Source organism: Anabrus simplex, chromosome 2, assembly GCF_040414725.1.
Source record: "Anabrus simplex isolate iqAnaSimp1 chromosome 2, ASM4041472v1, whole genome shotgun sequence".
Classification (NCBI taxonomy): domain Eukaryota; kingdom Metazoa; phylum Arthropoda; class Insecta; order Orthoptera; family Tettigoniidae; genus Anabrus; species Anabrus simplex.
Window position 1 is genome coordinate 239,382,408 of NC_090266.1, and position 72,089 is coordinate 239,454,496.

Below are 72,089 nucleotides of genomic sequence, written 5' to 3' on the forward strand. Positions count from 1 at the left end.
GATAAAAAAAGCCCCTTGTATGAACAGATTCTTATTTTATTACGAGAATCAACTTCCCTCACCAACAAATTCTTAAAAATTTTCAACCTCACATCAATTAGAGTTCCCACCTCCCCTACAGCTAATATACCCCCCTCCCTTCCCCCCGCCGCTAGTACCTCTAATTCAAATACAACCAATAAACCCATAGCCACACCCACCGGAACATCGCTCCCTCCAATAGCCTTACACCGTTACAACACGCGCAGTAATACACTCTCTTCCTTCCCTCCCACCAATAGCAGCCCCCCTCCAATAGTTACGTCAACGCAAACAGATCCCCCTCCAGCACAAAACTTCAGTTATAACACACGTAGCAAGAAGTCTACGGTTGCAAATTCTTCTAACTCATAATATTACAAGCTATCTTTGTCACCGTCAAATGGTAAGTGCATACGATTCTACTTCAATATTTTTCAAATATCTTTTCACACAATTAACTGTACGTTTCTTGCTTCCATTTACAGATTCCACTTTTATATGCTTTTTCAACTAGAATATCTACAAACTCACAATTTACAACATTTGAACATCACTTCAAATTTTGAGATGGTCCATAGTGATCCTATTTGAAACTGTTCTTCAACTTCTATTCACCTACTTCATATCCTCAACGTGTTCTACAACTTCACCATATGCATCTGACTTTCGTCTTTTATCTTCAAGATCATGATGAACTTTGGATCTCTCGACTAACTTTGACTTTTATTCTCTCCTCTTTACTTTGATTATATAAGATTTTTCGCCATCGTCTAATTATAACCGCCATGACTATCAACTTTACTTTTATGCAATCTTACAACTTGTTGTATAACAATCTGTTGTTTTATCCATTGTACTTATTTTAGCAGCCTTCTAATGTTAATTTTGTTAATACTTCCACTATTGTATCTCATCACATTGTATTTTCAAACCATCATTGTTATTTTTAATGTTATTTTACTTCAAATCTCTTCATGATTTTTAAAATTCATTTCATTACTACATGTTATTTAGACGCTTATTTTTAATTTAAGGTTAAGACTATGGCTGATGATGCCTTCAGGGAAGGCGAAACATGTCCCACTATTAGCTAACAAATTTATGTAAATCATCCAAGACGATTTTGTATTGATTAGGTGGTCTAATAAATAACTTAATGTTATTATTTCAATAGTATTTGCCTCCCATATCTTATTGAGCAGTCTGTAGAGCCATTGGATTCCAGGAATTCCCGCTGCATTCAGCATATCTGCACTTAGTTCATCTATGCCCACTGTCTTTCCTTTCTTCATGCTCTTGAGCGCATTTTCAACCTCAAGCCATGTAATTGGTGGTTCAGTTGTGGTTCCTCGACTTGGCTCTCCTCTATCCGTTGTTATGTTTTCTGTATCTCCATTCAGCAGCTTTTCAAAATAGATCTTGAGTTCTTGTTTAATTTCTCCCTCTTCTTGTGCCAGAGTTCCATCATCACGTTCTATTGCTTTTATGGTCTCTTGATCCCTTCGCTTGTTTTTCACTACTCTGTATAGCAATTTCATATTTCCTCTACTGTCCTCTTCCAGTTTGTCTGCAAACTCATTCCATTTCTTCTCTTTTTCTTCCCTTACAATGTTCTTTACAGCAAGTTTCTTGGTCCCGTATACTCCGTGAAGTCTTTGTATTTCTTGTTCATTTCATTCTTGTCCCTGTTTTTGTTTTTCCTTGTCCAGTGCCTTCTTTATTTGGTTTTTCCTTTCACTGCTGTTTTCACTCTATCATTCCACCATGGTGTCTCCTTTTTTTCTTTTGATAGATCTTGTAACTCCACATAGGTGTTTGGCTTCTCCCACAAAGGTGTTTTTGAAGGCCTTCCACTCTTCATTAACGCTGGTTACTTCACCCTTCGCAAACTCTGTTGAATGCTTAGTTTGTATTCTTCCTTTATTTGGACTTCTTGCAACTTCCAAGTTTTAACCCTTGGTTTTTCATAATAATTTTCTACATTTCATTAGTCTTATATTTGAAGTCTACTACCAACAATCTGTGGTCACTGTCCATGCTTTCACTAGGGATAACCACTACATCTGTGATGTACCTGCCACCATCTTTATTCGTGATTATGTAGTCAATCAATGTTCTATACTGGCCATCCCAACTGTACCTTGTTATTCTGTGACTGTCTCTTTTTTTGAAGAATGTATTTTTGGTTATACGATCATTTCTTCTGCACAAATCTAATAGTTGTTCTCCTTCTGGGTTCCTTTGTCCAAATCCATGTGGACCAGTGATGTTCTCTTACCCAAGTCTGTCTACCCCAACTTGCGCATTTAGATCTCCAATAATAATAACATTTTCCTCATTAACTGTATCTTCCAGGTCATGCCGAAATTTCTCTCTGTCTTCCTCACTGCAGCCTGTCTGCGGGGCATACACTTGTATGACGGTGTACTTAGTGTTCTCCAGTTTCATGAACATTTTAATGATTCTATCACTTTTGCAGATAACTTCAGCTGTAGCATCAGTCCCTTCATTAATGAAGAATCCAACACCATTTTCGGCTACCTTCTCCTGTCCACTCCAGTATAATTTATATCCCCCACAAAGTGTCTTACTTCCAATCCCTTTCCATTTGGTCTCACTTAATCCCAATATTGATATTTTTCTTCTATCCATCATGTCTAGGAGTTCTTCTACATTTCCAGTTAATGATAGAATGTTCATAGTTCCAATTTTGTATTTGGGACTCTTTTTTTATTTGGGGTTTCCTTTCAGAACATTGTATATCATCAGCTTTACGGTCATCATACTTTACAACTGTCTGAGAGGACGTGTCAGTCCGGTCTATAATCTTCTTTCCAAGGCTCTTTTTCGTATTGAAAGCAACTGTACTCAATACTCTCCTGCTGACTTGCTAGGCCTAATGCATAAGAGGATTTTCTTTCAGGGTTTACTCCCTTAGCCTTTGAGGATGCCTTCCATGTCCTACAATGCAGAAGGTTTCATCTGTACACCCCAGAAGGATGGGTTGCCTCTTCTGGCATCTCCACCGTACCGAAGTCCACCGCCGCAGATGGCGCTGAGGTCTTCACCCTTAACCCAGGGCAAGGGCCTTCCATATTTATGACCCCTGGAGAGAGGGTGTCCCAGTATTTTAAAACCCCCAGGAATTGGGCTAGCTGTTGGTCCGCGGGTTGTATTGGTTATTTCAACCAGCCCTACATACTGTAGGGACCCCCTATCTGCCACCTGGGGACGCGCTCTGTAGGGGTCAGGTTCCCCTGGTTACTTACTGGAAGTTAACCCCACCCACAAGGAGTAAGGTTATTTGTAGAGTGTATTATCGTGTCACTGGTAATTATTACATTGCATTATTAGAACGTAGCACAAGGATGAGGAGACATGAAATAAAATTCTCGCGGGGAAAAGAACAGATTACGTTTAGATGTGCTAGCGTTGCTACTGCAACTTTATCACTCCCATGTAATACCCCAGATACTTTTCCATGCACTATTTTCTGCAACTTCAAACCTGTGTTTCTTTTCTTCATTACCTATAGCATGAAGAGGATTGAAGTGGGAAAATAAACTCAATATTGGCTTGAATATGCGGTACTTTTGAAACAGCCAGAAACTACACCCGTTGCCGTGACAACCAGTAGGACTGCAGGGGCGATTTAGGCCTAGGTTGTAAGAATCTCTAAGAATAAGTTGCCAGATTTCCCATTTGCTGCCGTTATCCTTGAAGCAGGTGTCGGGGGTGTGAGGAAGATACAAAGCACATGCTAATAAACTGTAGTACACGTCTTGTCTTTGCCTCTTGTAAGCTAAGCTACGGATTGCCAAGCATAGTGTAGCGTTGTAATTAGTATGAATAGGAGTCAGTGAAGTTAGTTGTACTTTAATATCAACGTACAAATGTTTTAAGTGAAAATGAGCGGAACTGAGAGGAAAGAGATTTAGCGAAAGGCACTAACAAGGTGGAGATTATAAGGAAAGTGGAGTCATCTACACTTTCCCGTGTTGCTTTGGCGAAGGAGCTGGGATGCCGCCGTCTACTTTGAACGGCATTATAGCGAAGAAAGAAGAGAGCTTTGTTTCTGCAGGGAATACTTCAGCAAATTGTAAGGAAATTAAATCTGAAAAGTATGATGAAATAGAACAAGCTCTGCTAATATGGTTCAAACAGCAGCGAAGTTTAAACACACCTTTCAGTGGGACTATTGTGCAGGAGAAGCCGCATGCAAATTAAGGGTACCTTTTACCACGTCGAACGGGTGGCTGGACCGCTTTAAAAATTGAGCCGTCATCGTTTACTAAACAATTTATGGCGAAGCAGAGAGTGTAAGTGCGGAGGAAAGGTAAGTTTGGAAGGAAATGGTTCTGCCTGCTAAAATAAGCAAACCTTGTAATGTTTTTTATATAATATGTTCCCTTCTCTTATCAAATATATTTATAATACGGTATGTTCAATTATTTTACTTTATCTCTAAAAATATTGTCATGATAATTGAATTTTAATATTGTGGCTTTCTGTTAGCAGCTCTTATATATTGGCCTATTTTGGTATTGTTCATCACAAACAAGGAAATCTGTTGGCTGTGTGTTTCACATGTATTTCAAAGTACAATATAAGTTTTTGGGCATTACCCCTTTTAAGAAGTTTCCTGCTTTAGAAGTTCTTTTTTTGCAGTCCCTTGAAAAACTTCTTAACAGAGTTTCACTGTATGTGTATACAATATTACTAGTTATGTTAGAGATTAAATGAACACAAGATAAATATGAATTACATTTTTCCTAGGTGCACCAGGTCAGAGTAAATTTACCTTGATATTCACCCGACAGCATAGTCCAATCAACAAGATCCCAGTTGATACTCTGAAGGAAGGTAGGTGTTTGCATTCCATAGAACCACTTAGTAAATGCAGTGTAGAAAATTATTCCAATCTATGAAAACAATAATCTACACATAAGCATTCAATTCTTTGTAGTACATTGTACGTTAACATTTATGTGATAAATTACCCGCAATATTATAGATATGATATAGGCGTTTTGGGCTTATGCCGCGTCAAGAAAATAAGGTGAACTATTTTACGCTTCGCAGAGAAATTTTCTCTGCATTTTCATAAGAAAATCTTGACTGTTCACAAGGAAGACTTCTACAAGAATGATTGTTTGAATTTAGAAGTTACTAATAGAAGTGTAAGCGGTACGTTCATTCGTCAGCAGATGGCTCTCCGGACATGGTACTGTGGTAGCATTCGAAGCGGAAGCTGCCGGCGCTGTCAGAATCAATCTGAGAGGGGGTCACATAACAGTTGTACACACATTATGAAAATATGACACTGACACAAGCATGGAATGAAACATCTGGTGATGAGGAACGTACAAATTTGGAAAACACTGGGCCCTTATTGAAGTGCTCATTTAATTAATCAGTCATTATTGGAATGTACAGAGGGTGTTTAATTTTTATTAAGTACTAGTAACACCAGGCGAGTTGGCCGAGCGGTTAGGGGCTGTGAGCTTGCATCCGGAAGATAGTGGGTTCGAATCCCACTGTCGGCAGCCCTGAAGATGGTTTTCCATGGTTTCCCATTTTCACACCAAGCAACTTAATTAACTTAATTAAGGCCACGACTGCTTCCTCCAACTCCTACACCTTTCCTATCCTATCATCACCATAAGACCTATCTGTGTCCGTGCGACGTAAAACCACTAGCGGAAAAAAAAAAGTACTAGTGACTGGCAGGGAACATCCACATTCAGCAGTACATGTTGCAATTTCTTCAGGGAGCTAGGAGTTTGGGTTTATATGCTCGCCAGCTAAGTTTAGAAGGAGAAATTTTGACATGACATACACATTGCAGAACAAGGAAACAATAGAACTCCAATGGCCATACCAACGGACAACATTTCGGAGGGCCGGCGAGAGGCTAGAGGTGCTGTTAATTTATGTTTGAAATAAGAATCGGGTACGCGATGTGTTGAGCCAGTTAAATTATAGAGCCACAGTCAATTTGACTGGGCATTGGTCTATGCGAGTGATGGCCCCGATTGAGGATACGATGACGTCTTAGAGGATGAATTGAGAAAACATATGAGCGTCTGGGCTAGCAACACTATTATTCGACAAGATTCTGTGCAGGTAACATCGAGAGAAGTATTATTTACGTGAGTGCTGGTCGAAACTAATGTTTCTTGATCGTATGGGGACTTGAACTTTGGTTTAAGATGCTCAGTCTGCATTTCAATTATATAAGATTTTAAACTTTGAGAATGGCTTTTATTTTTCGATTTCCAGAGGGAAGAACAGTTTCCAGAAAGCCATTCAATGTTTAGTAGCTTGCCGGTGTAAACAGATTTTACGAGGACATCAAATTCAGTAAATTCCAGTCCAGCATTTAAATGGGAAATATTTTACGTAGTTACCGGATTAGATAAGAGAAGTTGTTCCACGACTGAATGGGAACTGGTTTCACAGTCAGTGGAAATTACCCCGGCTGTATTATCTAATAACTGGTGGGTTAATTTTGAGCCAGTTTTCTACACTGTGAATGAGGGTGTTTTAAGAACAACATCCAAAAGCAGCGACAGAGACTACAAGATCACCACTTCAGCGCCAGGAGCATGGAGACAAAAGGACTGATCCAAGTCTTTTCTGAAGGCATCATCATCGATATGGCCAGCTAAAACATGATAGGGGCCGGCTGTTTCTAAAGGGTGGCGGTGATAACAATATTTAACACATTGCGGACCGGGTGCCGTTCGCCCCATGCACAGCCCTGTTCCCGGCCACTTTCTAACTACCTCTAAGCTGGAGTGCATGCATACAAATAAACTGTCAGAACTTCAATTGCTTTTGAAGGACTATTGTGTATTTTTCTATTGGCCTTCCTGAATAGTTGTTGAAATGCAGGGTATTTCTTGAAAACTTTTTCGGTTTATAGTTTTCGGAAATATTGGTCTTTTTATTAGGGGATCGGTTGGCCAGTAATCTTTCAGACATGATTTCTTTACCTGCCGTATCAATAGACACAGAGTATTAATTTTTTAATTTCCCTGCTAGTGACATTAGTCCTCTTTAGTGTTTTAGGGGATAAGTTATAAGAATGTGATTTCTGCTCATAGTGTAAGTTTGTCTTTTCAGCTACATACTGAAAAAATTCCTCACCAAACATAAGTCCTGCTACTTGTCCTATGTTTCCAGATTCATTAGGCCATACCTTTATACCAGGAGCACCTTCAAAATCCTCTAACCTAGGTTCACTGTTGTCCATAACCCAGTCGTCAGAAAACACTGCATTATTTACACTATTTAGAATATTTACACCCGTAACACAAATATACGACTCGTTCTGCGCTACGTGAGTTCCACACCTTGCCTCGTCATCACTTGAAACATTTCCGTTAGAAGATATTTCATCGTCGAACTCTAAATACTCAGCATCACTTAATATTCGGAGCCTGTATCAGCACATAATTCGCGAATAATTTCATCTTTGTGTAAACACGTGCGATCGCTAGGCGCTGCCATCTTGCATGGCTCTTCGAACTTCGTAAACATGTTGTCAAGAAATGCAAAGAAAATCTACGATATGAAGAATACTCGAAAACAAATGCGACTATCGATTGTGTAGAACCATACGTAACAGAGTTCTATCACCCTTGACCTCCAAATAGTTCCCGTATATCTCAAAAGATAGCACTAAAGTTCAGTCTGCTGGGTCTGCTGCTAACACGAGATAACTCGGGACCGGTCCGCAACGCTCGGCTAGGCAAACACGAGTTTTCTCGGGACCGGTCCGCAATGTGTTAAAAATTAATTAAGAGGGTTCCTCCTATTCAATACAAAGATGTTTATTAATGTGAAAGAATCACATATCGTTCAAATGAGGTACTAGTTTCGGCACCAGATATGTGCCATCATCAGCCACAAAGTCAAATCGGGCAAACACAATAAAACCTTAAAACAACTTTAAACACACTATAACATCTGCATGGATGAATATGAAATAAAATATAGTAGATGATGAAGTTGCGTTCCATTTTAAAATCCGTTAAAATGATGACTCCATTGTTGTATACTCATGGCGGTTTGTCCAGCTTATATATAACTTTAGTTTTCTAAAACTGTTAAATTATGCTATGAGGTTTATTGTCATATGAAGTTGACACTATGTGTGTTCTGTAGTTTGGTTCCGGAAAATAAACGTAAACATGAACTTGGTAAGATACAAAGAATTAATTCCCACTTCAATATGGGTTGAGGAACCTGGGGAAGAAATTAGAAGTTGAATTAGGCAAAAGATCAGAAGGAAAGATCAAAAAGAAAAGTCTAGAAAAACCCAGAGAATACTGGAAACGAACTCACCTTGAGCAGCCTGAGTGATCGGCGGACAGAGCTGGACTGATGGATGCAATTATAAGGTTAAGGGGCGAGGCGTAAGGGAGGAGAGGGGAGGGGTAGAGGCAGAGCAACTGTCACGGAGCTAAGGTGGAGCGGAAGGATGTGGTAGTGGGGGTAAATGATGTGGATATGTACTGCGTATGGTTTGAAAGATCGAATTGTTTTTAGGTGGTCTAATATTTCTTAGCCATTTAATTAAGAGATCATAAAGAATATTAGTTTTCTCGGAAATTTCATTTAAATTATAGTCAGGGTTGATATATTGATCGCAATGAATAAAACAATTTTCGACAATGTTCATTATTGGCCCTTTGTTTGCTATTTGAAGTATTTCAAAAACAAACAAAATTTGGTTGAAACACTAACTTTGTTTTTTATACAAGAAAAAATCGTTTTTATACAGTAAACTTTACGAGACTCACCTTGAAGCAGCCAATCTGCTTCCTGGTATTCAGTGGACTTTATTTCTAAATCAGGTTAATAATAAAATGTTTGACATACTCTCACAAAAACAGTCTATGTTACAGAAGAAATTAGCTGCATTAAAAATGAACAGAAGTGCATCAAAAACTCAGCCCAAAGAAACTAGTTTGCAAACAAACTCAATCGAGAATTTCCATCCTCCTGTTGTCAATCTTTCGAACGTAATTTTAACCACGGAAGAAACTGCCATTTTAGTGAAGGGTCCGAAGCATAATTGGCCTAATATGAACGAAATGAACGCAGTCACTAACTTAATGATTGAGTCGGAAGCTACAATCAATAAAATGCTGCTAGAAGATCAAGGCGAAATTAGATTTGAAGTAAAAAGAAAATTAGATAAGATGTTCAGTTCTAATAACGTAAATAAAAGAAATCCCCCTATCAATTCTAATGCCAATAATTTTACTTCCGAACATAAACAAATCGCGGAACTCAAAAAGAAAATTAAAAATAACGATCTGATTGTCACAAAAGCGGATAAAGGAAATACTACAGTTATCATGGACAAAACTAATTACATATCTAAAACCAAAGAATTTTTTAACAACAGCACGTTTACAATAATCAATAAAGATCCTACACAGAAAATACAGTGACAGTTAAAACAAACATTAAAGAATATATCTTTTCTTTTTACAGATCAAGAAAAATCAAAACTATTAAATATGAATCCAGGTCTACCCACAGTTAAAGCCCTCCCTAAAATACATAAAATTGACGTCCCTATCCGGCCTATTATTAACTATAAACCCAGCCCTCTATATAAAATTGAGCAATTTGTTCAACGATTTTTAACTAAGAACTCTCAATTTCTCTCTAAAAAATCCAACAAGAACACTACTGAACAAATTGAAAAAATGAAGTCATTTAATGTACAACCCAATCATACCCTTCATTCTTTCGACATAGTAAATATGTATCCAAGCATACCCACAACCAACTTTTCTCCATTATTGAAGATAACTTAAACAAACAGAGCTCTCGCAGCAAATTAGAAATACAAGATTTTATTTCTCTTCTGAAACTGGTCATCAACAATAATTTCTTTAAATTCGATGAAACCATCTATCAACAAAATGGACTGGCTATGGGATCACCCGCATCGGGAATTCTAGCGGACATTTATTTAGATTTTCTGGAATATACAAAAATAAATAGCAATACATTTCCAAACATCCTCATGTGGGCCAGATATGTTGACGACACATTTGTTATAATGGATGAAGAAATCAAGAATGCGACCTCTACCCTGCAAGAACTAAACAATATTGACCCCCACACCAAATTTACACTTGAGTCTGAAAATAATAAAGTAATTAATTTTCTGGATATAACTATTCTCAGAAATCCATCTGCTCTTTCATACAGAATTTTCAGAAAACAGACACAAACTGCCAATACTATTCGTCAAGATTCCATACACCCTCAAACACACAAACGTGCAGCGTATAATAGCATGGTTCATCGTGCATTCACGATACCTATGTCTAAAAAAGACCTCAAAAGCGAACTCAACACTATAAGAGCAATCGCCAAATTCAACGGTTACAGCAGATCATTTATAGAACAGATAATCAATAAATTTAGACACCGACCCAAGACTACTCTCACTAAGGAAAAACCTATAACTAACGTTTCATCTACTTTTACATTCAACAACGGTATCCATCAAATCACCAATGTTTTTCGAAAACATAACGTAAAAATCTTCATCAGAACTAATAATAGGACCTCAGAAATTATACATAATTCAACATCAGTCAACACCTCGTAACAGATTTTCCAAATCTGGAATCTATAGATTCAAGTGTATTGACTGCAGCGCCTCCTACGTGGGACAAACAGGACGCAACTTCATAACCAGATATTCAGAGCATGTCAACGCGGTAAGATATAACAAGTTTTCTGCTATAGGCCAACACATTCACGACTCTAATCATAAGTTGACTGATATAGAACATGATTTTTAAATACTTCAAATAGCAAACAAAGGGCCAATTAGGAACATTCTCGAAAATTGTTTTATTCATTGCGATCAATATTTCAACCCTAACTATAATTTAAATGGAATTTCCGAGAAAACTATTATTCTTTATGAATTAAATGGCTAAGAAATATTAGACCACCTAAAAACAATTTGATCTTTCAAACCATACGCAGTACATATCCACATCATTTACCCCCACTACCACATCCTTCCGCTCCACCTTAGCTCCGTGACAGTTGCTCCGCCTCTACCCCTCCCCTCTCCTCCCTTACGCCTCGCCCCTTAACCTTATAATTGCATCCATCAGTCCAGCTCTGTCCGCCGATCACTCAGGCTGCTCAAGGTGAGTTCATTTCCAGTATTCTCTGGGTTTTTCTAGACTTTTCTTTTTGATCTTTCCTTCTGATCTTTTGCCTAATTCGACTTCTAATTTCTTCCCCAGGTTCCTCAACCCATATTGAAGTGGGAATTAATTCTTTGGATCTTACCAAGTTCATGTTTACGTTTATTTTCCGGAACCAAACTACAGAACACACATAGTGTCAACTTCATATGACAATAAACCTCATAGCATAATTTAACAGTTTTAGAAAACTAAAGTTATATATAAGCTGGACAAACCGCCATGAGTATACAACAACGGAGTCATCATTTTAACGGATTTTAAAATGGAATGCAACTTCATCATCTACTATATTTTATTTTATATTCATCTGTGCAAATGTTATAGTGTGTTTTTTAAAGTTGTTTTAAAGTCATATTTCATATTCATCCATGCAGATGTTATAGTGTGTTTAAAGTTGTTTTAAGGTTTTATTGTGTTTGCCCGATTTGACTTTGTGGCTGATGATGGCACATATCTGGTGCCGAAACTAGTACCTCATTTGAACGATATGTGATTCTTTCACATTAATAAACATCTTTGTATTGAATAGGAGGAACCCTCTTAATTAATTTTTAAATATTGTAATCCCACTTCAATACGGATCATGAAATTTCAAAATATCAATGGCGGTGGTAAGTCAGCGAAATAGATGTGTACAGAATTTTCAATGTAATTATGTGCGTATGAACGTGTTTTAATGTAGCAAAAGGGGATAGGTTAGTTTTAATATTTAATTTCAGTTGATTTTGCTTTTGTTTGGAAGGACTACGTGATATTTAAAGTAAATGTTAGGAAGCTTAATAAACATCTGAAACATAAATATGGACCGATTGCTTAATTTTGCAGCTTGCTTTCTTACATTTTTATTCAGAGTTATTGGCTGAGTGTTTAACCCTAGAATCATAAAGTCCCTCCAGTGTAACACGAATCATAAACTTTCGTCTGTCATACTACCAAAAACGAAAAGCACTTTAATAAGCATAAACCCAACTTTTTGCACAAAATACAGAATATTATACTTAAAACTACTACACTTAGTGATGACAATACACTTTGGTCAGTTTTTCCTCAATAGGCACATTCAATTCACTGTTTTGCCTGGTGATCATGACAAATGTGCCTTCAGTATGTCTTACAAAAGAATCGGGTCATTCTTCTTTCCTTTGATGGACAAAACGCACAATTTTTTCTTATTTCAGCCGTATTGAGGCTCTTCAGGAATGCCATCTTTTCCAAGAATTTAAGCGATGGTCCTCTTCAGGCTGCGCCTCAATGTTGGTGTCTGAAGTCTCTCTTGCAGCTTTGGAGCCATTAACATTTTGGATATATCCTTTGCAAACTCTCGCCTTGAAAGTGGCATTTGGCCTTTTTGAACCATCTTATGCACATACTAATGTATCCATTGACAAGTGATGTATTAATCATACTATAAAAGATACACGTTGGCCATCTTCCAGTTTTTCATGAACAGGACATCAGTGTTGACATTTCATCGAAAGTGTCCACGGCACCTTTAGTCCCATTGTAGTCTTCTGCCATATCTGGTTTCCCACTGGCTGCTATTGTTCCTACTTCATGGCATGTAGAAAGGAGGATTACATTCTTGTTTGGTTTTCCTTTATAGGATACCATTGTTTTTATACCATCATAACAAAACATGGAGGACCCAAGCTTTCTTCCTTTGACTGTTTTCATCTCTGGCGGTATCTGTGGCTTGTCCTTTCTCATTGTTCCAATGATTGTCAGGTTATGGTCGCAATGCAGAGAATCAGCAAGACGAACTGAGGTGAACCAATTGTCGGTCGTAATATTTCTGTTTGATCCATGTATTGGCCGGGTAATTTCCTTCACAAAATACATGGCCAAAGGGAGGTTTGTTGGATTAGTACCTTTACCAAGATATGGGATCGCATTTAGCATGTACTTCATTTTAACATCACATAACAAAATGATTTTTATCCCATATATTTTATAGGGCTTTTTGGGCATATACATGCGAAATGGACAGCGGCCTCGAAATGCAATCAGCTGTTCATCGACTGTCAAGAAACCTCCTGGAATATAGTTACAAGTGCAGGCTGAAACAAACTGATCCCAAAGCTCATGTATAGGTGCAAACTTATCATGTTCACGACGCAAAGGTCTAGTTGTCTTGTCGTCAAATCTAAGACTGTTTATAAGAAAGTCAATACGGTCTTTTGACATTCAAGATACATAGCGTGATCCAGTGAAACTAGAGTCAAATAATTCTTTAGAGTTCACATGGTTACTTTTCTGAGCAGCTGACAGTACTAACAGACCCATGAGAGATTTAATTTCTACTAAATTAGTTGTGCTATTGGTTGAGGTTATATTTCGGTATTTTTTATTTTTATTAGTGATTTCAGTATTGGTGTGAGTAACTATTTGGTTTAGCATATCATCAGAAAAAAAATTAAATGAAATCATCTATTGGACTTTCCATTTTGCTCCATCATTTGCTGGCCTTTGTCTCATATAAATAATATTTTGAGCTGGTGTTCGGCTTCCAGCCCTTTGTGGCTTTTTTGCGGACCACTTATGACCGTCTCGTCCTCTGAGAATCGTTTTCCTTGGAAAAATTATATTTGGATGGCTACTGTTGTTTCTATCATTATCGTTATCACTGTCAGATTCCGAATGTTGATTACTATTACTGGCCTGATGTGCACCCTGATATGAAGTTTGAAGTTCTTCACTTGCCAATTGGTCGCTTTCATCTTCTGAGCTGTTGAGCAATGAGGTAGGGTCGGCATCACTGTCTGACCAATGCAATGATTCTTCTACAACATCTTCAACTTCACTTACATCACTTTTATTACCACTAATGCCTCCTGAAGAGAGTGGTTCTCTGTCTAATTCAGAAAGAACTGCCGCTATCAATTCATCATCGTGCGCTAGATTTTCCATTTCAGTATCCTATTAAGCTTACGTATTACGAACAAAAAACATTACTGTAATAAACCAAATATTCACACTATTTACAGCTATATACAAATCACAAACACTTTCACAAATCATAAACTTTTGTCTCTCAGACGACGGTCATATCGCAGCGAACAAACAACTGGACCTTTATGCTTGAAACCAACGTCAGCACTGATTGTTGATAGCTGGGGAAGAATAGATGGAGGGGGAAGGCACAGTTCATTATCGTCTGGAAATTCCCGTGGAAACTACAGAGTTGCGTAGTCTGGGAGACGAGAGTTTATGATTCTAGGGAACATCTTTTTACGAGTCTTTTTCTTATTTTCCTGCCTCATTTATTTGATTTGTTTTGCTTTGATGTTTCAGGCACAGTGTACGTCTCGGGGCTTAAATGTAAATGTAAATGTAAATAACGATTCAAATTAAAGTCAGGAAGGACTAGTTTAAAGCATTATTAATGGGAGCTCGAAGTGTATGGAAACACGCAGTTCGTTTTCTGGGATTTATTGCATGATGTGTGAATGAGCGCGTGTGAGCTGGTGGAGTTAGGATCCACAAATTTTGATAGCGCTATCTTCATGACTATTTGAATATCAGGATGTGTAAATTATTAATTGATTCAAGAGTTCCTTGAACCCAGTTTTATATTTCAAGTTCCGAATAGTTAGAATCAATTTTTCTGTAAAATTTTACTATTATTATTATTATTATTATTATTGTTATTATTATTATTATTATTATTATTATTATTAAATGCGAGTTTCTCGAGTTGTAAGATTGAGATATTTCAGTAACTTCAAATCAAATCAAAATCCCTTTATTTGCAAATGAGGTGCCTACCTTGGTGGCAAATGGTACACTAAAATACATTATTGTCAAGCACTAAATTTTAAATTAACGAGAGAAGAAGAAAATTTTCCTAGAATACATTATTCTACATACAAAGTGCAGATTGTGCAAGTTTATGCTCCCACTTCAAGTCATTCAGATGAAGAAGCTGAGTCATTTTATGAGAGCCTTGAAGAATCTGTGAAAAAGGAAGAGATGTCATTTCCAACTGATTATTGGTGATTTTAATGCAAAAGTTGGCACCTATAAACTTGGCGACTCAGTAGTGGGCAACTACGGGATTGATGACGGGAATGACCGAGGAGAGAGACTAGTACAATTTGCAGAATATACCAACATGCCAATAATGAACTTGTTCTTCAAAAAGCATCAGTGTTAAAAATGAGGTAGATTTTATTCTGGCAAATACATGTCATATTGTGAAAGACGTTTCGGTTTTAAACAAATTCAATACTGACAGTGATCACCGACTTGTGAGAGCAAGAATTGAAATCAATGTAACGGATGAAAGAAAAAAACTATTAAAAAGGAAGAGAAACGTAATCAAACTCAAAAATTTAGAAGAAAAACAATGAAGAAGTCCAAAAAGTCATCCAAAGAAAGTTTCAAGTAACAAAGGAAGAAAACCTAGTATGAATGTTAGTTTTAACTTCACAAGAAGTAGGTGGCTTATGTAAGAATAACGAACAACCAAATAAATTCAGTGACAAAACCAAAGACCTGCTACAGAGGAGAAGAGAAATGAAAATTTGAACTGATCGGGACACAATAGAATATTCTGAGCTATGTAAGACCTTAAGAAGAGAAATGAAAGCTGATATACAGAAGTTCAGTGAAGGAACCTTAAGAACAAGTGTAGAGAACAAGACAAGTTCAAAGGCATCTAAAACGTAAGCTCACAATTGGTAAAAAAAAAAAAACAGATCATAGCAATTGATGGAGACAATGGTCGAATTACTGAAAAGGAGGAGAATTTGAATTTTATTAGAGACTTTTATAGCAGTCTGTATAGTAAAACAAAGGAAATTTCGATAGCACCTGACCTAGAACGTGTAACTGAAGTTCCAGGTATACTTCCTTCGGAAGTCAGATATGCTATAGACAACATGAAGAAAGGAATTGTTGCCGGTGATGATGATCTTTCTGTTGATATTCTGAAGCTTACAGGTGATGAAACAGTAAACCACTTGGCTAAAATCTTCACTTCTTGTTTACACAATGCTTCAATCCCAGCATCATGGAATAAAGCAAAGATAGTATTATTGCATAAAAAAGGAAGTATTCACAATATCCAAAACTATCGCCCTATAAGCTTACTCTCTGTTTTGTACAAACTTTTTGTGAAGATCTTGTTACAAGAGTCAGCTCTACCCTTCACTCAGCCCAGCCAATTGAACAAGTAGGATTCTGCAGCAGCTTTAGCACAATGGTCCACATTCTAGTTTTGCGTGAAGTGACTAGCAGAGCAAATGAATACAAAATGCCTCTGTGCATAGCCTTTGTTGAATTTGAAATGGCATTTGATACAATCAGCCATTCAACTATCTTACAAGCCTTAGATGAGCAGGGAATTGAAGTGGCTTATATCAGAGTTCCCAATAACTCAACTGGTGGGATTTCAGCAGGACATGTCAGATCACTTGGATTCAGGAGGCCAGTTAGATTGCATAGCCATAGATCTTTCCAAAGTCTTTGATAGAGTTGAACGTGGAAAATTATTAAAGAAATTGGAGGGAATAGGATTGGACGTAAGGGTTATACGTTGGATAAGAACATTCCTAAATTCAAGGGTTCAGAAAGTCCAAGTAGGAAATAATGTATCACAGGAAGAGAAAGTTTGGAAGTTCATTGCACATGGTAGTATAATCGGTCCGTTACTTTTCTTAACATACGCAAATGATTTAGGGAACAATATAACATCAAAAATAAGATTGCATGCAGATGACATAATTCTTTATAGGGAAATACAGTAAATAACATTAAGGATTGTTCAGAATTACAAAGGGACCTTGAGAGTATCCAACAATGGATTGAAGAAAATAAAATGAAGGTTAATGGAGGCAAATCAACTGTTTCAACATTTACAAACAGGTGCTTTAAAACTGAATTTGAATATACAGTAGAAGTCCACTATAGCGAGTACGGCATGTAACGAGAACTCCGTTATAAAGGTAACTTTTGTCCGTCCCTTCAAAATTCCTATATTAAACTGCGTATTATCCTTTGGTTACAGGGAGAGCCCAATCACTGACGCATCCGTTATTACGAGCGATTTTGCGCGCTCGATTTTTTCCGTTGCCGATATTTATGCACGCAGTCATTATACTGCATGCGATTGATCATCTTCGGTACCGTATCGTTTCCTCGCTATGCCCACCAGCATGCTCTCTTGTCGACATTCGAAGGCAATGTCGGAGTCTATTAGTATTACCCGTTGACTGCTCTTCCGTAAGGAAAATGAAAGAAGAGAACATGTTTTTGTAATAAATGCGTAAATAACGTGTCCGATAACCGTTGTTAACTTGTTAAAGACAAACGCTGAATAAACGATCGCTTAATTTTAATACTAAATACCGCAATTACGTAAGAATGAGATAGGCCTACACCTCAAGATATGGCAGAGTGTGTCGTTGATTACGAGGTTAGTTTATATTTTCTCGCGTCCGTTAAATTACGGAAAGGCTATTATCATGTCAATTTATAGCGAGAAGGTTATAGTTTCTCTACTGGCGCTTGAAGTATGTTTTCATCATACATACAGTGCAGATAAGTTAGGATAGGTGACGCTATTTGAATAACAAAACTGAAACGTTTGCCACAAAATGCAATCGATCATCTTCGGTACGGTATAATTTTTGCTCTATGTGAATTTGTGAGCTTTCTCGTCATCATTCGAAGGCGATATTGGAGTCGATTAGTAATACCCGTCGACTGCTGTTCTCTAAATAAAATTCGAAATGAAAGAGGATAACACATTTTCGTAGTAAATGCATAAATAACAAGGCCGACAGCAGTTGTTAACTCGTTAAAAATAAATGCTGAAGTAAACGATCTCTTAATTTTAATGGTATACCATATACTGAAATTAAGTAAGAATGTGATACACCTCTAGATATGGCAGGGTACATCACTGATTTCATAGGATAGTTTATATTTCTTCGTGTCTAGTTAAATTTTGGAAAGCTATTCCCATGTCAATTTTTAGCGAGGAGCTTATAATTTCTCTACATGCCTTCCTAATACAACGTGCGTTCCATAAATAATGCGACCAATTTTTTTCTGATGCAACTGTACACCGCAGCATGTTCTAACCTGCTGGGCTAGGTGGAGGGGGGTGTTAGCTTCAAATGCTCTTTGTCTCATTCGGCAGCCAGCTGCCAGAGAGTCAGGACATGCGTTTCTGTCAAGCCCGTTTTGAGTTCATGTAACACGGCACGATGGATCGTTCTGCAGAGCAACGGTATGCTATCAAATATTGCGTTAAACTTGGGAAGTCCGCCACTGAAACGTTTCCATTACTTCAGCAGGCCTTTGGGACTGATAGCTTGTCCAAATCACAAGTTTTCCGATGGCACACGTCTTTTATGGAGGGCCGAGAGGAGATCACCGACGAACCTCGCAGTGGATGGCCATCAACCTCACGAGTCGACGAAAATGTGACGTGTGTGCGCGACTGTTTGAACTCTGACAGACGGCTGAGCCTTCAATTGATAGCACAAACTCTAAAAATGGCAAAAAACAACCGTTTTCCGCATTGTGACTGAAAAGGAGGGTCTCGCGCTGCCGAAGCGACATCAAGGACACGTGGAAAGTTCATCACGGCAACCTGCCGAGTCACATCGCCTTCATTGTCAACGACTTCCTGGCCAGGACTAACACCTCATTGGTTTCCCAGCCTCCCTACAGTCTGACCTGGCTCCCGCTGACTTTTTTTTTTGTTTCCTCAGTTAAAAGGAGTCATGAAGGGAAAACATTGGGACACGATTGAAAGAATCCAGGCGCATGTTACACCGGCTCTAAAGGACATTCCGGAAAAGGCCTTCCAGGATGCCTTCCAGGCATGGAAACACCGCCTCCAGAAGTGTATCGATGTAAGAGGGTGCTGTTTTGAAGATTTTTTATTATTTGTACGAATATATTCAATAAATGATCTTTTTATGAATTTGGTCGCATTATTTATGGAACGCACCTTGTAGGTTTTCATGATACATATACGGTTAGGTTAGGTGATGCCATTTGAAGAAGTAAACTGAAATGTTTGCCACAAAAGCCTCTGGAGTGATACCGTATTTCTCCAAATCCAGGACGACTTTATTTTTCCCTCAGAATCTCATGTGAAAAATCAAGCAAGGGTCGCTTTGCATTCGCGGCCTGATAGTAATGAACACCACTGGCAACTACGATACCGCAGTAACCACACTGTTTTTTCCACACACACACACCCCCCCCGCGCACACAAAACTCGTTGATAATAAACGACCGCCTCTTTATCATACATCGCTAGCCGCGGTGACCGGTTGTACAGTGCCTTTGTATAACGAAATAGTGAAGAGAGAATTATATTCTATTATCCTCTACCAAAAAAAAAAGATGTTTCTCAAATCTGCAGAATGCCATCAAAACATGCGAGACTTCGAATTCTTAGAAAGGCCATGGCTACTCAGTAGGAGAGTTATAATGCATCTGCTGTACCTGACGCTTAGTAAAATTAAGTTTTACAGGCAGCAGGAATATTTTCGTGATGAATCGTCGTATTGTAAAGATACATGGAACAGGTATTGCCGGCAAATTTTCAATGGGTTCTCGTCGATATTATGATGCCAGTTTTAAGTTAATGGCTATTAAACACTCGGAAATGTATAATAATTGTGCAGCCGCAAAAAAAAAAAAAAAGCATAGGCCTAACTAAAGCCAATATTCGGCATTGCCGTGAATACAAAGATAGCATAAAAGTGCGTACTGCACAATAAAACATTAAGTGGCCTGCAACAAGGATGCTTTAAAGAAATCAAAGATGAAATTGTGAGGTATGTGCACAAAAAAGCAAGATCAGAATTGCCATACCGTGGCGCAATAAACTCGTCAGTTGAATTTCAAAGTCCGCAATTAAGACCTATTTGAACATCGCTAGCCACTGAAGTTGGCCGAATCCACCAAGCAAGACGTGCGTGTTCGTAGCGCCTGAGTGAAAGTAACAGTTTTATAGTAAGCAAGAATATTTTTCTTATGGATCGTCGTATTGTACAGACGCATGGAATGTGTATTGCCGGCAAGCTTTCTACGACTTCACTTTGATATTATGATGCCAATTTTAAGTTAATGGTTATTAAACCCGCTGAAATAAAGCATAACTGTATGGCCGCAAAAAAATACGGCATAACTAAAAGCCCAGCTCGGCGTGCACAAATAGTCTAAAATGCGTACTCTATAAGAAAGACATTCATATGATTTTACAAAGCACTTTTTTTAAGCCTGATTAAATTTTTTAAAGGAAATTGGGGGTCTTCTTGGATTTGGAGAAATGCGGTAATATATATTTTTCAGAAAGAAATTAAACACACGCTTTCACGTAGTAACGGATTTCGAAAAACACAAACAAGTAAGCCGTTGTGTGGATATTATTCCGCGAAAACGCAAGTTTTTAACAAACTTAAAATCGGATATAACAACAATCCGCTATAGCGAGTAAATTTTTCGCCATTATGAATTCTCGCTATAACAGACTTCTACTGTACTTTGGATGAGGTAGTTATCCAAAAAGATGGCAAGTGCAAATACTTAGGTGTGAGATTTGAAAGCAATTTGCACTGGAAGGGTCATATTGACAACATTGTTGGGAAAGCATGCTGTGGCAGGTGTACGTTGTTGAAAATAAGATGTGGTTAGCTATCATAGGTGAATAGAGTACCCAAAATAAGCAAAAATTGAAATAACACATAGGATAGAAAGACACTAGTCTGACAAGTGTGGTTGACACAAGCAATTATGGGCAAAGTACAGCAGCAAGGTTGTGTAAACAGTGAAACCCATGCACACCTTCACATAATGAGTGCCCAGCATTTAACACAATTCTTCATCATATAGTACTCAAAATCCATTCGCAGCGAATGAGCAGAGTCTGGCGCGAAGCGTTATGCTGAGACCTATCCAGAAGTCATACGAGGTAGGTACAGGTTGACAAGAATTTAAGGATAGGTGACATGACAATCAGAAAGGTGCAACCAGTTAGATTTACACAATACATATATATTATAAAACCAACAAAAATGTGATCACATGGGCAATGTTTTGATTATTACAGAATAGAGGACGATATTCAATTGAAACCATATGAAGTAGAAATTGTAACACCATAAAATGGGGCAAATTTGTAAACAGTATAAATCCAAACAAGAAGGGAAGAAAAATATTTGTTCCAAGATATCTGTGGAACAGCAGAGGTGAAAGAAGGTGCGGGCTGGAATGGGTCTAACTACAAGTCCGAAAGATGAATTAAAAATTTAAATAAAGGTTATATTTTCAATAGACAACAAGATTTAACAAATTTTCACTAGGTGAAATAACAATGAAGAAAATCAGGTACAATAATAACTTTACAAATGAAAGCACAAGTTAAGGGGTCCTTACAAATCCCGGGCTTCGAGCCCCAATTTCACAATCCTTGAGCTCTCAGCTCACAACCACGAATTACCAAAGGGCAGAAAACCCCTAATTCCATGGAGCACTTGCTTCCACCTAGTAATGTCAAGCCTCCTGGAGGCAGCTTTCACAATATCAGAAAGAGCTGACCCGCTCTTTATCTTTCAAGCCTATTAAAGGCAATACCAGACTTTACAATTAACTGCCATTAAGGCATAACTTAAAAATATAAACAGGGGGTATCTTGTACCCAATCTACTGGGCCTTCGCAGGAAGGAAAACAAAAAGGGGTTAAGTTAATGGCCCAAAATACAAAGATGAATGGAGGCGAGTACTTGCACTCCTACATGAAAGCTGGTTAAAACCTAAGTAGCGCTAGGCCGATTCAACAGGGGCTATTCCCACACTAGGGAGGTGACTCGTACAAGAAAATTTTAATACCTTAGGAAAGAGAAGAAAATCGGTTATGAAAACGTAGTCACCTCAGATCAAAATGAAGGGGAGCTCGAGAGGTTAAAGCACTCTCTATCCCCGATTTACAGTTAAAGTAACATGAAAATTTTACATCGAAATGGTATAGGCTACATCAAGAACGGTTTCGGACTTTCCCCGAGGAGTAAACTGCTGAGCTAGCAAGAAATTAAAGATGTTAAACGGCCATTACCTTTTTGAAGGGCTGCTGACTGATGAAAGAGGCGCTTCCCACCTCCTGCTATTCTTCCACACACTATGCTAGATATTGTACGAGTGGCCGAAAGACCAGAAATTCAGCAGCTTTTATGCCCTCGTGGAAGATTCGTGACCTATCATGAATGATTAAGATACACCCACAGTCGTTTATTGGATAACTAAAATTTACACATCATAAATTGGGGAAGAAGGATACCATTGGCTGAAAATTAATGACAGAAATTATTGAATGGCTAATTTCAAAACTGGCAGAAAGAAAAGATTTATATTGCCAACCCACAAATGAAAGAATGAAATTTAATTATAGGAAAACTTATGAGTAGAAAATATCTTCAAGAAAAGTTCCATCACTTCGCACCAGGGTGCGTAATCATAGTCTTTTGGTAGAGACATCTGTGAGAGAATGTCCACACTTCTTGATAATAGTAAACAAAAACAATTCGAAATTAACTCAGTGATATCTTCTGATAAACGTTTGAATTAATTCAATTTTAAAGTTCAGAGTTTCAGCTGTAGAGGAGTACTTTAAGGTGGAAAATTCAAATGTGCGGCGTATAGGTGTACCAACCGGTACAATATTAAAACTAGATTTGTACATCAGATTAATGAGTAGGATTAGATGCAACAAATGATTGACTAGATGCAATATGACTAGTACCCTATCAAAAAATACAACACTACATCCAGAAAGAATTCTAAAATCACGCAGGCCACTGAACAATTTGAAATCCACCAGGGTCAGCTAAAAGGAGAATAAAGGAGCAATAAAGGAGAAAATGAAATCCAAGGACTGGTGAAGGGTAGGGAAAAGAAAACGTTCAGCCTGCATATAAGTTTCGAGAAAGTAGTAAGGTCACGCACATAACCAGGCGTAAACACAGTTCCAAAATACAGAAAATCACAGGAAAGATTGTCTCTTCTAGCGTCTGTTCACAAAGTTAGTCTTTTAGGAATAATGATTTGGAAATTTTCAAGTGAAGTTCAGAATGAACATACTAGTAGACAAAATTTTAGTATCCACACCAAATGCAACACTGCGTATTCAGCCTGAAGGGCATAATAGAAGAGAATAATATTTTCTTAAATTAGAAGTTGAAAACACAATATGATTAATTTTTGTGCTCACCCAGCCAGCCGTCGAAGGTTCAGATGTTAAGTTGCACGTAAGATAAGATATCGCATACGGGCCAGCCGTAATACGACTGCGAACGCCTCCCTCCACACAGTTCGTCACTGAATGTCTGGCTGTCTGTTTGAGGCCAGGGCGAGCATTTATAGCGGAAGATAACAGAGTCCAGAAAGTACGAGAACCAGACGTGACATACACAAGCAGCGGCAGAGGGGAGGGGACGGAGGGCGAGCAGTAGTCAAGTGCATAGCGGGCTGGGTAAGCGGTCGAAGCACACGCTGTAGTGAGAGCAGGCCGGAGAAGTTGAGCAGATGGTAAAGTAGAAATCTTGATGTAATAAATCCGTAGGGGAGCACGTTACAACACAGATCATTACATGTCATAATGAGGCTACTTAGAAGATGCATCAAAGAATTAAAAGAGAAAAGTTACTTAAGTATGGTTCATCCATTATTGGAATATGCAAACAGTGTTTGGGATCCCCACCAAAAATACCTAATAAAAGAAATAGATAGTGTGCAGAGGAAAGCAGCAAGATTTGTAACAGGGGATTTCAGGAGAAAAAGTAGTGTATCAGAAATGTTAGAGGAACTTGAGTGGGAAACTTTAAGTAAGAGAAGGGAGAAAACTAGACTTATAGGCTTATATAGAGCCTATACAGGAGAAGAAGCATGGGAGAAATCCGTGAGAGCCAGGACTGACCACAGGTATAAAATTAGAAGGAATTTTAGCAGAAGCGATTGGGGTAAATTTTCATTCATTGGGAAGGGCGTGATGGAGTGGAACAGTTTACCAGCAGTAGTGTTTGATCCTTTTCCAAAATCTGTACAGATATTCAAGAAGAGAATAAACAGCAACAGAGAAAGTAAATGAAATGTTAGAGGGCATACGACCAGTGCAGGTTATTGTAAATAAAAAATGTGTGTGAATAAATTAAATCCATCCTCTGGTCTAAGGAGTTTGGACAGCCAAAGTAGGGGACTGCCTGTAGGGGTGAAGTACAGTGGGGACTTTGAGGGCCCTGGGACCGCTACGGTAGCTGTGAAGGCCCTTCAGGAACTCTGAAAAGTGGTGGCAAAAGGTGCTCTGGTTAAGACGCAGCAGGTCATTATGCTACTTAGGTTCCAAAATGGGTAAAAAATAAATAAGTAAATAAATGCAATGTAAATTTTAATCTTATACCAGTTGTATAGTATTATTTGAAGTAATTCCACATACTGTATGTTAGTTGACTATGTTTGTAAGTACAGGAGATATTATAAGTAGAATTTTGTAAACAATATAAATTTATTAAGGATGAGCTGAGTGTTTATAGAAAAAAATTGTTAGCTTAAATTGTGTAATATTGTATTCTAGGAAAAATTTCTTCTTCTCTTGTTAATTTAATATTTAGTGCCTGACAAAAATGTATTTTAGTATACCATTTGCCACCGAGGTAGACAACTCATTTGCAAATAAAGAGATTTTGTTTTGATTTGAAGACCTCTTCAACCTTTGTTAATGTCAGTGAAGCAACTTCAGAATTCCCTATTGCAAGAGGTGTTAAACAAGGTGATCCAATCTCTCCAAAGCTATTCTCAGCTGTTTTGGAGATGGCAATGTCGAAGTTAAATTAGGAAGTAAAGGGTATAAGGATCAATGGCAGAAGGCTTAACAACTTGAGTTTTGCCGATGACATTGCATTACTGGCAAACGACAGTGACGAACTCCAGACATTAGTTACTGAGCTTGCCATGGAATGTGAGTCAGTTGGCTTGAAGATAAACCTTTCTAAAACAAAAGTCATGTCCAACAAGTGGGTCACAGCAGGAATTGTGAACATCAACAACATGTCGTTAGAGAAAGTCAATGAATATATCTATCTGGGCCAGTTGATGAATATGAAAGGTGATATAAGACCAGAAATTTTTTGATGCATTAAGCTAGGATGGCAGGCGTATAGAAGAAACTGTCTTCAGATCAAATATTCCAGTAAATCTGAAGAAAATTGTATATTGTCAGTGCATTCTACCTGTGCTGACTTATGGCTGTGAGACCTGGACGCTGAACGAATTTACAAAAGGGAAACTTAGGACAGTGCAGAGAGGCATGGAAAGGTCAATACTGGGTTTTACCAGGAAAGATAAGAAGAGAGCAGATGACATCAGATCAATCACTAAAGTTAATGACATTCTTGAGAGAATAGCCACCTTAAAATGGCAATGGACTGGACATATAGCTCGAAGGGAAGATGACAGATGGACGAAGCTAGTGTTAGAATGGAGTCCAAGAGATCATCAAAGGCCTAGAGGAAGACCGCCAGACACATGGGACAAAGACATCAAGAGAATAGCTGGTGCTACCTGGCAGAGAACTGCTCGAGACCATTCTACATGGAGAGTTTTGCTAAAGACTTACCTTAGTTCACGACTTAAAGAGGCCAAATCATGTAATGATAGAATTGGCTGATGATGATGATGATGATGACATTATTATACAATTTACACTGACAATTTTTTCTATTAAACACACAGCTCATCCTTAATAAATTTATGTTGTTTACAAAATTCTACTTATAATATCTCCTGTACCTACAAATATAGTCAACTCATATACAGTATGTGGAATTACTTCAAATAATACTATACAACTGGTATAAGATTAAAATTTACACTGCATTTATTTTCTTATTTATTTTTTATCCATTTTGGAACCTAAGTAGCATAACAACCTGTTGAGTCTTAACCAGAGCCTTTTTTGCCACAGCTTTTCAGAGTTCCTGAAGGGCCTTTACAGCAACCATAGCAGTCCCAGGGCCCTTGAAGTCCCCGCTGTCCAAGTTCCTCTAACATTTCTGATACACTACTTTTTCTCCTGAAATCCCCTGTTACAAATCTTGCTGCTTTCCTCTGCACACTATCTATTTCTTTTATTAGGTATTTTTGGTGAGGATCCCGAATACTGTTTGCATATTCCAATAATGGACGAACCATACTCAAGTAACTTTTTTCTTTTAATTCTTTGTTGCATCCTTTAAGTAGCCTCATTATGACATGTAACGATCTGTATGCTTTCCCACCAATGTCATCAATATGACCCTTCCAGTGCAAATTACTTTCAAATCTCTCACCTAAGTACTTGCACTTGCCATCTTTTGGGATAACTACCTCATCCAAAGTATATTCAAATTCAGCTTTAAGGCACCTGTTTGTAAATGTTGTAACAGTTGATTTGCCTTCATTAACCTTCAATTTGTTTTCTTCAACCCATTGTTGGATACTCTCAAGGTCCCTTTGTAATTCTGAACAATCCTCAATGTTATTTATTTCCCTATAAACAATTATGTCATCTGCACACAATCTTATTTATGATGTTATATTGTTCCCTATAATCATTTGCATATATTAAGGGGCAGCCGGATTCAGTTTTAAATCCACATTTTATTTCAAAATATCGCCACTAGTCTCGTTGCTGTCGACAGCTAACTCCACTAATAGTTACATCGAGGGTGCATAGATGTCAGTAAGAAAGGCCAAGGCCGAACGAGCGATTCCCCTCTCACCCTCCAGCGTCATATAGTCTGTCACCAGGAAGTTGTGATACAGTACTTGCACGGAGCTGATGGTGTTGACATTTGTACGGAATGCGAAACATTCCAGGAAATTATTGAGCATGGGTTAGAACTGAGCAAAAACAGTCAAAATAAGGTACTGTTTCCGACAAAAATAAATGAAATGGCATATGGCTTTTAGTGCCGGGAGTGTCCGAAGACAAGTTCGGCTCGCCAGATGCAGGTCTTTTGATTTAACTCCCGTAGGCGACCTGTGCTTCGTGATGAGGATGAAATGGTGATGGAGATGACACGTACACCCAGCCCCCATGCCAGAGAAATTAACCAATTATGGTTAAAATTCCTGACCCTGCCGAGAATCGAACCCGGGACCCCTGTGACCAAAGGCCAGCATGCCGGACACTGTTTCCGATGTTGAAATGAAGTAGTGCATCAACCCTGTCCCCGCCTCACGTCTTTCCCTGTACCGGCCAGTCAGTGATACATAATATAATTCTATTCAATGAAAATACAATCGGATATAACAGAAGTTAATTCATTTACGCATTTTTTAGTCACACAGTGCTACTTTGGACATACGATAAAGATTGTAATGCGACCAAGAACGGAATTTTCCAACAACCCTGAGTAAAAAAAAAAAAAAGCCTTACAAATTTATAACAGTTTTTTCCCCTTGGAAAGAAACAGTTCTGAAATATATAAACAATGATAAAACATCCCATTACATATTGTGTTAACATTTGAATTCGATCAAATAACTTGTTTTCGGAGATGCAGAGGTGCCAGAATGTTGTCGTGCAAGAGTTCTTTAACATGTCGACCTTCCAATACCAACACACTGAGCCATGATCGAACCTGCCAAGGGGCAGAAGGCCTTCGTTCCAACCTTCGAGCCGTTGTGAGAATCCCTTTGTCTTTACAAAGACGGATTTGAAGTTGTATGTTTTCGTATAAGTTTTAAATAATAAATGTTACAGCATCTAAATATCCATTAGTTCTGTATTTCATGACTTGAGTGGAGTGTAATTAGAGTAACTACTAAGCTCAAAAAAATACCACTTCATTCTCGCTCTTGGTGACGTCAGGAGCTTTAGCCAATAGCAACGCTGCTCACCGGAATGACCTATCTGACCTGTGAGTTATTCTAGTTACGTTGGAAAACCCCATTTCCAAGAAATACAAGAATTGTAAACGACGGTTTTGTATACCTACCCATTATGAAACTCTGAAACGGTGCTGGTAAAGAACGCAACAGCTGAGGTCACCCTCTGTAGGTGGGGGTAGTAGAATAACACCCACAGTATCCCCTGCCTGTCGTAAGAGGCGACAAAAGCGGACCCCATGGGCTCTGAACTTGGGAGTCTGGGTTGGCGACCACGGAGCCCTTAGCTGAGTCCTAGCTTTTTTTCCACTTACTTGTGCCGGGCTTCTCACTTTCATATATCCTTCTTCTTCAAGTGTAATCTCTTTTTTTTTCCTAGTTGCTTTACGTCGCACCAACACAGATAGGTCTTATGGCGACGATGGGACAAGAAAGGGCTAGGAGTGGGAAGGAATCGGCCGTGGCCTTAATTGAATCGATTATTTCAGAAAGCAGTCAAGTGCCAAAAAATGGAAAAATGAGTTAATGGCAGAATATGTTACTAAGAGGGTATACGCATATTTTGGTGCTGAAACCAGTCAAGAAACGTCGTCCTATAATGGTCAGGCATTACGTTGAATTTCATATTTAGTTCAGAAACCAGTTAAGCGACACCGCTTGGTTGGTTTCTGCGGTAAACTGCTGGTACCTTTCCGGTTGGTGCTGCTGTTCTGAATCCAGAATAACCAGCTGTTCATCTGTTTTTGTTGTCGTTGTGTTTCTGGAATCGCATGTTCCTAGTTTTGTGAACAACTGATTCAAAAAATGTTTCTTTGGTTTAATGCAGTGTTTTTTATATTAGTGATATGTCTGAAAATTCAGAAGCGGGTTCGAATCGCACTGTCGGCAGCCCTGAAGATGGTTTTCCCTTGTTTCCCATTTTCACACCAGGCAAATGCTGGGGCTGTAACTTAATTGAGGCCACGAACGCTTCCTTCCAACTCCTAGGCCTTTCCTATCCCGTTGTTGCCATAAGACCTATCTGTGTCGGTGCGACGTGAAGCCACTAGCAAAAAAAATAAAAATTCAGAAGACGAACCTGTATCTAAAAAGGAAACGAGGAGTGGTAGACAAACAAACTCACACGCGTAATATTATTCCGAATGCAAGGGTAAAACGAGAAGGTTATATTTCTTACTCAGACAAGGAAGTACCTGGTCTGAGCCCCACATTATTCTTTGTTACTGTTTGTTTTAGATGCCCATCAATATCAAGAAGGTACGTGAACTAAATGCCTTAAAACCTTACCTGATGGAATATGAACACTTTTATGACAGCATTTTACAACGGCCTACTACAGAGACAGAATGTGCTGTGGAGTTTGTTTATGAGGACTGATTACATGATGAGCAGGCATTGCGGATTTCATCCTTTTGTATCAGCAATACAGTCTAAACCTATTAAAATATTTTTAAAAAACAAATATGGGGCTTATGACAAAATCCCTTCAAGAATTATCCCATAAAAATATGTTTGCAACACTCGTTTATTTCAGAAACCAGTTAAGTGGAAATGTTTTCCGGTTTTCTCGCAGCATAGTTAATAAGCACAAAATATTTCTCCTTAGATAGAAATTATTAAGAGATATGATACTTTCAAGCTAAAATATTAAAACCCCTGCCATAACATTTTGTCTGATGCTAGACAGTTTTTTTCATTTTCCCAAAAATGACAGACTTGGCACTTGACTGGTTTCTGAAATAATCGATTCATAAGATACAGCCCCAGCATTTGCTTGGTGTGAAAATGGGAAACCACGGAAAACCATTTTCAGGGCTACCGGCAGTGGGGTGGTGGTGATTATTGTTTTAAGATTAAGTACAACTAGGCAACCATCCTCTATTAACACTAATCAGAGAAAAAAAATTGAAGGGATCCAACACTTCGAAAAATGAAGATATTGGTTAAAGGAAGACAAGAGCCACGAAGGGCGTGAAAATGAAAGACTCCCTAGCCCTCACAAACCTAATAGCGTCAGTGTCGGAAGAGAACAAGAGTAGACCAAGGGAGGTCGGATAGGATAGATGAACGTGAGGAGCCTGGCACAAGTAAGTGGAAGCATTGCCAGGATTCGGCTAAGGGCCCCATGGTCGCCAGCCCACGCTCCAAAGTGCAGAGCCCCTGGGCCCCCTATTAGTGGCCTCTTACGACAGGCAGGGTATACCGTGGGTATTATTCTACCACCCCCACCCACATGGGGGCGACAGTGGGGTTCGAAACTTATATCTCCCAAATACTGGATACTGGCCGCACTTAAGCGACTGCAGCTATCGAGCTCAGTTCATCTCCTTTCAGAAGATCGGCTACCATCATAGAGATTCTTGCTTTGGATGTTGCTCAGTAGTGGAACAGTTGAACCAAGTTTTCAAATTATCAGTCCAAGGAATGCGCCTTCTTCCTGGTCTTCTTTTGCCTTGTATCTTCCCTTGAATAACCAGCTGCAGTAGACGATATTCTCTTCTCTCATCTATCCTATGCGACCACATTTGATCAACACTTGTTCTTTTTTGACTCCGACGGTATTACGTAAGGAAGTCTATGGAGTCTTTCATTTTCACGCCCTTCGTGGCCTTTGTCTTTCCTTGGCCAATACCTTCATTTTTCGAAGTGTCGAATCACTTCCATTTTTTCTCTCTGATTAGAGTTTTATAGCGGATGGTTGCCTAGTTGTACTTCCTGTTAAAACAATAATCACGACGTAAAGCCAAACAGCCCCCCCCCCCTTAAGTTTTTTTGTTTTTGCTTTACGTCACACCGACACAGATAGGTCTTATGGCGATAATGGGACAGGGAAGGGCTAGGAGTAGGAAGGAAGTGGCCGTGGCCTTAATTAAGGTACAGCCCCGGCATTTGCCTGGTGTGAAAATAGGAAACCATGGAAAACCATCTTCAGGGCTGCCGACAGTGGGGTTCGAACCTACTATCTCCCGAATACTGGATACTGGCCGCACTTAAGCGAATGCAGCTATCGAGCTCGGTTTTTAAGTATCTAGAACCGCCACTGCCCATATTGTACTAGGCTACAACTGAAAGAGGAACAACATATATTTATAGCAATTTATTCTTCTTCTACGAAACCTTAAAATAATTTTGTAAATGTATACACGCAGAGATAATACAGAAACATTAGTAACAACTACTATTCAGTATGCGGATTCTTAACCATTACTGCATCTCTTTCTGTAACGTTGCGCCTTTTAGCCATTCTTTTAGTGAGATATGTTGTAGCTTATTCGAAATGACGATTCACCTCCGACCTACAATTACCAATAAAAATAAGTTAATTGTCTTAGTTTGAATAGTAATCATCATTGCGTCACTAATATAACAAAGACAATTCAATAAAGTCAGATAACACCTATCTCAGATAAGGCAGCTGTTTTAAGTTCATTCGCAATTTCATGGTGTTCTTCACCAACGTATTTGTCATATTCTTCGGCGTGTTTTAAAGAATAATGTCGGTGAATGTTTATTTTTTTTGCTAGTGCTTTTACGTCACACCGACACAGATAGGTCTTATGGCGACGATGGGATAGGAAAGGCCTAGGCGTTGGAAGGAAGCGGCCGCGGCCTTAATTAAGGTACAGCCCCAGCATTTGCCTGGTGCGAAAATGGGAAACCACGTAAAACCATCTTCAGGGCTGCCGACAGTGGGATTTGAACCCACTACCTCCCGGATGCAAGCTCACAGCCGCGCGCCTCTAACTGCACGGCCATCTCGCCCAGTGTTAAAATTTTTAATAAAGTTTAATGTCTTATTACAAATCAAGCATTTTGCCATTCCATTGCACTCAGTAAAAAGATACGGTATAATAAAACACGACAAAATATAACGTGCTATTGAAAGGTCATACCACAACTAGTGAGTAACAAAGTATTGTCAGCGTGTCCACTGCCACTTGTTATGAAGCAAGGGTGAGGAAGCGACTGATAGCAGCTGAAGATCTCGCTCACCACATCCCTGCATGGGTAGAGCTAATCTGTCATCATCCCTCTTCAAGGACAAGGCTTTGTGACGCTGCGGCATCTGATGGAAACTGGCTGAACTACCAGCACTAGAATTCGGCCGACACTCGTAAGTCAATAAGCAGAGCTTTAATAAAATCACGATTAAATATATAAAGAATCCCTAATTTTGAAGTATGTTAAAGTAGCCCCTTAGAGAAAAAAATAAACTTCCCTACGGTATAGTTTGCTTCTAATTTGAACACCATCTTGACTTAAAACAAGTTTAGGAAAACCACGGTTCAGAGCTCAATTTCATATGGAGATTCTTTATTTTAACTACCATTTTATAACTATATTTGCATTTCTTTTTCAAATGCTTTTACACTAATGAAACGTGTATCACAGACTACCATGCACTATAAAAACAAAATAATTTTACGTTGTTCCGTTTCCTTATAAAATCTCTTACAAATTTTTGACCCATGTTACAATAACTACTGAGCTGGTGGCCGGCCGTTCCAGCTCCGGCCGCCTCTTAAGAAAAGTAAAACGACTGATTATACTATCCCGTGCAATTCCCCTCCAAACTTTCTCTTCCTGTGATACATTATTTCCTACTTTCCTTGAATTTAGAAATGTTCTTATCCAAAGCATAACCCTTATGTCCAATCCTATTCCCTCGAATTCCTTTAATAATATATCATGTTCCACTCTATCAAAGGCTTTGGAAAGATCTATGTCTATGCAATCTAACTGGCCTCCTGAATCCAACTGATCTGATATGTCCTGCTGAAATCCCACCAGTTGTCCCTCACAAGAACATTTCTTTCTAAATCCATACTGGCTCCTCATGAACCAATTTTTATCATCACATATCCCTCTGATGTACTTTGCTATTAAACTCTTCAGTATTTTACAAACTATACTGGTCAGGCTGATTTGTCTGTAGTTCTCCGGTTTCCATTTATCACCCTTTCCTTTATAAATTGGTATTATTATAGATTCCTTCCATTTGTTTGGTATTACACTATTATTTATGACATAGTCAAAGAGAAATTTTAAATAAGGCACTATGTACCACCCCATTGTCTTTAATACCTCCCCAGTAATTTGATCACTTCCTGCTGCTTTTCCTTACTGAAGCAGTTGGATTTCTCTGAAAATATCTTCATTTGTGAATGAGAATCTTCTTGTTTCCCTATGTGCCTCTTCCTCTCTATCTCCTGTCTCCTGACAATCTTCTACTGAATCCCTGAATTCCCTACTAAATAGATTGCTTTCTCAGTACCTTTATTTTTTATTTTCAAAATCGTCCTCCACTCGGAGGCTGCCAAAGACAAAGAATACACAAACAATTTCATTCAAAAATAAAATAAGTAAATTATGTCTCAATCTGGCGAGTCTCAGTCTGGCGAGTATAGGTGGTGTCTGAGTATCAAAAGAGAACCCCTGAGCTCTTTCAGCACCCAGTCAATGAACTCCTTGGTACTGATGTTAAAGGTCTTCATCAGTTCCATCGTCTTCTTAGGGATTGTCCCTTTTGCACCGATCAAGAGACCCTTCACTTCTATGTCGTCCAGTTCGTATTTGTTCTTACAATAAGGCACTGTAGGCTGGTATATAGACTTCTTTTCTTGGTCCACTTCGTCTGGTTGGTCGGAGTATGTTTCGAATCTTACTGTGGGGTGTAATATATATCCCTTCTTCCCTTTGATTGCGATCATATCAATCCTTCTCGTGCTGCCATTTACTCCGATGCCATGGACTTCCTTGTGCACTTGATATCCTTTCTCATGGAGCGTCTGTGCTATGGATGACCTGATGTTGTGATGTCTAGTGTTTCGAAGACCTTCACCGAAGGTACAGGAACCCAAGACGTGAGGTAATGTTTCTGTCTCACTACATCTTCTGCAGCGGTTACCATCAAGGGACCTTCCTGGTACAGCTCTTACAGGTGCAACGTTACATGCCATTTTCAGTGCATCTCTCCACTCCGTGCTAGAAATGCATCATGGTGTCTAACCCAGTAGTTTGCAGGAGGTAACTCCTTGTACAGACACACTCCCTGACCTTTACTTCTCAACTGGCCCCATTTTTCAAATTTATATTCTCGTAGTTCGTTTCTGAGTTTCTTGGTGTCATACTCACCGTGTCCGTTCTTCATATCCTCAGTTTTACCATTTACGTTTAACTCAGTTAAACATCTGTTAATTTCTTCATCTAGGTTTCTGGTGGCTTCAATATATTGGTTCTCCTCCCATTTCAGAATGTTGCAGCTGTTTATATTCTGAATCAAGGCTTCCCAGCTTGCTCTTAAAACACCTAACCCTTTGTAGCATTTATCTGAGTAAATCATAGAATCCGGAGTGTCAGTTGGAAGGGATAAGAGCTCCTTTAGAGTACTCTTAATGAGTTTATCAGCGTCTTACAGAAATAGCTGTGGTATTTTACCTGCAGGAACACAGAGGAACTGGTAAGTCAACGTTGGGCAGACTGAAGAATTTAGAATTGAAAATTTCTGATCCGGATGAAGCCAGGGACAGGATGATAATGAGCTGAGTTTCTGCTGAAGGAGTGTCATTGATTTCTTGGGATCAAATAACATGGTATCTGCATAATTTACCCCTAAGTATTTAACACATTCATTCCTTGAAATACATTTAATCTCCATACCTTCTTTGACTGTAATGAGCCCTTCATTTATTTCTCCTCTACTGATATTAATAACTTTAGATTTTTTAGGGTTTATTGTTACACCAAGTTCGCGAAACCTTTGTAGAGCTAGTTTCGTCAGTTCTATTGCAGAGTCTCGGTTTTTCTTACAATAACCATATAATCTGTGAAGCCTAATATTGTTAAATGTTGCAGTCTGTTGGCAAGAGAGTAACCATGCATGTCACTTAGTTCTTTTTCGCCAATTTCTCGAGAAATGTGATCTGTTGCGAGGTTGCATAAAACTGGCTACAATGGGGATCCTTGCATTACACCACGGCGTAGTTTAATGGGATTCGTTTTCTTGAAATTGGCCTGGATCTGAGTTGTATTATTGTCCTGAAGCTTACAAATTATACTGCACAGTTTGCTTGGCGCAGTTGACGAAGCTAACGTTTTCCTTAAGTGTAAATGGCCCACGTTGTCAAAAAGCCTTGCTTATGTCTAGGAAGACCAGAGTAACATCTTGTTTTTTGTGTTTTGCTGAGTTTAACACAGATCTGAGTAAAGCGTTGTTTATGATGGTGCCAGGTGATTTGGTGAATCCTCTTTTGTGTTCGCTAAATTGGATGTAACTCCTTAACCTTGCATCGAAGACCTTCTCGATGATTCGACGGAGGACTGAACATATAGTGATTGATCTCCAGTCTGACAGTTCTGTTGGATCTCCATTTCTAGGTAACAAAATGGTGCGTGCCTTTGTGAAGAGTAATGGAACGTGCCCTGTCTGTAACATTATCGTAGCAATTTCAGCTATGATATTTGATGCCATATCATCTTTGATAGCTCTGACTAGAACTCTGTCAGTTCCGGATGACGTGTCCACAGCTGTTCGTCAGGATTACCTCATCCTTGTGCACCGGTACATCGAAGGTTTCGTCTTGTACAGCGCGTTCCGTTTCGGTCGGCAGGTCGTCGTATTGTTCGCTTTCACAGTTGTTAGGTGTGGCAAAAGTAGATGAAAAATGATTCTCAATGTCCTCGATATCAGCCGTACAGTGAGTCATTTGATCGTTCAGAGTGTTTCTGATGGCTTTTCTTTGCTGGTTGTAATAGAAATACTGCATTTCTTGGTATCGGTACTTATTCCTTTTCCCTTTTGATTCCTAATATATGAAAACAACTTTTTCCATTTCCCTTTCTGGTCATTACATTCTTGAAGTACGCCATTCATATAATTCTCTTTTGCTTCCTTTTTCACTCTATTCAGTTGCCTCATTAGCTGTTTTCTAGTCTCTCTACTCTCTCTAGCCTCTTTGATTTTCCTGTTTACTATTCTACAATTTCTTTTTTATTTTCTTATTTCCGTTGTATAATAAACAGGGTCTAAGGTCATTTTACTCTTCTTAACAGGTAAAAGTCTCCTCTCTCCTTCCCAAATGATTCCTTTAAATTTAGCCCAAAGGGTATCCACATTACTCCCTTCACTTATCCAACAACTGAATTGTGATTTAAGGTAAGTTCCAAATTCATCAACTTTAGTTTTTCTGTGCAATTTCTTGTCTTGTGTGACCCTCTTATTAAGCCTTTTTGGTACCAGTCCTACATCCATTATTACAGCCTTATGGTCACCTATTCCTTCAATTACCTCAGTTTTATCAACAATTTCCCATGGTTTAACCAAGAATACATCAAGCAAGTTATTGAGATGAGTCGGTTCTTGTACTACTCGTGTAAATCCTCTTTCTCAAATTAACATATTTGCCAGTTTCTGTTCATGGGCTTCACTTGCAGCTCCATTCCATTCAACTTCAGGCAAGTTTACCCCAATTATTACCATATCATTATTATTGTTTTTATTAGTATAATCTATTATTTTCTTGAATATTTCCATGTCTCCTTCCTCTCTTCCAGGCCTATATGTTACTATAATTCCAACCTCCTTAATATTATCACAAACTAATTTTATCCCTAATATTTCATCCCTTTCATCGGTAAACCATTCATGTGAACAATAAGTTTCCCTCACCAGAATAAACACCCCCCCCCCCCCTCCCATTTTATCTCCTCGGTCTCTACGATAGACTGTATACCCTTCTGGAAATACTTCTCTATTACTCACCCCTTCTCTCAACCACAATTCCACTCCTATCACCACATCAGTCTCATAAGTTTCCATCAATGTACCAAATTTTGATTGTTTATTTACTACACTCTGACAGTTTACCAAGAGCAATTTCGGACCCCCTTCCTCCCTAAAACTTGACTGTTGCAATTGGGTAACTTGAAATTCCTTATTTTCCTGAGTTTCATTTTCTAGTTGACTGAGCCAGCTTGAAGTATAGTTTGCTCTTTCTACTTTTTTTCCTGGTCAGTATTATAACTCAAGGGAGTTGCCTTTTTTACAGTACATATCATAAGATTAATACATTCTAGAACAATATTTGCTATCTTTCGTTTACCAGAATTGTTTAGATGAAGGCCATGATTTTTGTAACAGTGTCTCTCGAAACTGCTGCATTTAACTACCTGAGTATTACAAAAATGTTTACGAATTTTAACCATATCTGTATTAACTTTGTCCACTTCAGTGTTCACGCATGAGTCTCTAATCAAATCATGCCTGTGGGGCACGTTCACTACAAAGATGTTAGCATGAGTCAGCTTACCTAGTGTACATTTAAGTTGAGAAATGACATTCTTAACATCGTTGTGAGCTATGTAGTTCATCCTGCCGATGATCACTACTGCATCACGACTTCCGAGATTTCTTGCTACCTGGTCCTTGTTTTCCAGTATCTTCTTGATAGGGGCCCCAGGATAGATGACGGCTGATGCTGCAATATCTTCATTGTTCACTTCCTTTGTAATTCCTCTTGCCTGGATATCACCAAATATAAGAATGCTCGACACTTTCGCCTGTGCACTGTGTGGAATTTTAGGCCTAACTTTGCCGTGTCTTGTAACTGAGTCTGTGCTATACGTTTAACTACTTCCCTTATGGATAAGATATTCTCTTCTTGAATATCTGTACAGATTTTGAAAAAGGATCAAACACTACCGCTGGTAAACTGTTCCACTCCATCACGCCCTTCCCAATGAATGAAAATTTACCCCAATCGCTTCTGCTAAAATTCCTTCTAATTTTATACCTGTGGTCAGTCCTGGCTCTCACGGATTTCTCCAATGCTTCTTCTCCTGTACAGGCTCTATATAAGCCTATAAGTCTAGTTTTCTCCCTTCTCTTACTTAAAGTTTCCCACTCAAGTTCCTCTAACATTTCTGATACACTACTTTTTCTCCTGAAATCCCCTGTTACAAATCTTGCTGCTTTCCTCTGCACACTATCTATTTCTTTTATTAGGTATTTTTGGTGAGGATCCCAAACACTGTTTGCATATTCCAATAATGGATGAACCATACTTAAGTAACTTTTCTCTTTTAATTCTTTGTTGCATCCTTTAAGTAGCCTCATTATGACATGTAACGATCTGTATTGTAACGTGCTCCCCTACGGATTTATTACGTCAAGATTTCTACTTTACCATCTGCTCAACTTCTCCGGCCTGCCCTCACTACAGCGTGTGCTTAGACCGCTTACCCAGCCCGCTATGCACTTGACTACTGCTCGCCCTCCGTCCCCTCCCCTTCCGCTGCTTGTGTACGTCACGTCTGGTTCTCGTACTTTCTGGACTCTGTTATCTTCCGCTATAAATGCTTGCCCTGGCCTTGAACAGGCAGCCAGACATTCAGTGGCAAACTGTGTGGAGGGAGGCGTTCGCACTCGTATTATGGCTGGCCTGTATGCGATATCTTATCTTATGTGCAACTTAACATCTGAACCTTCGACGGCTGGCTGAGCACAAAAATTAATCATATTGTGTTTTCAACTTCTAATTTAGGAAACTACAATAGATCAGGATTTACAAATTTTAAAAAGAATTGAAAAAAGGTAAGCTCATGACAGAATATGAAAACTTATATATCTTCTTAGATCAACACTTTAACAAAGAAAATAACTTAAATGACGTAATAGATAACAAAAATCCTCTTTATGAACAGATTTCAATTCTATTACAAAAATCATTCCTTCTGAATAATAAGTTTTGCAAAATATTTAGCACCAAATCAGTAAACACGTCCACCAATCCAACACACATACCGCCCCCTCCCCTCCTCCCACTGCCGACAACTCCTCCTCACGCGCAGCGAATGGGCCCTCAGCCATGCCTTCTCAAGCTCAACCCCCTCCACCAAGACCTCACAAATACAACACGCGTAGTAAGAGCTCGGCGACTGCCAGTTACTCTAAAACTCTCAACGTAAGCTAACATCTCAGCGGTCGAAGGGAACTCATCATATGTTTGGCTGACCACCGAATGACAAAAACGTTCCCTTCCAACTGATAAGCTCACCTCAACACGCCCAACAGCAAAGAGCCATACCCATTACAAACTCTTACCACATCAAAGAAGATGGTCTAATGACGCCTACATAGACTTCAATATAGCCTACGACACCAACATTTCCAACTACTATTATCTCAAGAGGAACCAGACCATATGAAAATTCTCCAATATTTATAAGCAAATAAATGAAAATCAATATTTTATAACTTCAAGAACCAATGACCATTACCATTGCTCAACTTTCCATGGGTTTTTAACAATACGCCATCTGACAACTAAATGGAATATGTTTTCTGATTTTTATCTCTATTGTAATATCATTTAATATGACATAATCATCAAATAATTATCATGTTTTTAGACTCCAATATTATCGCAAATTTTGTCAAATAACAGCATACTACATTTTATATTGTAATAGTGTTTAACAATCTCCAATACATTTTAAATGACATAGTTTTTAACAGCATACATAAATTATTTCCAATCAGGTACCTGATCTATCCTAAGGTGAAAAATGTGGCTGATGATGCATACTATTGATAGGCAAAACATGTACCATACAATATATTAATTTCATGTTAAGAGCTTTGATAAGGACAATGTCCTAATTTTTAAAATTGTATTGTATTGAATAGGTGGATGAATAATAAAACATTCAAGTGTTATTTAATACAAATCTTTGATTGCCAGAATGAATAAAAATGGTCCAAGGACAGAGCCCTGTGGCACACCGGTTGTGACATTCTTCAAAGTGGAATATGTATTTTTAATTCAGACAAACTGATATCTGCTATTTAAGTATGATACTGTATAGGCTTCTGAGCTTATGCCGTATCAAGAAAATAAGATGAAATTCTTTACGTTTCGCAGAGAACTGTGCTCTGCGTCATCAGAAGAAAATCTCTACTGTCCATGAGAAAGGCTTCTTAAACAATGACTTTTTGAAATTTAGACGTTATAATAGAAGTAGAAATCGTACTTTCATTTGTCACCAGATAGCTCCCCGGACGTGGCACAGTGCTAGCATTCGAAGCAGAAGCTGCTCGAATCATCAAAATCAGTCTAAGAGGGTCACATAACATGTTTATGTAACATATGACAATGACAGGTGTATGACATTGACACAAGCCTGGAATGAAACATCTGGCAAAGAGGAACGTATGAATTTAGAAAACACAGAGACAAAATAAAAATATCATGAAGGGACAGGGAAGGGAAATACCTATGTAAAACCTTAATGGCTGGCAACCAGATATTACTTAATTGATAGCCAGTGTCCCTGTTAAAATTGTTAGGATTACTACATATTTCCACTGCTTCCCATATAATCCTGGACCTGTAGTGTCTAGTGTGCATAAGAGCTCGAGCATTTTGGAACATGACATCATGATCTGACAATAGAGCATGCTCAGCTATTGCCGATTTGTCTGGCTGGTTGAGATGAATATTACGTTCAATGTTCCTTGATACAGGTACCAATGGACCGGCATGTTTTGCCAACGTTTACCTTACCGCAAGTACAGGGAATTTCGTATAACCCAGGACGTAAAAGTGGGGACAATTTGTCCTTGGTTTTACCCAGATTGTGAGCAATTTTATTGGCAGTGCCAAACACGGTTTTAATATTGCATTTGCAGAGGACCTTGGCAATTCGATCTGTGGCTACACCGAGCCCTCAATGCCATAAGGAAGGATGAAAGGATACCTGAAGTTTGGCAACAAGAAAGCGTTGTACCATTGTTCAAAAAAGGAAATAGGAAGAAATGTGAAAATTATAGAGGTATAACCCTATTATCACTTGGGCTAAAAATAATGGAGAAAGTCATAGACAAAAGACTGAGGGATATAACAGAAACACAGTTAGAGGAAGAGCAATATGGCTTTAGACTGAATAGATCAATAATAGACCTTAGATTTACAGTGCGAAGATAATGGAAAAACATCTGGAAAGGAACAAGGAAATCATCCTCGTATTTTTGGATTTAGAAAAAGCTTATGTTAAGAGAAATCATATATGGGAATGCCTACTGAAAAGGAATGTACCAAAATCATGAGAGTAAAAGCAGTGTACAAGTGGGGAGTGGTGACTCTGAAACATTTCATACAAAGATAGGTCTCAAGCAAGGAAGTGCACTGTCGCCATTATTGTTTATTATATTGATGGATGAAATCATAAAAAGTGTAAAACAGAGTATCAGTAGTGATGAAGTGAATGCTTTGGTATTTGCAGATGAACTGGTGATTTGGGGAAAGTGAGAAAAGGAAGTACCGAAGAGACTGGAAATTTGGAATGAAAAACTGAAGGAGTTTGGAATGTTAATTAGTAAAAGGAAAACTGTAGTCATGCACTGTGGAAAAGAGAAAAAGAGAAGCCAAGTGAACATAGACGAAGAACGGTTAGAGAATGTAGAACAGTTTACATATCTGGGCAGTATTATTAAGGGAAGAAATGAAATCAACCCTGAAATTAATAACAGACTAAGTAAAGGAACAACATTTTATGGGATGACAAAGTACCCAAGAGAGCGAAATAACATTGTATAAACAGTATTTCATACCAATTGTTACATATAGACGAGAAACACTGTTAATTAATAAGAGACAAGGTAGTAAGATCCAAGCAGTAGAAATGAAATTTTTAAGAACATTGGTTCAAAAGATAAGAAGATACAGAATTCAAAATATTAAAATCAGAGAAAAGCTGAATATAATAATAATGTTATTTGCTTTACGCCCCACTAACTACTTTTATTGTTTTCAGAGACGCCGAGGTGCCGGAATTTATTCCCGCAGGAGTTCTTTCACGTTCCAGTAAATCTACGACACGAGGCCGACGTATTTGAGCACCTTGAAATACCACCGGACTGAGCCAGGATCAAACCTGCCAAGTTGGGGTCAGAAGGCCAGCGCTTCAACCGTCTGAGCCACTCAGCCCAGCAACCTAAATATAGCACTGTTAGTATAGAAGATACAGAAAGCAAGACTGAAATGGTTCAGACATGTAAAAAGAATGGGAAAGGAATGGGTAGCAAGAAGGAAATTGGAAAGAGAAGTTAAGGGAAAGAGACCAGTTGGAAGACGGAGAAGAAGGTAGATGGCTCAGATTGGGAAGGACATTAGAGAGGCTGGATTGGAAGTGGCTGAAGTAATGGAACGGGAATAGTGGGAGGACAGAAAGTAGTGGAGGAGACTTGTGAACCACACCTGGGCAGCTGGAGTGGGAGATTAATGATGATGATGATGATTGTGATGATTGGTCGTAGCTTTGACCAAAAATATAGAACCTTTTTAAGCATTTTTTAATGCAAATTGAATTTCATTTTCCAAAAAACTTGCAGTAATTAATAAAACTTCAGAAAAGCCATGGATCATGAAAGGTATACGGATTTCAAGTCAAAAATGTAAATTACTAAGTAGGTTAGCGCAGCAGAGTTGTGACCGCTTTTTTCCCGTAAGTATGTTAAAAACTACAAATATGTCTATTGAAGAGTTCTTAGGGCGGCTAAGATAATGCACAATAACAAAAAAGTAAAAGAGTCGTGCAATAAATCATGAACAATATGGAATATAATCAAGGGAGAAACCAACAGACATGCAGTTGGAAATAAAGTTGCTGCCATAAAAAATTATAAGGTATTACAAATGAATGACCCTCACCATTTGGCTAATTATATAAATGATTTCTTTCTATCCCTACCATATAGACTTGAAAATGCAAATAAATCAGATGTATTACCAGAACTCTCAACCTTTGTGCAAAACTCTATGCAATTAACTCCAGTAACAGAATTGGAAGTTCTTGAAATCATACAGTCTTTGAAAAATAAAACTTCCACTGTTGTAGATGAAATTCCCATAAAACTCATTAACAAATGTACTCTCCTTATCTGGTACAGCCTTTAACTTATCTCATCAATTAATCTTTTTCTAGTGGTCAGTTTCCTAATCTCCTAAAAATAGCTAAAGTTATCCCAGTCTTTAAAAGTGGAAACTTACATGACTTACATAATTACATACCAATATGAGTACTTACCGTTATTTCAAAAATATTTGAATGTGCTATGAAAAATCGGCTTACTAAATTTTGAATCAGATATAAATTGTTAAATACTGCAATACACGGGTTCAGAGCTGGCAGAGACCGGGCGAGTTGGCTGTGCACATAGAGACATGCGGCTGTGAACTTGCATCCGGGAGATGGTAGGTTCAAATTCCACTGTCGGCAGCCCTGAAGATGGTTTTCCGTGGTTTCCCATTTTCTCACCATTCGAATGCTGGGGCTGTACCTTAATTAAGGCCACGACTGCTTCCTTCGAACTCCTAGGCCTATCCTGTCCCATCGTCGCCATAAGACCTATCTGTGTCGGTGCGACGTAAAGTCCCTAGGAAAAAAAAAAAGGAGGCTGGCAGAGGAACTTTGTTTACTTTATCACATTTTACACAGTTGGTCATAAATGCTCTTGATAATGATGAAACTGTGATAGGAGTGATAGGACTATTTTTTGACCTTTCAAAGGCATTTGATACTGTTGATCATGAAATATTGTTGCACAAATTATATCAGACTGGAGTTGGAGGAATTGTTAATGACTGGTTTAGATCATACCTGGATAAATGATCCCAGTTCATTCAAATTACACATTGTAACAGTAAAGGGCATAATGAGACATATCACTCTCAGGTAAAAAAATCATAGGCTTAGGTATTCCGCTGGGTAGTATTTTGGGGCCTGTTCTTTTTTTGATCTATGTGAATGATCTTCCTCACAATAATCAAGTAGAAACTGCAGTTGTGTATGCTGATAATACAAACATAATTATGTCTATAGAAACTGCAGGAAATACAGTCCTGTCTAGGTTAGAATCATGGTTCAGGAAAATCAAATTAACATTGAACCGTAAAAAAACCCATTTCATGGAATTCACGGCATCTAACTACCATGACAAAACTGCGAAAAGCACAACCTTATACTACAGTTAATGCAAATGAAATTGAAAATATGTTGACCACAACATTTTTAGGTGTCCATATAGATGAAAAATTAAGATTGGATTGTCATATTAAAAAAATAGGGAAGTCTCTGAGTTCTGTTTGTTTTACCTGTCTAATAGCTGTAGTGAAGAATATGTTAGAACAGCATACTTTGGATATTTCCATTCAGTCATCACTTATGCTATTGGTCTTTGGGGCTGCTACAAATCAGATCATGATGTTATTTTTCAATTCAGAAATGAGCTATCAGAATTATATTGAGACATAACGGGTATTTTTCGAATACAGAAACGACTATCAGAATTATATCAAGATGTAACAGGTTAGATCATTGCAGACCATTATTTAAGAGACTAAAGATACTCCCAGTACCAAGCATATACATCATGCAATGCATTCTACACATGAAAAAAAAAAAAAAGATCACTTCAGAAGGAATTTTGGAAATCACAATTACCAGATGTGAACAAGAAATAATAATATTATCAAGCACAAGAGTAATACCATTGCCTTGAGACATGTAGACTCCTTCAGTTTTTCATTCCAAATTTCCAGTCTCTTCGGTACTTCCTTTTCTCACTTTCCCCAAATCACCAGTTCATCTGCAAATACCAAAGCATTCACTTCATCACTACTGATACTCTGTTTTACACTTTTTATGATTTCATCCATCAATATAATAAACAATAATGGCGACAGTGCACTTCCTTGCTTGAGACCTATCTTTGTATGAAATGTTTCAGAGTCACCACTCCCCACTTGTACACTGCTTTTACTCTCATGATTTTGGTACATTCCTTTTCAGTAGGCATTCCCATATATGATTTCTCTTAACATAAGCTTTTTCTAAATCCAAAAATACGAGGAAATTAAAGATATTAGTCACGTCAGTTCATTTACCACAGCTTTAAAAAATCTGCCGAGTAGCTGCTTCTATAGTACAGAAGAATATATGCTGAAGTACTGGTAATGATGCTATTACTTATTAACTTGTAAACATTCTTAATATCTAGTATATAGCCTTAAAAATATGTTAATGTCACATTGATTATGTAGTATTATTAATACCACATGCCTTTGCTGGCAGAACCTAGTGTTTATAGTGCACTAAGTCTTCTTGTATGGGGTAGAGCAATTTTGTTACTTTCATTGATTTGTCTCTGTCTTATCCTTGGCTTTGACAATGTGAAAGTGACTGAGGTATGAGTGATGCTAGTAATGCCATTCCTTATACAGCCAGTCCCTGCTATGAATGGTATGAAAATGTTGCTCATAGGGTCGGTCGGTGCATGCATTTCAGTGGGCTTGGCAGACTGATATCTAATAGCAACTTCTGGCTCAGTGAGGAAAGCAACAGGAAACTACCTCACTTCCTAGGCCATCTATGACAGCTGATGGCAGAGCTGTTGAGGATCCAACAAGCTTTAGGACTGAAGACTGAACATATATTAACACCACACTCATAGATTTTTATTTTGTCTTGTAAATATTGGTTGTTAATGTTATTAATTATTTTAAAAATGAAGGTGTGCTGTCCTAACATTAAGGTATTTGGTGTTTCTGTTTTTTCTTTTTCAAAATGTTCATTATTGTGCATATATTATTGTTAGTATTAAGAAATCACTCGACAATGCCTACACTGTTGGCATATTTCAAAATATGTAATTGTACGGTCTATGGAAGGTAAATAAATGAATGAAAATTAAAAAATGTAAACATAAAATTAGCAGATGCTAGCGAAAGATATGTAAAAAGAAGTCTGATATCCATATCCAACTACAGCACTACAAAATGAAGGCCATTGCATTTTATGTTCAACAGCAATTGTATACATCTGGAATAGTAAAAATATCAATAGTTTGTCAATGAAATACGTATACTCCATTTGTCATAGAGAGGTGTTCTATTAAAGACAGACATGGCTCTTCTATGAATAATCATTTATATACCCAACTAACATAGACAATCTCCTTGAAAACAAGTCCAGTCCATGCAATTTATTGGTTCTGTTCAAGACTAAAAATTATTTTTGTCAATAGCTAACCACCTTCAATTGCAAGGTTTAGTACAATATATATACAAACACAAACATTCTGTGGAATGGAAGACTATATTTAGACACTTTAAGGAAGAAACAGGTTCCAGGAAGGACACCTCACACTTTGGTCTGGGAAAACTTGGAAGAAGGGAAATGTGCTGTTCGACAAAACGGTATGTTCGAAGTTTTCATTGGAATAAATCACTTAAAATCACTGTGGCTGTTCATGAAAAAAAAATTTCAACTAATCTACACACCATGATTATGACAGAAAGGCATTAATATTTTTATTATTCTACCATTCAGAGCATTACATTAATGTTAGTTTTGGTTTTTTTGTTGCTAATCCATACTAATATTCTTCAAATTTTACACACAGAGATAAAACATTAACATTTATCAACATTAAAAAATATATATATTTGGCATCACTTCCTCAATATCACATCTTCCTCTCTTCATTTGACGGTTGGCCATCATAAGATACATTTCCAGAAATCTTCATTTTCAGCTGTTTCTGGCACATAGGCAGCTGATTTCTGATATCGACCACCTTCTATCTGCATTTTCTGGATATGTCAGGCACACAAGCCGAGCAATGTTATGGTTCTGCAACTTAGAAAGTTAAAATGCGCCAAAGGTCTGGTCGGTGATTTACTGGTAGGCTGAAACCAAACCTTTCTTTCCACTGTCATAGACAAACTTATTGGTTGACATACTGAATGAAATCTTCTGGTCTCTTGCCACAGAAAGATGAGAAGTTTCTACTGAGATGCATTCAGGAGGTCAAAGTACACAATCAGTTGATACAAATTGTATTGTTGATTGTTGACACAAATTTCTTGAAAATATTTCAACAAACACCTGCCATGGTGGTCCTGTTATTCTCACTGGTGTGTCTTTTGCAGCATATTTGATATGTTACTGCCCTTTCACTGTTGATACCTTAATTTTGTTGAATTTGCAATCAGTGCAATTTGAGATATCTCCTTAGCATTTATTTAGTTTTTAGCTATCTAGTCCATCACCTTATTCCATTCTAACTTATGCAAATAGAACCAAACTAGTTCCCTTCATCACAGATATGATGCATGATAATCACGCTGCAGCACACTGTAAAACAAAAGACGTGATGAGAGGGAAAGGTCTGCTCACAGCAAGTTGCCAGTTGAGTGCAGAAGGAACCTCAGTCCTGAACTCTGGACTAGTGATGGAATAATCGAATACACAATACTTGTTTCTTCGATTATTTTATTTTATTCTTCGGTTATATTTCCCATTCTATTACTTTTTGATTATGCATTTGAATAGCAAATATGTATCCATCAAATTATTTTTGATTATTAATTGAAAATGCCCTTCACATGAATGAGGCAATTAAATAGTGGATATATTTCCATTTGATTATTTTTTGTTTATTCATCCAAAGCTCCATTAGCATCAATGAGGCAATCGAACAGTGAATTTTCAATTTCATTATTTTTTCGATATTCATTCAGAACAGCATTTGGGTGAGTTAGACAATTGAATATTGAAATAATCAAATGAAAAGTGTTGTTGTTAAGACAGTTAATTCTCTCATTATTTTCAACATTTGGAGATATCTTTGAAAACATGCATATTTAGTTTTTCATAAGAGATCATCTCTTTGCTTATTTCAATCGATTATACATCCAAAACACTTAAACCAAAAAACTGATTCATAATGCATCCAGATATTCTATGTGATACAACTGAATGATATTTGAAACTCATTTGATTATTTCACTTGATAATTTATTTGTTTAATTAAATAAATGGATTGAGGTTATTCGATTATTAAAAGTATTCTATTATTGCATCACTATTCTGGACCTTTCTGCGTTCAAGAAATAATTCAATTCTCCATTGTTGATGCAGTATCTGCATGGACTTGAGTCTTTCTATTCGCAGAGTAGCATTCATGTCCTGAGATTCAGAATCCGATGTAACTCAATACTGTTAAAAACACGACTAAGGTCTTTTGTTCAATCATCGATTCAAATGAAAGGGATCTGGAGCCTAAACAAGAGCCGTAATTACAGATGATTGATTGATTGATTGATTGATTGATTGATTGATTGATTGATTGATTGATTGATTGATTGATTGATTCAAGCTGAGTCCATTTTCAAATATTTTGAGGAATAACAAATATATAATACAGGCTATTTTTATGCTATGTTTAGTTTAAATGTTATATGAATGTCCTTTACCGAAATACAAATAATAATAATAATAATAATAATAATAATAATAATAATAATAATAATAGCCATACGACTAAAACATATTAGTTGTCTTGCCAGAAATACAAGAGGTCATGGACAGGATATCTGAAAAGACCAATTGAGTCCATGGACTTAGCAACTTTTCTTATGCCCACCAAATACTAAGAAAGGAGAATGTATTAGAATATAATTATTTTAAAACATTTAATATGGTTTTCGTCGAAGTTACTCTTGAAAAAATAGCATGATTAAAATGAATGCTTTTCAGTACTTCTGGTTCATTTTATCACTGGCAATTGAGATGAACATATGAAAGTAAATGTCTAAAATTTACAGGGTGCCCTTATTCCAGAGGTTCATCTGCAACATATACAACTATGTAACTGTATTGAGTACAGGACTGTGAAAGGCATCCACAACACATTGTACCATGAAGGACTTTTTAAATTTGTAGCAAATGAACTTTCCCAATGCAAACCTCGTTCAGGGGGTAATATATGTTCAGAGACTAGAGAAAGTAGATCCAGATGTGTCCTCCCCCCCTGCAGGTGGGGGACGCACACGTAGAATAAACCTGCGGTATCCCCTGCCTGTCGTAAGAGGCGACTAAAAGAGGCAACCAAGGAGCCGATATGGATTGCAGTTTGGTATAATGTGTTGGACCTCCTGTGGATGGGAGAGGCTGAATGCTTCTACAGGTAATCCGTGCCTGTCTTAGGAGGTGACTAAATTCTGCATGTGGCCATGGTCCCCTCTTTTTTAAAATACTTTTTGCGAGGGTCAGTTGTAGACCATTTCAAAATTTTTTATGTGCTTGCTGCTCGGAGTTGGACCTCCTGCGTGTGCGACTACGCTCAAAATCCTGTGTCAGTAACCACCCTGGAAACGGCGTGTGAGAGTGTCATGTACCCGGGCAGTAGTATCCGCCTGACAACACAGGTCCCCGCACAGCCGAATGCCAGTAGGACATATTCTTATTAATTGTTCTTATTTATTTTTACCTATATTTAGTGCTCTGTACACGCTATGGGGTACATCCTATTGCGGGTGACTGGAGGAAGGGAGTCCTAGTGCTCATTGCCTCAGTCCTCCCGTATTACTCATCGTCCAACATCGGACCCCGGGCAGTACCGGCTGTGATGAGGTGGGTATTGCTTTGGTCGGCTACAGAGACCCCTGATCGGAGTGAGTGGCATCCGGGGTGGATGATTTCGGGCATGGCGTCGAAACAACTTCCGCCTGCCTCCTCGAGTAGTTTGCTATCCAAGTCTATAACTTTTGATTCTCTAAGGGGTCAACCCCCTGGGAACAAGCTCAGCGTATTAGTCTGGGTTCCAGCTTCCCTAGGTTCCTGGTTGCTACCAGATTTGGGCAGAATTTCAAGCTGGTCAAGTTAATTCTCTTCAGTCGACACATCGAAGCTGTATACGGTGAACTTGAGGATCTGAAAAAAATGCGCAATGGTGAATTGCTTCTGAAGACTAGAACTGCGCTCCAAGCTGATCAGTTGCTTGTGTGCGACCACTTTGGCGAAATCCCAGTCAGTGTGGAAGAGCACAAAACCTTGAATCTGGTTCGTGGAGTTATTTTCCACCGTTATCTTGTTCTGAACACTGACGATGAATTGATGGAAGACTTGAAGCACCGTGGTGTGACACACGTCCGGCATATCACACGCAAAGTCAAAGGTGATGACGTTGCCACGAGTGCGTTCATGGTCTCCTTCAAATTGTCAGTGTTGCCAGAGAAGGTCAAGGTAACAACCTATCGTTGCCTTGTGAGGCCGTACAACCCGCCTCCCATGCAATGCTATCATTGCCAGAGATTCGGACGTATGGTATCTTGTTGCTCAAATCAGTATGTGTGTGATACATGTGGAAGAGTAGCTCATGGCACAGAGGAGTGCACAACTCCGTACAAGTGCACTAACTGCTCTGGTCTTCATTCTCCTGGAGATCAGACCTGTCCGACCTATCTGAGTGAGAAGAAGATCCAGGAGATCAAGACCCGAGATGGTCTTTCCTACCAGGAAGTGTGCCGTAAGTTTAATTCTCTGAATGCATCGGACAAGACACTAGACTTCAGCATGATAGCACAGTCTCTCCCTGGTTCCTCATTTTTAACTGGAACACCTATCCAGAAGATCGCTGCGCCCAAGGCGGCAGTTGCTCCTGTGAGCAACGCTGCAAATAGTATGAGCTCGAAGGCGAGTCCATCCCGGCTTTCAACCACCAATAAGCCTGTGCCGGCTAGGAAACTTATGCCGGCACAGTAGGGGAAGAAAACTACGTCACCTTCCTTCATGAGGTTGGCGAAAGCCGCGCCTAAGCCGGTGGAGGTGGCATCGTCAGCGAGGGATGGGAAATCACCTCCCAGCCCGTCTAAACAAGAATCGACGGCGGGGAAAAAGAACTACCTTACCAGGCGTTCTTCAACATCTCCTACAAATGGGGCCTCAAGCCCTCCACCCAGAGGGCATGATTCTGCACCAGCGTGTTTTCCTCCTGGAAAACTGGCTTGCTCCCCTCGTAGGAGAAACCCCACCCCCGGACTATGTCAAAGAAATTCAAGGCATTGTTCTGCTTCTAACCTGAACCTCAGAAGTCCACACCCACACTATGGCACTGTTACAGTGGAATGGTAACGGTTATGACAGGCGTCTTTCTGAGCTACGTCAGGTCATAAGTGAGTACGCAGCGAGTATAGTCTGTATTCAGGAGACAAACTTCAGACCAGGTCATTCATACGGTCTTGAGAAATTTCAGACTATACTTGACAGAACGATATTATGCCCACCGGGCCCCTTGTGGCGTTGGTATTTTTGTCCATTCTGATAATTATAGCAAAGAGGTTCCTCTAAGGACCCCACTGGAAGCAATTGCGGTGCGGGTACCGCTGCCTGTCATAGCAGGCCAGACTCTTAACATAAATGATGTCACTTATCTTATAGATCAGCTTCCAGCTCCATTCCTCTTATTGGGTGGTTTTAACACCCATCAACCCATATGGGTCTCTGAGACGATTTTCCCCTGGGGACGAGAGCTGGAAAGATTAATAACAGAGCTAGGTTTATGTATTTTGAACACAGGGGAACCAACTCACTTCAGTGTATGTTACAGCACATATTCTCGCATAAACGTAAGTCTATCCAGCCGAACGTTGGATCCGTTGTTTCGGTGGAATACATCTGATGATCTCTGTGACAGTGACCAATTGCCCATCATCCTTACTTTCTTGAAACAAAAATCTGTTGAGGCTCCCCCCCGATGGTTTCTTAAACATACTGATTGGCCAAAGTCATTAACGATGATATGAAGCGGACCGTCAGCAAGGAAATAACTTACATCACCCAAGTTATTCTTGCTGCTGCAGAGGAGCCCATTCCGTCCTTCTCGGGGACTCCTCGCCAAAAACTTGTTCTTTGGTGGAACGAAGAATTAGCAGCAGCTATCAAAGAACGGCGCCGCGCTCAGAAACTTTGCCGTAGACAACCTACTGTGGCCAAATTTGTAACATGTAAGAAACTCAGCGCTAAGGCGAGAGTTCTTATTCGACAAAGAAAGAAAGCTTTGTGGGAAAGATATGTGTCATCTATGATGTCACATACTCCATCATCTCAAGTGTGGAGTAAATTTCGATGAATTTCGGGTATCCAATTATTATCCTCTGTACCAGGAATTTCCATTGCAGGCAGAGTAGTCACTGAACCACTCTCGATTGCTAACCTAGTAATTTTGCGGATGTAACTGGCTCCGGGAATTACCATAATGATTTCCTCGCTTTGAAGCGGAAGGCAGAACGTCATCAACTTAGTTTTGCCACTCAAGCTTCAGAGGACTACAACGTTCCTTTTCCAGAGTGGGAACTCCTCAGCGCCTTACAGCTTCGCAAGGACACGTCTCCTGGACCAGACAATATCCATAACAAGATGTCGAAACACCTTAGTGAGGATAGTCTACTATATTTCCTTAGTGTGTTCAACCAAATATGGATAGAGGTTGAATTTCCATCTCAGTGGCGAGAGGGATCAATCATTCCTGTCCTCAAGCCTGAGAAAGATCCTAAGTATGCAGGAAGTTACAGACCGATTTGTCTTACAAACTGCCTGTGTAGACTATTAGGGAGAATGGTAAATCACCGACTTGTGTGGAGTCTGGATAAACGAGGACAGTACCAAGGTGGTTTTCGAGCCGCTCACTTGACCACAGACTAGGTGGTGCGCCTGGAGAGCTCTTTCCGGGATGCATTTCTCCGCAAACGGCATTTGATAGCTGTTTTTTTGACTTAGGTAAGGCTTATAACACCATATGGCAATCTGGTATCCTTTCAGTCTTGCATCAATGGAGATTCTGAGGTCACTTGCCGGTATTTATTGCAAATTTCTTGTCCCTGCGTCTCTTCCGTGTCCGAGTAGGGAGGACATATTCGCAATGTCACGTTCAGGAATATTGGATTCCACAGGGATCGGTCTTTGGTATCACTCTGTTTGCGATTGCCATAAACGGTATTGTTGCTGCTGCTGGATCAGCAGTAATACCATCGCTATGTGTGGACAATTTTGCTCTTCACTATAGCTTGCATAATATGGCAGTCACAGAGCGACAATTACAGCGAGCTGTTAGCAGAGTGGAACAGTGGGCATTAGAACATGGCTTTCGGCTTTCCACCGCAAAGTACTCTGTTGTCCACTTTCGTCGGCTCCATACTCTTCACCATCAACCCGAGCTATACTTAGGAAATGTCGTTCTTCCCGTTGTTGACACTTACCAATTTCTTGGGCTCCTTTTCGATAGTAAATTATCGTGGGATTCACACGTGTGGTAGTTAAAAGTGCAATGCACTAAGAAGCTGAATATTATGAAGTTTCTTAGCAGCACTAATTGGGGTTCTGACGGCACGGTGTTCCTACGATTCTATAGGGCACATATGCTATCCCGGCTAGACTACGGCAGTGCAGCATATGGCTCAGCAACATCAAGCGTGCTTGCGAAGCTGAACAGCATCCACCACAGCGGAGTTAGGCTGACGACGGGAGCTTTTCGTACAAGCTACAGAGCTAGCCGTGTCTGGTGAGCCATCTTTACACTTGAGGTGCCAGCAAGTGCTTCTATCGTACGCTGCTAATTTGCGACAGATGCCATTTCATCCAAGCTATCCTTGCGTATTCGACAATGGCAAATGTTTGCTGTACGCTGCTTGTCCTCGAGCAACGTGGCCGGTTGGAATACACTTGGATAGCAGTCACAGATTATTTCACGTACCTTCAATTCCTTGCCTTGTCAGACAACCAAGTGGGGTACTTCAGTGGGTAGTACATCGTCCTGAAATAATTGTTGATCTGCACACTGGCACGAAGGAAAGCACGAACCCTTCAATTTTTCGGAGGCTCTTTCTGTCCGTTGTTGGCCAGTATCCAGGCTCAGTCGTCGTTCACACAGATGACTCGAGAACAGACACTAAAGTGGGCTGTGCATTCGTTGTCGATACTGACAGGTCACTTTTTTGCTCTCCCAGAAACCTGTACTGTGTAAACAGCAGAGCTCTATGCTATTTGTGAAGCTCTGCGGTTAGTACTGTTCCACGAGCGCCGACACCTTGTTGTGTGTATTGACTCCTTGAGTTCACTACAGTCTATTGGTACCTGTTTCCCATGGCACATTCTGGTACAGCAGATCCAGGACCTGCTGGCCGGGTGTTCAGATGCCGGAACGAGATTCACGTATCTGTGTATCCCAAGCCACATGGGTGCAGAGGGAAACGAGTTAGCAGGTCAGGCTGCCAAGGAGGCAGTAACACTGCCCCCATTGCCGTACCAGGTTCCAGCAAGTGATATTCGCTCTCAGCTGAGACATCTGATTTATGTCCCATTGGGAGATGGAGTGGCAGGCCGCTCCTCCTCCAAATAACCTGAGAGCGATGAAAGGTACAACGAAGGTATGGAGGACTTCCGTCTGGGCTTCTCGGAGGGAAGAAGATGTATTATGTCGTCTTCGGATCGGCCACGGTATCCTGAGGCACTCCAAATTATTGAAAGGTGAACCCCCTCCGGTGTGTACTTGCGGCGATCATCATACCGTGGTACACATCCTTACAGAGTGCGTGGACCTGGTCGATCTGCGCCGTATATTGGTATGTACTTTCATTCCACAGACCCCTCCAAAATCTCTGTAGAAGTGTATTAAAGGTACAAAAGCACTGATCAGTTTATCAAATATTCGGTGTAATTGGTAATTTAACCAATATTATATAAATTACAGTTAATGCAAGCATACAGCATTATTAGTTAGTTTATATATTCGTTTACGGCCATTAGAGACCACGTTAGATAACAATTACATGTTTCTGGAAGCCTTCCTCACAGCCCAGAACTTCAGCATCCTCTCTCTGGCAGCCTGTCTTCCTTCGTCCGTCCACCCACGGTTAAGTTTTGGTTCGTCATGGAATCCCTGAAATCTGTCGATCACTGACCTAAACTTTGTTCGGTTTGAGATGTCTTCCGAATTTAGTCCCACCTGTCTGAGATCTTTTCTCACCTCCCTGAACCATTTGTCTGACACTTTAGGTCTGCTGTCTAGTATTGTGAAAATGCTTTTCGTTAGTCTCTTCTCATCCAGTCCAAATAAATGCCCATAGAATTTAAGTCTCCGTTTTCTCATGGACTCAGTTAGCCTTTCATTGTCTCGGTAAAGTTCTTCCCTTCCTCGCAGCCTATACTGTCCATCCACAATCTTTGGACCCATTATTTTGTGAAGGATCTTTCTTTCAAATTTCTCAGCTTCTCTCAGTCCCGCTTTTCCTGTCATTTGGAGGCATTCACTAGCATACAGACATTCCGTTTTAATCACTGTATTGTAGTGCCTTAGTTTAGCTCGTCTGGAGATGGTTTTCTTCTTGTATATAGGATATGTCTTACGAAAAGCCGCAGCCATTTTCTCCCGTCTGGTGTTGTTTGCTTCTCTTTCATTTGTTTTCAATTGCACTATTTCACCCAAATACTTAAAGCTATCAACTCTTTCTATTTTACCGTGTTCTGTCTTCAGGTACCGAGGGGCTGTTTTGATGTTTGTTATATACTTAGTTTTCTTGAAAGAAATCTGTAGTCCTGCTTTTTCTGCTTGTAGTTTTAGTACATTCAGCTGTTCTATTGCTGTGTCAGTATTCCTAGATAGTAGCGCAACGTCAACGTTAGTTTATTATATCTAAATTAAATTTTTCTCTGCAGAGGAAGCTTGCCACCCAAGTCCAGGCAAGGATCTCATCAAGCTGCCTCACAAAGTAGCTAGGTATTTGCATTCCATTGTGCCAATTAGTAAGTGTCCTGTAGAAGTTTTATTCCAAATTATGACAGCACAAATCAGGACATAAGCATCGGATTATTTTAGTATTTAACTCTTTCTGGTCTAAATGCAAGCATAGCTCGCAGTGGCCGAAATTACGTTCAGGCCACACTGCGGGCATAGCCCGTAGTAAGGTTTGTCAATTCACTAAAAATCGAGAACGAGCTATACACGCATTCTGGTGGTTACATCGTGTTTCTTCGTGTATTAGTTACGAGATTATTTAAGCAGATGGCAGTATTATAAGTCTAAAGTCAGAGAATTTACGATATTTTCGACCAACATGCATCAGTAGATGTTGTCACTCAGTGAGCTCTAAGACATGGCTTCTCGCGGCAAATATGTGCTTGACGAAAGTGATATTTTCGATATTTTATGATATTGTATGATATATTATAAGTTTATGTGCAAATGAACATATTATTGACATATGAATTCGAAACAACTTCTTACATTTCATTATGATTGGAGTTCATTTTACGGCCTAGTGCATGTTCCTGTGTATTTCAGATTTGCATGAATACGTAAGATTGTCTACATATTAGTAAAGTTTTCTGTTTAGAAGACATTATTTTCTCTTTTTCAGAAGTCTTTTGTGGTAAATGGAACAATATTTTAACATTTGAGTAAATTTTAAAAATAATTATCAATTAAAATAAAATTTCATAAGAGCTCCTATTTTCATTATTGTAATTATTACTATTATTATTGAAAAATTATTATTCTTATATCGTACTCATTATTGTTGTTGTTTTGTAATTGCAATGCACATTTTATATTAGCTAAATAGGGTAAGTATAACAGTATTTCAGAAGACTGTACTTGCTTATTTATCCGTCAGACCTTTTTTCCATTCACAAAACATGGTATAATTTATAAACAATTTTGATATCTCAAGTGACAGTTGACATAATACAAATAGCGTTTTTCGAAATTGGATGCTCAAACAAGCACAAAGAAAAAAAGAATCATGCAAATATCTCCTAGAGGTACAGAGATATAATGTTTTAAATATCATTAAAAATGCGCAGGCCAGAAGGTTTGTTAGGGATATCAAGACCCAGACTGGAATGGGTTAATATTTATTCCCTTTTTTATTATTTATAGTATATACGCAATTGTTTCTTGCTGAGTCCATTTAAAAATATTTTGAGGAATAACTAAAATAAAATACGGCCTATATTCTACACTATATTCACTTTAAATGATGTATGAATACTCTTTACTGAAATACAAATAATAATATTAATAATAATAATAGCCATATGACTAAAATATTTTAGTTGCCTTGCCTGAAATAGAAGAGGTCATGAACAGGAAATCTGAAATGGCCAATTGAGTCCATGGACTTAGCAACATTACTTATGCCCAACAAATACTAAGAAAGGAGAATGTATTAGAATATAATTATTTTAACATTTAATATGGTTTGCGTTGACCTTACTCTTGAAAGAATATCATGATTAAAATGATCCTTTCCAGTACTTCTGGTTCACTATACCACTGGCAATTGAGATGAACCTATGAAAGTAAATGTCTAAAATTTACAGGGTGCCCTTATTCCAGAGGATCATCTGCAACATATACAACTATGTTATGGTATAGAGTACAGGACTGTGAAATGCATCCACAACACATAGCACCATGTAGTACTTTTTCAATTTGAAACAAATGAACTTTCCCCATGCAAACCTCGTTCAGGGGGTAATATATGTTCAGACACTAGGCAAAGTTGATCCAGATTTGTCCTTGCCCCCTTCAGGTGGGGGACGCACATGTAGAATACACCTGCGGTATCCCCTGCCTGTCGTAAGAGGCGACTAAATGGGGAGACCAAGGCGCAGATATGGATTGGGGTTTGGTATAATGTGTTGGACCTCCTGTGGATGGGTGAGGCTGAATGCTTCAACAGGTAATACCTGCCTGTCTTAGGAGGCGACTAAAAAGCGCATGTGGCCATGAACCCCTTTTTTTAAAAAAATACTTTCTGCGAGCGTCAGTTGTAGACCATTTCAAAATATTTGATGTACTTGCTGCTCGGAGATGGACGTCCTAGTGTATGTACTACGATCGACTACGCTGGTACAGTGGATCCAGGACCTGCTGGCCGGGTATTCGGATGCCTGCACCAGAATCACGTTTCTGTGGATCCCAAGCCACATGGGTGCAGAGGAAAACAAGTTAGCAGATCAGGCTGCCAACGAGGCAGTAACACTGCCCCCGTTGCCGTACAAGGTTCCAGCAAGTGACATTCGCTCTCAGCTGAGACATCTAATTATGTCCCATTGTGAGATGGAATGGTAGGCAACTCGCCTTCACAATAAGCTGAGAGCGATAAAGGTACAACAAAGGTATGGAGGACTTCCCTACGGGCTTCTCAGAGGGAAGCATTGGTATTATGTCTTCTTCGGATCGGCCACGGTATCGTGACGCACACCAATTTATTGAAAGGAGAACCCCCTCCGGTGTGTACTTGCGGAGATCATCATACCGTGGTACACATTCTTACAGAGTGCGTGGACCTGGTCGATCTACGCCGTAGTCTATGCAGGTGGTTGAAACAGTCTGTGCAAAGTCCGAGAGATAGCACCACCGGGGCGTATTGAGGTGATGTTTAGTTAGTAGCATCTCTTGAATGAACGCACACCAAGTTTCAGCCATATTGGTCTATTTCTTTGTGTTTGGCATTCGTGTGAATCAAGGAAGTCAAGTGATTTTCAAGAAATGGACAAAAAAAGAATATTGTGTGGTGATTAAACATTACTTTATGAAAGGCAAAATGCCTCAGGAGACTGAAGAGAAGCTTGATCAACATTATGGTGACTCTGCACCTTTGATTAGAAAAGTTTATAAGTGGTTTCAAAATTTTCGGCTTGGCCGTATGGGCACAAGTGACGGTGAACATTCTTGGACGGCCTGTGGGGGTTGCAAATCCAGAAATCATTGATCAAATCCATGATGTGGTGATGAATGACAGAAGTGTTAAGGTGCGTGAGATTGCTAGTGCCGTGGGCATCTCGACTAAATGGGTACATAATAATTTGCATAGATATTTGGACATGAGAAAGGTATCCTCAAAATGGTTGCAGCGATTGCTCACGCTTGACCAAAAACGTTATCATGTGAAGTGTTGCAAGGATGGTTTGCAGCTGTTGCAGAAGAATCCGGAGGATTTTAAAGGTTGTTTTGTCACTGTGGTTGAAACATGGACACATTACTATACTCCTGAGACCAAACAACAATCTAAACAATGGGTTACCAAGGGGGAAACTGCACCAAAATAGCGAAGACTGTTCCTTTGGCCGGAATGGTTATGGCGACTGTCTTTTGGGATTCGCAAGGGATAATCCTCATCGACTATCTGGAAAAGGGCAAAACTATTACAGGTGCTTATTATTGATCGTTATTGGACCTTTTCAAAACCGAGCTGCAAGAAAAACTCCCGCGTATGGCCCACAAGAAATTCCTTTTAAAACACGATAATGCACCAGCACACACCTCAGTATTTGTGGTCAGAAAATAAATTGAAATAGGATTCCAAGTCGTTTCACATCCCCACCCTATTCTGCAGACTTGGTTCCCCCGGACTAATATTTGTTCCCCAATTTGAAGAAATGACTATTGGGACAAGGATTTTATTCAAACGAGGAAGTGATTGCAAACACTAATGTATATTTTGCAGGCTTGGACAAATCCTATTATTCGGAAGGGATCAACAAACTAGAACATTATTGGACGAAGTGTGTAAGCCTCGTCCTCGTCATCCATTTTATGAGGGACAGTGTTTATTTCTTCTCGTTTGTAATAATGTTCTTGTCCTAGTGAATTTTTTGTCGACTGCACTTTTATCCCGTTGACTCTATTTTAGTTTGTGTTGCGTGTTTTATTGTGTTATTTTAACCAATCCGATGAATTATATGTATATACTGTCCACGCAATGCCTTATTCCATTATCATGTCTATTTGCATCCTTTTTTTAGAAATAAATCACTGCGAATTAGATCCACTGATTGTTTTAATCTCTTAAAGTTGGTCTCGTACTATTTTGTAATCTTTTAGTTTCCAGTCAAACTTGCTTACTTATATAATCCCCTGTCGCTTAAAGTCATCATAACCTGAAGTTTGAGAATATAGAATTAACTGTGAACTATCGATGTGCAATAATATGAGTGAATTCTGTACTCCACTTCTTCATGGATTGAGCAAATTCTCAGAAAAAACGATTAGATAACAGCTCTTCAAAGTTGGACAAAGGAAGTTTGACATTTATAGGCTGTTACATTTTAAAGAAGGTTCCTTTGAGTTTGTATCCACAACATTCGTAATGAAATGCATGGATGGACTGGACAGTATTGCTAAGGATGTTCACTCAGCATCGTAGTTCTTGTTTGAGGTGATGTACATGTTGTGCTTGAGAACTTACCTTATTATATCAGACATAGGTAGAGTATTCCTATCTATGAATATGGTAATCATAATGTAAACAGCAATTGTTTGTAAAAATGTAACTTTTACTAATGGCACTTGATGTGACTGATAATATATCAAGTCTTGCATAAGATATATATCAGTGAGGGCCTAACATAATTGAACTGCATTTTTTTTCAGTACAGGATGCAATTATACCAAATTCAGGGAAGTCCTATGTGAGGCGTATCTTACTGTAGGCAGTTGATTGCATTATGTAGAACCAGTTAGTAATGATTTACATAATATATCTTTTCAGGGGTGAATCATTGATCACTCACTGTTTATATTGTGTGTTTTATTTAATAACGTTTTTATTTGACTGTCATGAAAATGTAGTAAGTGCAGACCGTGGAGGCTAAAATGAAAGTGGGGAACATTGTTGCATGTATATTTCATGAATACATTCACCTTTTTGATAGCCAAATCCATTGTATGGTAGAATGGTTCAGCTTGAAAGTGCTTTATGTTACTGTTAATCATTTTTATCAGGTAATTAATGAAATGATTGTTACAAAGGGTATCTTAGTAATTAAATGCATACGAAAATATGAAATATGAAATACATTTTCCCTAGTTCTGCTGGTATATGCCAAATATATTTGTAGTATAAAATGATAAGTTGCTTATTTTATAATTTTTCCAGGTAACACGTCAAGTGATCCGGAACCAGAACACAATATACCGAAGATGAATCAAACTCAGTTACAAGGTAGGTACTTTTATTCCATAGAACCACTCTGAAACCACTGTAAAAGTGAATTAAAGCTATGAAGCCACTGTCAGTTATCAGTTATTTGTAGTAATTTGTATTTTAACAAATATTAATTAAGTTAAGATGAATGCATATAGAAAAATATTAAGGTTGGGCTTAAGAAAAAATAAATCAATCAGTTCATAGTTTAATGTGGTTGCATGTTTTACCATTTTTCAATTTAGGCCTACTTCCTACTCCTACGGAAAATGGTATGTGCTTTCATTCCACAGATCCCCTCTAAAATGTCTGTAGAAGTGTATTGAAACTACAAGAGCACTGATCAGTTTATCAAATATTCGGAGTAATTTTTTAATTTAACGAATATTATATAAATTAAAGTTAATGCATGCATACAACATTATTAGTTAGGCTTAAGAGTAAAATAATCAATGAGTTTACAGTTTATTATATCTAAATTACATTTTTTTATGCAGAAGAAGCTTGCCACCTAAGTCCAGGCAAGGATCTCATCAAGTTGCCTCACAAAGTAGCTAGGTATTTGCATTCCATTGTACCAATTAGTAAGTGTCCTGTAGAAGTGTATTCCAAACTATGACAGCACAAATCAGGACATAAGCATCGGATTATTTTAGTATTTCATATTGAACTTTTATATTATTTATAGTATACATGAGATTGATTCTTGCTGAGTCCATTTAAAAATATTTTGAGGAATACCTAAAATAAAATACAGGCAATATTTTGCACTATATTCAGTTTAAATGATGTATGTATACTCTTTACCGGAATACAAATAATAATAATAATAATAATAATAATAATAATAATAATAATAATAGCCATATGACTAAAATATTTTAGTTGTCTTGCCTCAAATAGAAGAGGTCATGAACAGGATATCTGAAAAGAGCAATTGAGTCCATGGAGTTAGCAACTTTTCTTATGCCCACTAAATACTAAGAAAGGAGAATGTATTAGAATATAATTATTTTAAAACATTTAATATGGTTTGCGTTGACCTTACTCTTGAAAGAATATCATGATTAAAATGATGCTTTCCAGTACTTCTGTTTCACTATACCACTGGTAATTGAGATGAACCTATGAAAGTAAATGTCTAAAATTTACAGGTTGCCCTTATTCCAGAGGTTCATCTGCAACATATACAACTATGTTACTGTATTGAGTACAGGACTGTGAAATGCATCCACAACACATAGCACCATGTAGTACTTTTTAAATTTGAAACAAATGAACTTTCCCCATGCAAACCTCATTCAGGGGGTAATATATGATCAGAGACTAGAGAAAGTTGATCCAGATTTGTCGTCGCCCCCAGCAGGTGGGGGACGCACATGTAGAATACACCTGCGGTATCCCCTGACGGTCCTAAGAGGTGACTAAAAGTTGCGACCAGGGCGCGGATATGGATTGCGGTTTGGTATAATGTGTTGGACCTTCTGTAGATGGGAGAGGCTGAATGCTTCCACAGGTAATCCCTGCCTGTCTTAGGAGGCGACTATAAAGCGCATGTGGCCATGGTGCCTTCTTCTTTTTAATACTTTCTGCGAGGGTCGGTTGTAGACCATTTCAATATTTTTGATGTGCATGCTGCTCGGAGATTGACCTCCTAGTGTATGTACTACGCTCGACTATGCTGGGACCGCAGATCCAGGACCTGCTGGCCGGGTGTTCGGATGCCTGCACCAGAATCACGTTTCTGTGGATTCCAAGCCACATAGGTGCAGAGGAAACGAGTTAGCAGATCAGGCTGCCAACGAGGCAGTAACACTGCCCCCGATGCCGTACAAGGTTCCAGCAAGTGACATTCGCTCTCAGCTGAGACATCTAGTTATGTCCCATTGTGAGATGGAATGGCAGGCGACTCGCCTTCCAAATAAGCTGAGAGCGATAAAAGGTACAACGAAGGTATGGAGGACTTCCTTACGGGCTTCTCGTCGGGAAGCATTGGTATTATGTCTTCTTCGGATCGGCCACGGTATCGTGACGCACACCAATTTATTGAAAGGAGAACCCCCTCCGGTGTGTACTTGCGGCGATCATCATAGCGTGGTACACATTCTTACAGAGTGCGTGGACCTGGTCAATCTACGCCGTAGTCTATGCAGGTGGTTGGAACAGTCTGTGCAAAGTCCGAGAGATAGCACCACCGGGGCGTATTGAGGTGATGTTTAGTTAGTAGCATCTCTTGAATGAACGCACACCAAGTTTCAGCCATATTGGTCTATTTCTTTGTGTTTGGCATTCGTGTGAACCAAGGAAGTCAAGTGATTTTCAAGAAATGGACAAAAAAAGAATTTTGTGTGGTGATTAAACATTACTTTATGAAAGGCAAAATGCCTCAGGAGACTGAAGAGAAGCTTGATCAACATTATGGTGACTCTGCACCTTTGATTAGAACAGTTTATAAGTGGTTTCAAAATTTTCGGATTGGCCGTATGGGCACAAGTGACGGTGAACATTCTTGGACGGCCTGTGGGGGTTGCAAATCCAGAAATCATTGATCAAATCCATGATGTGGTGATGAATGACAGAAGTGTTAAGGTGCGTGAGATTGCTAGTGCCGTGGGCATCTCGACTAAATGGGTACATAATAATTTGCATAGATATTTGGACATGAGAAAGGTATCCTCAAAATGGTTGCAGCGATTGCTCACGCTTGACCAAAAACGTTATCATGTGAAGTGTTGCAAGGATGGTTTGCAGCTGTTGCAGAAGAATCCGGAGGATTTTAAACGTTGTTTTGTCACTGTGGTTGAAACATGGATACATTACTATACTCCTGAGACCAAACAACAATCTAAACAATGGGTTACCAAGGGGGAAACTGCACCAAAATATCGAAGACTGTTCCTTTGGCCGGAATGGTTATGGCGACTGTCTTTTGGGATTCGCAAGGGATAATCCTCATCGACTATCTGGAAAAGGGCAAAACTATTACAGGTGCTTATTATTGATCGTTATTGGACCTTTTCAAAACCGAGCTGCAAGAAAAACTCCCGCGTATGGCCCACAAGAAATTCCTTTTAAAACACGATAATGCACCAGCACACACCTCAGTATTTGTGGTCAGAAAATAAATTGAAATAGGATTCCAAGTCGTTTCACATCCCCACCCTATTCTGCAGACTTGGTTCCCCCGGACTAATATTTGTTCCCCAATTTGAAGAAATGACTATTGGGACAAAGATTTTATTCAAACGAGGAAGTGATTGCAAACACTAATGTATATTTTGCAGGCTTGGACAAATCCTATTATTCGGAAGGGATCAACAAACTAGAACATTATTGGACGAAGTGTGTAAGCCTCGTCCTCGTCATCCATTTTATGAGGGACAGTGTTTATTTCTTCTCGTTTGTAATAATGTTCTTGTCCTAGTGAATTTTTTGTCGACTGCACTTTTATCCCGTTGATTCTATTTTAGTTTGTGTTGCGTGTTTTATTGTGTTATTTTAACCAATCCGATGAATTATATGTATATACTGTCCACGCAATGCCTTATTCCATTATCACGTCTATTTGCATCCTTTTTTTAGAAATAAATCACTGCGAATTAGATCCACTGATTGTTTTAATCTCTTAAAGTTGGTCTCGTACTATTTTGTAATCTTTTAGTTTCCAGTCAAACTTGCTTACTTATATAATCCCCTGTCGCTTAAAGTCATCATAACCTGAAGTTTGAGAATTTAGAATTAACTGAGAACTATCGATGTGCAATAATATGAGTGAATTCTGTACTCCACTTCTTCATGGATTGAGCAAATTCTCAGAAAAAACGATTAGATAACAGCTCTTCAAAGTTGGACAAAGGAAGTTTGACATTTATAGGCTGTTACATTTTAAAGAAGGTTCCTTTGAGTTTGTATCCACAACATTCGTAATGAAATGCAAGGATGGACTGGACAGTATTGCTAAGGATGTTCACTCAGCATCGTAGTTCTTGTTTGAGGTGATGTACATGTTGTGCTTGAGAACTTACCTTATTATATCAGACATAGGTAGAGTATTCCTATCTATGAATATGGTAATCATAATGTAAACAGCAATTGTTTGTAAAAATGTAACTTTAACTAATGGCACTTGATGTGACTGATAATATATCAAGTCTTGTATAAGATATATATCAGTGAGGGCCTAACATAATTGAACTGCTTTTTTTTTCAGTACAGGATGCAATTATACCAAATTCAGGGAAGTCCTATGTGAGGCGTATCTTACTGTAGGCAGTTGATTGCATTATGTAGAACCAGTTAGTAATGATTTACATAATATATCTTTTCAGGGGTGAATCATTGATCACTCACTGTTTATATTGTGTGTTTTATTTAATAACGTTTTTATTTGACTGTCATGATAATGTAGTAAGTGCAGACCGTGGAGGCTAAAATGAAAGTGGGGAACATTGTTGCATGTATATTTCATGAATACATTCACCTTTTTGATAGCCAAATCCATTGTATGGTAGAATGGTTCAGCTTGAAAGTGCTTTATGTTACTGTTAATCATTTTTATCAGGTAATTAATGAAATGATTGTTACAAAGGGTATCTTAGTAATTAAATGCATACGAAAATATGAAATATGAAATACATTTTCCCTAGTTCTGCTGGTATATGCCAAATATATTTGTAGTATAAAATGATAAGTTGCTTATTTTATAATTTTTCCAGGTAACACGTCAAGTGATCCGGAACCAGAACACAATATACCGAAGATGAATCAAACTCAGTTACAAGGTAGGTACTTTTATTCCATAGAGCCACTCTGAAACCACTGTAAAAGTGAATTAAAGCTATGAAGCCACTGTCAGTTATCAGTTATTTGTAGTAATTTGTATTTTAACAAATATTAATTAAGTTAAGATGAATGCATATAGAAAAATATTAAGGTTGGGCTTAAGAAAAAATAAATCAATCAGTTCATAGTTCAATGTGGTTGCATGTTTTACCATTTTTCAATTTAGGCCTACTTCCTACTCCTACGGAAAATGGTATGTGCTTTCATTCCACAGATCCCCTCTAAAATGTCTGTAGAAGTGTATTAAAACTACAAGAGCACTGATCAGTTTATCAAATATTCGGAGTAATTTTTTAATTTAACGAATATTATATAAATTAAAGTTAATGCATGCATACAACATTATTAGTTAGGCTTAAGAGTAAAATAATCAATGAGTTTACAGTTTATTATATCTAAATTACATTTTTTTATGCAGAAGAAGCTTGCCACCTAAGTCCAGGCAAGGATCTCATCAAGTTGCCTCACAAAGTAGCTAGGTATTTGCATTCCATTGTACCAATTAGTAAGTGTCCTGTAGAAGTGTATTCCAAACTATGACAGCACAAATCAGGACATAAGCATCGGATTATTTTAGTATTTCATATTGAACTTTTATATTATTTATAGTATACATGAGATTGATTCTTGCTGAGTCCATTTAAAAATATTTTGAGGAATACCTAAAATAAAATACAGGCAATATTTTGCACTATATTCAGTTTAAATGATGTATGTATACTCTTTACCGGAATACAAATAATAATAATAATAATAATAATAATAATAATAATAGTAGCCATATGACTAAAATATTTTAGTTGTCTTGCCTCAAATAGAAGAGGTCATGAACAGGATATCTGAAAAGAGCAATTGAGTCCATGGACTTAGCAACTTTTCTTATGCCCACTAAATACTAAGAAAGGAGAATGTATTAGAATATAATTATTTTAAAACATTTAATATGGTTTGCGTTGACCTTACTCTTGAAAGAATATCATGATTAAAATGATGCTTTCCAGTACTTCTGTTTCACTATACCACTGGTAATTGAGATGAACCTATGAAAGTAAATGTCTAAAATTTACAGGTTGCCCTTATTCCAGAGGTTCATCTGCAACATATACAACTATGTTACTGTATTGAGTACAGGACTGTGAAATGCATCCACAACACATAGCACCATGTAGTACTTTTTAAATTTGAAACAAATGAACTTTCCCCATGCAAACCTCATTCAGGGGGTAATATATGATCAGAGACTAGAGAAAGTTGATCCAGATTTGTCGTCGCCCCCAGCAGGTGGGGGACGCACATGTAGAATACACCTGCGGTATCCCCTGACGGTCCTAAGAGGTGACTAAAAGTTGTGACCAGGGCGCGGATATGGATTGCGGTTTGGTATAATGTGTTGGACCTTCTGTGGATGGGAGAGGCTGAATGCTTCCACAGGTAATCACTGCCTGTCTTAGGAGGCGACTATAAAGCGCATGTGGCCATGGTGCCTTCTTCTTTTTAATACTTTCTGCGAGGGTCGGTTGTAGACCATTTCAAAATTTTTGATGTGCATGCTGCTCGGAGATTGACCTCCTAGTGTATGTACTACGCTCGACTATGCTGGGACCGCAGATCCAGGACCTGCTGGCCGGGTGTTCGGATGCCTGCACCAGAATCACGTTTCTGTGGATTCCAAGCCACATAGGTGCAGAGGAAACGAGTTAGCAGATCAGGCTGCCAACGAGGCAGTAACACTGCCCCCGATGCCGTACAAGGTTCCAGCAAGTGACATTCGCTCTCAGCTGAGACATCTAGTTATGTCCCATTGTGAGATGGAATGGCAGGCGACTCGCCTTCCAAATAAGCTGAGAGCGATAAAAGGTACAACGAAGGTATGGAGGACTTCCTTACGGGCTTCTCGTCGGGAAGCATTGGTATTATGTCTTCTTCGGATCGGCCACGGTATCGTGACGCACACCAATTTATTGAAAGGAGAACCCCCTCCGGTGTGTACTTGCGGCGATCATCATAGCGTGGTACACATTCTTACAGAGTGCGTGGACCTGGTCGATCTACGCCGTAGTCTATGCAGGTGGTTGGAACAGTCTGTGCAAAGTCCGAGAGATAGCACCACCGGGGCGTATTGAGGTGATGTTTAGTTAGTAGCATCTCTTGAATGAACGCACACCAAGTTTCAGCCATATTGGTCTATTTCTTTGTGTTTGGCATTCGTGTGAACCAAGGAAGTCAAGTGATTTTCAAGAAATGGACAAAAAAAGAATTTTGTGTGGTGATTAAACATTACTTTATGAAAGGCAAAATGCCTCAGGAGACTGAAGAGAAGCTTGATCAACATTATGGTGACTCTGCACCTTTGATTAGAACAGTTTATAAGTGGTTTCAAAATTTTCGGATTGGCCGTATGGGCACAAGTGACGGTGAACATTCTTGGACGGCCTGTGGGGGTTGCAAATCCAGAAATCATTGATCAAATCCATGATGTGGTGATGAATGACAGAAGTGTTAAGGTGCGTGAGATTGCTAGTGCCGTGGGCATCTCGACTAAATGGGTACATAATAATTTGCATAGATATTTGGACATGAGAAAGGTATCCTCAAAATGGTTGCAGCGATTGCTCACGCTTGACCAAAAACGTTATCATGTGAAGTGTTGCAAGGATGGTTTGCAGCTGTTGCAGAAGAATCCGGAGGATTTTAAACGTTGTTTTGTCACTGTGGTTGAAACATGGATACATTACTATACTCCTGAGACCAAACAACAATCTAAACAATGGGTTACCAAGGGGGAAACTGCACCAAAATAGCGAAGACTGTTCCTTTGGCCGGAATGGTTATGGCGACTGTCTTTTGGGATTCGCAAGGGATAATCCTCATCGACTATCTGGAAAAGGGCAAAACTATTACAGGTGCTTATTATTGATCGTTATTGGACCTTTTCAAAACCGAGCTGCAAGAAAAACTCCCGCGTATGGCCCACAAGAAATTCCTTTTAAAACACGATAATGCACCAGCACACACCTCAGTATTTGTGGTCAGAAAATAAATTGAAATAGGATTCCAAGTCGTTTCACATCCCCACCCTATTCTGCAGACTTGGTTCCCCCGGACTAATATTTGTTCCCCAATTTGAAGAAATGACTATTGGGACAAGGATTTTATTCAAACGAGGAAGTGATTGCAAACACTAATGTATATTTTGCAGGCTTGGACAAATCCTATTATTCGGAAGGGATCAACAAACTAGAACATTATTGGACGAAGTGTGTAAGCCTCGTCCTCGTCATCCATTTTATGAGGGACAGTGTTTATTTCTTCTCGTTTGTAATAATGTTCTTGTCCTAGTGAATTTTTTGTCGACTGCACTTTTATCCCGTTGACTCTATTTTAGTTTGTGTTGCGTGTTTTATTGTGTTATTTTAACCAATCCGATGAATTATATGTATATACTGTCCACGCAATGCCTTATTCCATTATCACGTCTATTTGCTTCTTTTTTTTAGAAATAAATCAGTGCGAATTAGATCCACTGATTGTTTTAATCTCTTAAAGTTGGTCTCGTGCTATTTTGTAATCTTTTAGTTTCCAATCAAACTTGCTTACTTATATAATCCCCTGTCGCTTAAAGTCATCATAACCTGAAGTTTGAGAATTTAGAATTAACTGAGAACTATCGATGTGCAATAATATGAGTGAATTCTGTACTCCACTTCTTCATGGATTGAGCAAATTCTCAGAAAAAACGATTAGATAACAGCTCTTCAAAGTTGGACAAAGGAAGTTTGACATTTATAGGCTGTTACATTTTAAAGAAGGTTCCTTTGAGTTTGTATCCACAACATTCGTAATGAAATGCAAGGATGGACTGGACAGTATTGCTAAGGATGTTCATTCAGCATCGTAGTTCTTGTTTGAGGTGATGTACATGTTGTGCTTGGGAACTTACCTTATTATATCAGACATAGGTAGAGTATTCCTATCTATGAATATGGTAATCATAATGTAAACAGCAATTGTTTGTAAAAATGTAACTTTTACTAATGGCACTTGACGTGATTGATAATATATCAAGTCTTGTATAAGATATATATCAGTGAGGGCCTAACATAATTGAACTGCATTTTTTTTCAGTACAGGATGCAATTATGCCAAATTCAGGGAAGTCCTATGTGAGGAGTATCTTACTGTAGGCAGTTGATTGCATTATGTAGAACCAGTTAGTAATGATTTACATAATATATCTTTTCAGGGGTGAATCATTGATCACTCACTGTTTATATTGTGTGTTTTATTTAATAACGTTTTTATTTGACTGTCATGAAAATGTAGTAAGTGCAGACCGTGGAGGCTAAAATGAAAGTGGGGAACATTGTTGCATGTATATTTCATGAATACATTCACCTTTTTGATAGCCAAATCCATTGTATGGTAGAATGGTTCAGCTTGAAAGTGCTTTATGTTACTGTTAATCATTTTTATCAGGTAATTAATGAAATGATTGTTACAAAGGGTATCTTAGTAATTAAATGCATACGAAAATATGAAATTTGAAATACATTTTCCCTAGTTCTGCTGGTATATGCCAAATATATTTGTAGTATAAAATGATAAGTTGCTTATTTTATAATTTTTCCAGGTAACACGTCAAGTGATCCGGAACCAGAACACAATATACCGAAGATGAATCAAACTCAGTTACAAGGTAGGTACTTTTATTCCATAGAACCACTCTGAAACCACTGTAAAAGTGAATTAAAGCTATGAAGCCCTTGTCAGTTATCAGTTATTTGTAGTAATTTGTATTTTAACAAATATTAATTAAGTTAAGATGAATGCATATAGAAAAATATTAAGGTTGGGCTTAAGAAAAAATAAATCAATCAGTTCATAGTTTAATGTGGTTGCATGTTTTACCATTTTTCAATTTAGGCCTACTTCCTACTCCTACGGAAAATGGTATGTGCTTTCATTCCACAGATCCCCTCTAAAATGTCTGTAGAAGTGTATTAAAACTACAAGAGCACTGATCAGTTTATCAAATATTCGGAGTAATTTTTTAATTTAACGAATATTATATAAATTAAAGTTAATGCATGCATACAACATTATTAGTTAGGCTTAAGAGTAAAATAATCAATGAGTTTACAGTTTATTATATCTAAATTACATTTTTTTATGCAGAAGAAGCTTGCCACCAAAGTCCAGGCAAGGATCTCATCAAGTTGCCTCACAAAGTAGCTAGGTATTTGCATTCCATTGTACCAATTAGTAAGTGTCCTGTAGAAGTGTATTCCAAACTATGACAGCACAAATCAGGACATAAGCATCGGATTATTTTAGTATTTCATATTGAACTTTTATATTATTTATAGTATACATGAGGTTGATTCTTGCTGAGTCCATTTAAAAATATTTTGAGGAATACCTAAAATAAAATACAGGCAATATTTTGCACTATATTCAGTTTAAATGATGTATGTATACCCTTTACCGGAATACAAATAATAATAATAATAATAATAGCCATATGACTAAAATATTTTAGTTGTCTTGCCTCAAATAGAAGAGGTCATGAACAGGATATCTGAAAAGAGCAATTGAGTCCATGGACTTAGCAACTTTTCTTATGCCCACTAAATACTAAGAAAGGAGAATGTATTAGAATATAATTATTTTAGAACATTTAACATGGTTTGCGTTGCCCTTACTCTTGAAAGAATATCATGATTAAAATGATGCTTTCCAGTACTTCTGTTTCACTATACCACTGGTAATTGAGATGAACCTATGAAAGTAAATGTCTAAAATTTACAGGTTGCCCTTATTCCAGAGGTTCATCTGCAACATATACAACTGTGTTACTGTATTGAGTACAGGACTGTGAAATGCATCCACAACACATAGCACCATGTAGTACTTTTTAAATTTGAAACAAATGAACTTTCCCCATGCAAACATCATTCAGGGGTTAATATATGATCAGAGACTAGAGAAAGTTGATCCAGATTTGTCGTCGCCCCCAGCAGGTGGGGGACGCACATGTAGAATACACCTGCGGTATCCCCTGACGGTCCTAAGAGGTGACTAAAAGTTGCGACCAGGGCGCGGATATGGATTGCGGTTTGGTATAATGTGTTGGACCTTCTGTGGATGGGAGAGGCTGAATGCTTCCACAGGTAATCCCTGCCTGTCTTAGGAGGCGACTATAAAGCGCATGTGGCCATGGTGCCTTCTTCTTTTTAATACTTTCTGCGAG